Genomic DNA, 72,089 nt, shown 5'->3' with positions numbered 1-72,089 from the left:
AAAGGTAACTGAGTTGAGATCCTTCCTTGGCCTTGTTAACTACTATCGTCGGTTCATCTGTGGCTACTCAGCAAAGGCCGCACCATTGACTGAGTTGCTAAAGAAGAACAAGCCATGGGTTTGGACGGAGCATTGTCAAAGGGCGTTTGAAGACCTCAAGGCAGCTGTAACAGAGGAGCCAGTCTTGGCATTACCTGAATTTGCCAAGACATTTGAAGTGCATACAGATGCCTCAGATTTTGCCATTGGGGGTGTCTTGATGCAGGATAAGCATCCCATAGCATTTGAGAGTCGCAAGTTAAATGAGACGGAGCGGCGTTACATAGTGCAAGAGAAGGAGATAATTGCTATTGTGCATTGTCTTCGTACATGGCGATATTATTTGTGGGTCAAGGTTCGTGGTCAAGACCGACAATATAACTACTAGCTACTTTCAGACGCAGAAGAAGCTCACCCCAAAACAGGCTCGATGGCAGGATTTCTTGGCCGAATTTGATTATGTGCTGGAGTATAAGCCGGGCAAAGGCAATGTTGTAGCCGATGCCTTGAGCCGGAAAGCCGAGCTTGCTGCAATCACTTCAACAAGATGGGACATTCGTGAGGCTATAAAAGAAGGCATGCAACACGATCCAGAAGCCAAACAACTTATCGAGTTAGCCAACCAGGGCAATACGAGACGTTTTTGGGTCGAAGACGGCCTACTACTTACCACAGGTCGGCGGGTCTACGTGCCTAAGTTTGGAGACATTAGACGGCAGATTATAAGGGAGAGTCATGACACAATGTGGGCTGGTCATCCAGGCCAACGTCGCACTAGGGCCTTGGTTGGGTCAGTCTACTATTGGCCACGCATGCGAGATGACATAGAGTGTTATGTGTAGACTTGTCTTGTCTGTCAACAGGACAAGGTTGAGCAACAAAAACCCGGAGGACTTTTGGAGCCACTACCAGTTACAGAGCGTCCATGGGAGAGCGTGACTATGGACTTTATCACTTGCCTACCGAAGTCTGACAGTTATGGTACTATTATGGTGGTCGTGGATAGATTTTTCAAATATGCCACCTTCATGCCCACCACACCAGGTTGCACTGCCAAGGAAGCCGCCAAGCTATTCTTTAAGAATGTGGTGAAGTATTGGGGCTTACCAAGGCATATTATCAGTGATCGAGACCCCCGTTTTACTGGAAATTTTTGGAGAGAATTATTTGACATACTTGGCACGGAACTGCACTTTTTCACTAGTTTCCACCCACAGATAGATGGACAAACGAAATGGGTCAATGCCTTACTAAAATGCTATTTGAGGCATTATGTAAGCGTGCATCAGAAAGATTGGTCAAGGCTCCTAGACATCGCCCAATTCTCTTATAACTTGCAGCGGAGTGAGTCCACGGGACGGACACCATTTGAGCTAGCCACAGGCCAACAGCCACAAACTCCACATTCATTACCAGCCGCGTTCGAGGGAAAGAGTTTGGGGGCTTATCATATGGCCAAAGGATGGGAGGAGCAGCTTGACACTGCTAAGTCCTACTTGGATAAGGCAGCTAAGAAGATGAAGAAGTTTGCAGATCGTAAGCGGCGTCCCATGGACTATAGAGTTGGGGACATGGTCATTGTGAAGTTTAATCCAAGACAGTTTAAGGCACTACGGGGCATGCATCAGAATCTGATTCGCAAGTATGAGGGGCCATTTAAGATAGTCGCCAAGGTAGGCAAGATCTCATACAAGCTTGACATGCCATCATATCTTAAGATCTACCCTATCTTCCATGCCAGCATGCTTAAGCCCTATCATGAAGACAATGATGATCCAAGTAGGGGCCAATCAAGTCGAGCGCCTATTACTATCACCGCCTCGCACGACCGGGAGATTGAGGCTATTATTGATTACCAGGCCAGGCGAAAATAAGGGCAAAAAGCCACCGCAATGTTCCTCGTCCATTGGAAGAGGCAATCACCGGAGGAGGCCACATGGGAACGTTATGAAGATTTATGGCAATTCAAAGATAAGATCCGAGAGTTTATGCAGCAACATTGCACCGCGGTCGTCGCAACATTAGGCGGGGGAGAGTGTGATGACTCGCCATGTCATCATGCCACATAAGCGCCATTTGGCATATATTAATGCCATGTGGAAGCTTACATAGGAGGAATGCTTGCATTTGTGAGAAGATTCTAGAGAAGTATGGACATTTCCTTTGGAAGATCCTAGATGTTTATGGATTTGCTAGGAAAGTCCTTGGAATCTTCTAGGCTTGTAGAGAATTCTAGAGAAAGCCCTTTATCTTGTAAATATTAAGGACTTGTGTAACAATTAATATTTGCACACTAGCCCTTAGGAGACTAGTATATAAAGGAGGCCATTCATTTATAATCCATCATGCAAACAATTCAAGTTTTCTCTAATACAAAGCTTCCTTTAACAATTCTCTTGTGTTCTTTATACTATTCTCTTAGCGATCTTGAGTGTAGTAAGGCTGACTTGGCATACCAAGAACGTGAGAAAATTATCAAGTGTCGCACGTGTACTTAGTTAATGACTAAGGACATGACACTTAGCTTAGAAAAATCTCTTGGAGATTAGAGGTTAAACGGCAGAAGCTCTTTTAGGAATTAGGTCCCTTTTTTTTTCTTTTATGTTTTTGTGTGCGTAGATATATAGGCATGTGTGCGCGCAGTTGTATTTGGAATTGGGATAAGAATTTGGGAAGTTTCTTGGAAGGCCACCTTTGCTAGCTGTCATTGAAGAATTAATTTACTATGTGAGTATGTGCATCTGTAGCTGAGATGGCTAAGGAACAAAAGAGTGATATTTGTATATTATTCCTAAGGGAGTGAGTGATAAAATATATAATAAAGTCAATCAAAGTGCAGGTGTGTGCACTGTGATCACGTGAAATCCAATGGTAAGGGCAAAATTTGTGAAATGGAAACAATATGGAATCTTCCCTTTTTTTAGTTAAGTGAAAGAGATTATTATTCCTACTAAATTGAAATAATAAGATAAAATATTAACTAACTACTTCTAGTATAAGAATATACATATTTTAAAAGAATTTTCTTTCTTTTGCAAAAACAAAAATAAAAAAATAAAAAAAACTACTCTAAGAATATAAAATATTTTTGTGGTTTCAATTTTATCAATTAAACCTAATAAAAAATAAAATAAAGGCTAAAATATTAAGATTAAACTTAGCAAGTATTTACATACTAAAAAGTAATGAAAAACTCAAATATAGTCAAAAATTAGGTGATCACAATAGCTATTCGAATAGTAGGTAGGTACTTTTGTCAGTGTTGCTAATTAAAATATTTTAAGGACTTTCATTTGAAAGAAAAAAGAGAGAAAGATGAATATATTTGAGAACCAAAATATCGTGATATCACTATTTAGAGAAGATCCACATTCCTTATGTTTTTAAAATAATCTGATATCTAAAATTCCTGAACTTGATTAATTCACATTCACATCGTATAAGGTCATCAAAGAGGGAATAGCTCCCCTATCAAAAGTTTTTTTTTTTGGTTGTTAAAATTAATATGTGAATTGAACTTGAGACCTGTTTAGGATGACGAACTCGTAAGTTCTTAAAATATATTATGACTTATTTGCAATTTAAGTATTTTACAAACAAATTAAGCTTCCTTTTTCTTGATCTTTAGGAAAAGAAAATCGGTGATAACATTACTTATATGTATAAATAGACGGAAAAATGAGCAAATAGCAATTTCTTGCTATCAAACATTAGTCACTATTTTGAAAGCTTTTTGACATGAAAATAGTTTTAAATAAAAATACCTTAACGGCTCACTTCAAACTCAATGAATTATTTTTGAAGTTTCAGTTGTGAACTCCAGAAACAATTCATGGAATTTAAATTTTTATTAGTTCGAACTCCAAAAATTGTTCTCGGAGTTTAATTTTGTGCCGAAGTTTAAACTCCAGAAATTGAAAAGGAGGGTTAATTTTCACAATTTGGAATGCAGAAGCATTGAAGTTAGGGTTCCGTCGAGCCATCGGGAAAGTTCTTTTCAGAGAGCGTTGAGCGCTACCGGAGTTTGCCGTCACGTCTTAACGTTGGCTTTCCAGTTCCGTCGCCGGCGAGAGAAAGAAAACAGGTGAAGCAACCAAATTTGATTTGAATGCTCTCAATTTTCTAAAATTACCTTGACTATAAATTTTGTGCTATTTACTGCTGAAACAACTGGAATATAGAAATAATAAAATCTAGAGTTCATGACACACTTTCAGTAGTTCATATTTCACTGCTTGGAATTTGCAAACTCCATCATAGTGTGTTAAGCAGGGGTATTTTTGTTCAAACATTATTTTCAAATTAAAAAGTGACGATTGAAAATGAAAAGCAAGAAATAAAAACACAACCAAATGCATATTGAAAACGAAAAGCAAGAAATAAAAACACAACCAAATGCATAAGGATCTTAATTTCTTAACACTGTGCTCAAGAAAAATAGAAAGCTCTAAAAGAAGTGTGATGAAATATCTTTGCAACTACCTTCATCAGTCAACTGGAGTTTCTCTTCAGTAAATGATGACATTGGCGGCAGTAAGCTATTAAAAAGAAAAGTATAAATATTAGCATCTTAACCATCAAATTACAGTTAAAAGTACAATCTTCACGCATATATTGGGATAACTATAAAAGCCAAGTCTTAATAAAAAGTTCTGGTAATAAACAAGTTCAAAGCCAATATATTTCCAGCTTTTTCTTTGTTAAATCATTCCCAATGATCTATATTTGCATAAAAGTTGATGTAGGTATGACAAATGTATCAAAGTTACTGTAAGAATTCAGTGCAATTCAAATAACACAAGTGTTTTGAAATGTCAAATTAAAAAAAGGTCGTACTAATATTTCCTCAACCATATTAAAAAACTTTTATTGTACTCGAATTGTCAAATTAAAGAAAAGAGAGGAGTGCAGGAGACTAAGCAATGTGCATCTAATTTTAGTGTTTGAAATGGCCACAAGAGAAATGAAAGGATTAGAAAGCTTTAGTGTAGTTTGTTTAGTCAAAATATGTTCAGAAGTTTTATTATTTTAAATTTTGCCCCCTCTCCTCTCCCTTTTCTCTTCTTCCTTCAATTCAGTCAATAGCTCTTTTAACACATTAGTCATGAAGTTGATCCAACGCAGAAGAAAGAAATATTTTAACACTCACAAGAAAGCATGGTGATATGTTCTATTTGTCAATCTTACCTTGTCCACAATTGTATGTGTGGACATATGTCACTTGGCTTCCAAAAGTGGCTTCTTGCTCTTGTTCAATCTGCTGTGCTGATATGGCCAGGTGAATACAACAGTCATGTAACTCGATCAATTGAAGTGTAAAAATATTTGCAAACTCTTGTGGGATCTCTTCTAGCTGCGGACAATGAGATATAAAGAGTCTCTCCAAGACAGGAAAATGATATTCGGTAGCCTTCCACTCTGTGAAACAAAGCATATGACATAGTGACAAGAACTTTAATCTAGGAAACCCTCCTTCGGAAGGTTTCCATGTGGTCTTAGGTTTAACTCCGCAGGCATCGTCTTCCAGTTCGAGTATCTCGAGGTTAGGCAACATGCCAACAATGTCCATAGCCTCCCAAGGAAGACATGTCCCGCCTAATGTCAACCTTCTAAGGGTTGGTGGAAAAGTGCTTTTATATTTCAAAAAAGCATCATGTGCTTTTGATCGGTACAGGGAAAAGGCCCTATAATCCATTTTTCCAACTATAATTCTAAGTACCTCAATTAGAGGCAAACAGGAATTACCTATCCACAATTCATGAGCAACTCCGTTCAACACGATTTCCAAGTTCTTCAAGTTAGGCATTAATGCAAAAATTTCCTTTTCACACCATGCAGGGCCAACACCAGTTATAGTATGCAGGTGTTCTAAAACCGCATGCTTCTCTTCACCACTAGGCATAATCGGAGGACATAACCATCCTGAATTCATAAAGCGTAGAGTCCTTAACTGTGGCATCCTCCAAATGTTTAAAGGTATCTTATCTGCCCAATTCTCTCCTATTTCAATGATCAAAATTTGCAACTTTTGAAGGTTGGAAAGAGGGAGAAATTCATGGTCTCTAATGTACAAGGATAGATACCGTAGATGCACCAAATCAAATACTAAAGTTGGAATTTTACCATAAAAGTATAACTTTCTCAAGTCAAATACTCTGACCATTTTGAAATTCTTGAATCCTAAACTTTCTCTCCCCGCATGTCTGCGTGCACCTTGATAGACAATAGTGCGTATTTTCTTTTGATCACAGCGATGAGAGTTTAACCAATAAAAATTGCTAATCGGGCGAACAATCATTAGACAGTCCCGTTTGGATGATCGGGAGACACGCTTGACGCTATTCCGTGGTTTACTATTATAAATAGGTAGGAAGTTCTCACTTCGAGCTTGTCTTAAGCATAACTCATGTAAGAGGTCGTGGATCTTACATGTTTCCACTTCTCCCCAAAAACTATGCTCGCTTACAAGAACTAGATTTCTGTCTATAAGTTCTTGCAAACATTTTTCAGCTATGTTCTCCAAACTTTTATTATCAGCTTGCTTTAAAAATCCCTCTGCAACCCATAGCTCCACTAATCTTCTCACATCAACCTCTTCATCTTCTGGAAAAATTCCAAAATATAGAAAACAAGCTTTTAGGTGTTGAGGTAGATAGTAGTAACTTAACACGAGGATCTTTTCACATTGTCTACCAAGATCTTCATATATTGCTGATTTTACATCATGTGCAACTTGCTCCCATCCATATACTCCATTGTTGCATTTAGATAGAAGCCCAGCAACTATAGTAATGGTCAAGGGCATTCCATGACAATTTTCTGCAACTTTCTTACCAATTTTCACTAATTCTGGAGAGAGCTCTACTTTCTCAAGAAGCTTCGATTGCAATAGTTCCCAACTTTTCTCTGAACTTAGAGAAGACATGTGATGAGGAGGCTTACCTGGAGCATCATAACTGGCCACATTCCCGCACCTTGTGGTAAGTAGGATATGACTTCCTTTGCAATCTGGAAACCATATACTTATATCATCCCAAGCTTTGCTGCTCCATATATCGTCGATGACAACTAGGTACCTGCGTTTCCACAGCCTCTGTTTCAATTTGCCTGCTAGCTCACCATCATCCCTTGCTTCACGGCGTACTTCTTCTGTTGATGGAATACAATGAAGAAGCTGCAGCAACATCTTTCTAACACAGTATTCCTTTGACACAGTAACCCATGCTAGAATGTCAAAATGTGATTTAATTTCTGGATCATCATAAATTTTTCTAGCAAAGGTTGTCTTGCCTATGCCCCCCATACCTGTGATTGCCATAGTTTCTCTTTCTTCGGATGAGATTTCATGAGTTTACACTTCATATCCTCCAGTTCATTTTCATGTCCAACCATGTTATTGCCAAGCTGTGGAGAATGTTCTGGTAAATCAAAACTTTGGACAAGTGAACTAGTTGCCTGCAAACCACTCTTCATACTTTCAGTTAATTTTCTGGAATTGGAATCTATGGACTCAGATGCTTTTTGCAACCTCTTGCAAAACTCCTCATAAGCTTCTCTCCTAACCTTTTCATTTTGAGCCTTATAAAAATTTTCCAATACTGATTCAATTCTATATTCTGCGTCATGTGCTGCATCTTTGATCTTGACTTCACAATGTTCAATTGTCTTAAGATCATTGATATTCGTCTCCAAACTTTCCAGAAACGCTTGCAGTGAACTGACTTTTTGGTGAAATGATTGAATCTTTTCTTTTACTTTTTTGTGAAGAGATTCAGTTTGCTCTTCGTGGGGAAGATTTAAACGGCAACTGGATTGCAGTAGCAGTCCAAGAGTTGACATAAGAGAGGTCACAGCAGCATAAGCCATAGCTCTCTATCTCTTTGTTTTTCCGCTGTTACTCTTAGCTTTGAGAGCAAAAGAGATCTGTTTAAAATGATAACCAATTTTAAAAGACTTGACTTCCAAATATAATACTCCACAGATGGGAATGCCCTCCGATGAAGAGTCTCATATTCCCACGTAAGTCTGAATAATGGAGCAGGGCCAGCTCTCTTTAATTTAACTTAAAGAAATAAAATGGTTGTCCTCTTTTACGGTGTCCAATTGCCTGATTTCCTAGATTCCAAAATCCCATCACGGGGTTAATGTGGAAAACCACGTAATCCTTTTAACAATGTCTGACCAACTATATCACCTTTACTTTTCGTTCTTCTAGTTGAACATGTTCTGCTTTTCTTTGAGTTTTTTTCCTTTTTCACAAAAAAATAATTTGATTGTTACAGCTAAAGTTTTAAGCAGGCCACTCAATGCAATTGGGGGCCTAGAGCTACTCGGTGTTCAATACGGGTTCGACTAATCTTGATTCGCGCCGGAAAGTTTCACCTTTTGGTCGTATATATTTATATCATTATGTGACGTGATCTAACAAAAAAGGTGAGAAGGAATAAAAAAGAATGTGTACTTTAAATTATTAATAGTCGTTTGGACGATTCGGTACGTAGTTACTAGTTATGCCTATGCCAGGGTAGTCTAGGTCCACATTATGCCTTGTTGATATCATTGTCCATTTATGTTTGTGTCACGACCCAAAATTTAACCATGGTCGTGATGGCGCCTATCGTGTTACAAGTCAAGCCTATTTCCCAAAATATTACTACTAAATCGATTATAAGAATTTAATAAAACAATACCAACATTTGAATTTCTCATAAACTAAATCAACTCTAAATATAATATAGAAAATACGGAAACAAACCCCAAACATCGGGATGTCACTAAGTCATGAGCATCTAAAACTATGAACTAAGATATATAAGCTGTCTAACTGTCCAAAAGAAGAAATGACAAGAGGAGTAACAAGGTCCTGCGGACGCTAACAGCTATCTTGCAGTCTCCAAAGATAGTCGGCCTGAACTCAACGATCACCGCCTTTTAACACGCCTGGATCTGCACATAAAGTGAAGGGTGTAGTATGAGTACAACCGACTCAGTAGTAACAAAAATAACTAAGGAACTGAGCAGTAGTGACGAGCTAAGCAGAATAATCCAATTGTTATTTCCACAATTAAGTACAAACAAGAGTAGACATGTAATTTCATAAATCAGTAAGACTACAAGGAAAATTAAAAGGTAAATGCAGCAACAACAAAAGTAAATACAACCTCACAGCAATGTCACTTCATCACTCAGCACTCGCACTCAGCGCTCAACGCTCAACACTCTGCGCTCACTGGGGGTGTGTACAGACTCTGGAGGGGCTCCCAAAGCCCAAGCGCTAAACACGGACAACTCACTGCCATCATATCAATACCTGAATTCGCACGGTCAACTCACGTGCTACGCGGACAACTCACACGCTATGATATCAATACCTGGACCCGCACAGTCAACTCACGTGCTACACAGACAACTCAAGCGCTATGGTATTAATATCCTCACAACCAGGCCCTCGGCCTTACTCAATCATGTACCTCACTAGCCTCACCATCATCAACAAATAAGGGAACACATCCCACATCAAGTATCACAACATATTAGCAAATAATATAGACTGAGGTAAACATGTACAATAATTTCTATGACCGAGTGTCACACCCCTTTTATGCCCCAAAACGATAATGTGTGTCATATGGGTTGGGTTAAAGAGTTTTTTCAATTAAAGTGACAAACTTGAGTAAGGATTATTTTACTTACAGAGTTGCCACTTGGGATTGAGTTTTGGGGTGTTCCAAGTCACCTTTTATTTGAATCCCTATTCAAAGGAAGGTTTGACTCTATTATTATTGGTCTGCGAAAATAAAGTCCGGGTAAGGAATTCTGTTGACTGGGGAGGAGGTGTAAGGCATTCCCCGAGTCCCGTGGTTCTAGCACGGTCGTTTTATTGACTACAATTTGGCTTGAATTAATTTTGGATAAATTATGATTTATTGGTTTTCATGTTTTATCTATCCACTTTTAATTATTCAAATATGGAATTATTTTTGAAACGAATCACGTGTGTGTATCCGTTTTTTTATTGTGCCAAAATCATACCACGCGTACGTGTACACAATTAATAGCATTTTATTATATTAAGATTATTTTGGCCAAAGTTGCGCAAACACGTACTTCGATTTTAATTTTGAAAATTACAATTATATCACGCGAACGTATACATAATCGCGATAAACTAATTAAAAGCGCGCCTAAAGCAACTATAACGATATTCATTATTCTTCCTAAACTTTGAGATTATTGTGAGGCCATGACTTATAAATCAAATATTATTGTGGGAGAGATGGTATGTGATTGTGATATTATTGGGTTGGACAAAGTCTATTTTGGACCATACTACTTTAAATCATAACTTAAATGTAAAGTCCAACAATTCCCAATTTTAGAATCACTTCTCCATGGCCTACAAATCTTTATCTATCGCCCAATTCTAGTTTCAATCCATTTAGAAACTGAATCATGCTAAATTCCATACTCACAATCATAACTTACTCATACTAGGAGACAAAATTAAAGCAACCAACTTCTCATACTAAACTCAAGCAAGAAACGAGAATATGACGTTTACTAACACAAAAATATTTACTGTATTGAAACAATTTAGCTAGATTCAAAACGCTACAAAAATCATGTCGCGCAAACAACCTTCCAACGCATTAGGCAGCCAAACGACACAGATAAAATAAAACAAGCGAGCAATTCAAGATCAGTATGCCCAAGCAGAAATCAGTAACTTGCAATTAAAGCAAGTATTATAAAAATTTGAAATCATTAAAAAGAGACTAGATAAGGCTAAAAATGAACCTCAAAGTCTTCCAATATATTTGATAAGGGAACTTGTGCAGCAAATCGCCTATTAAGTAAATGGAATGTGAAACCAACGCCGTCGACCTCGAATGGAACCTCACCGGTAACCTCAAAGCTCGACCGAAACTTTTAGAGAAGTGGCTGGTTTTGAGCTAGAGTTTGGTGTATGTTTTACTGGTTTTTGGGCCTGCTTTGAGACTATTTCAAGATGGTTTTAAGAGCTGGTGTATGGAGGGGTTTAGAGAGGGTTAAGCTGCTGCGTTTTGGAAGTTTCATGTGGCTTTTTGGGTTGGTTCGGGGTCAGTTTGCAGCTCGTTTTTGGAGCGTGTTTTGAGGTCGTTTTGGGATGAATTTTGAGCTCCGATTTGGCTAATCCTTGTTGAGTTTTGGGGTGTTTTAATGGCTGAAGTTTCAGCTGGTTTTCATGGTTATTGAGTGAGGAAGATGAAGTTGTTTTGAGGTTGTTTTTGAGCAAGAAGATGGACAGCAGCTGCTGCGTTTTTTTTCTTTTCCAAGCAGCTGCCTTTTTCTTTCCTAATGCTGCTGCGCCACTTCCTCTCTTTTTGGGCTCTAGGGTTCCTCCTAGGGGATGTTCTGTCCGTCTCTTCCCAGAAGAAAGGAATTGGGGGTTGCTTTTAATGGGTAGGGAGAGTGGTATGGAGTTTGTGAGTGGGGGACAAGCATGTGGGACAAGGAAAAGTGGAGAGGGGACAAAGTGTGGGGGTACAAGCATGAGGACAAGCATGGGGGACAAGAGAAAATGGAGTGGGGACAAAGTGTGGGGACACGCGTGGGAAGATGGGAGCGGGAAATATTCAAGCACGGTAAAAAATTAGGTGCTCACAGTATGCCCTTCTTTGCTTGGAAACATTAAAAGTTTTCAGGCAAAGATAAAGTGAGCTGTGTGACTAAGTTTTTGACCATATCGTTATTCAAAAGAGGAAGGAAATAAAAGAAAAAGGTGCAACCGAGTCCTGGTTTTGGACAGCCTACATATCCCGGGTTATAAGGGAATCAGGTCGCATGTAGTTCAAGAAGAATGATGGAGTGATGAGTTCGAAAGTCGAGCTAGGTTCCGTCGAGGCTCCGGTCCGTGGCCCTGTTATTACATCAAAATCTAAAGGAACTAAACAAGCCTATCAGCTATAAGTTACAAGATTCCTATTTATAAGTCTTCTGAACCTCGATCTTGAGTCTTGACTGGTTGTTCATGCAGACTCTGATCTGAACCTTGATGTTTGCTAGCTGTAGGTGCTAGTTCATTCTTCTACGGTTTCTTCTGAGCAAAACGGGAAATGTGAAGCTCGTAACTTCAGTCATGTTTTGAGCAGTCCATATCATTTCCATCTGCTTCTGCATTTGGATTCACTTTTTTTTTCTTTTCTTTATTTTGGATTTAAACTTCTTCTTTTGTTCATCTCGAACCTTGTGCCTCGAGGTAAAACCTGCTCAGACATCACAACAAACAAACGAACGCCCCAGTTTTCACTAGAAAATTTTCGTGAGTTATTGTAACAAAATTCTAAACTACTTCTTTATTGAAAGCAAATAAAATAAAATAAAATAAAAAATAATAATAAAAAAAAACAGTAATGGTGTACCCTGAAAATGTCATGATAATTTTGGTTTTTTATTGTCCCAAAAGAATGTCTCAACTAAGGATTTGTGTACCTTATGTTGGGAAAATGTGGTCAGAGAATGGGATACCCTATATTGGCAATGATACCAGGGAGTGGTGTATCCTGCATTTAAAATTAAATCAACTAGGGAGTGGTGTACCCTATGTTGGAGAACACAGCTAGGGATTGGTGTACCCTATACTGGTAAGGAGATCAGGGATTGGTGTACCCTATGCTGGTAAGGAAATATAATCAGGGGATTGGTGTATCCTGTATTACTGAGAAGAAAATGTAAACAGAGGTTGGAACCCTATATTACTGAAAAGGAAATGCAACCAGATGTTGGTGCCCTGTATTACTGAAAAGGAAATGTAACCAGGGGTTGGCGCCCTGTATTATTGAAAAGGTAATGTAACCAGGGGTTGGCGCCCTGTATTACTGAAAAAGAAATGTAACTAGGGGTTGGCGCCCTGTATTACTGAAAAGGAAAATGTAACTAGGGGTTGGCGCCCTGTATTACTGAAAAGGAAAATGTAACCAGAGGTTGGCGCCCTATATTACTGAAAAGGAAATGTAACCAGGGGTTGGCGCCCTGTATTACTGAGAAAGAAATGTAACCAGGGGTTGGTGCCCTGTATTACTGGAAAAGAAATGTAACCAGGGGATAGCGCCCTGTATTACTGAAAAGGAAACGTAACCAGGGGTTTGCGCCCTGTGTTACTGAAAAGGAAATGTAACCAGGGGTTGGCACCCTGTATTACTAAAAAAGAAATGTAACCAGGGGTTGGCGCCCTGTATTACTGAAAAGGAAATGTAACTAGGGGTTGGCGCCCTGTATTACTGAAAAGGAAAATGTAACTAGGGGTTAGCGCCCTATATTATTGAAAAGGAAATGTAACCAGGGGTTGGCACCCTGTATTACTGGAAAAGGAAATATAACCAGGGGTTGGCACCCTGTATTACTGAAAAAATGCTGAATCCCCGGGGCGAAAAGGGTCTACCTGGGTTAAACTACGAAAAGAAAACCTGGGCGAAGAGTACTTCTACTCGGAATATGATCTGTATCCCCCTAGGCGAAAAGTTTCTACCCGGGTTAAATTACGTAAAATAACATGAGCGAAGAGTACTTCTACCCGGAACTATGAGCTGGATCCCCGTAGACGAAAAAGGTTCTACTTTGGTTAAGCTACGTAAAACAACCTGAGCGAAGAGCACTTCTACCCGGAACTATGAGTTGGATCCCCCTAGGTAAAAATATTCTACCTGGGTTAAGCTACGTAAAACAGCTTGAGCAAAGAGTACTTCTACCCGGAACTGTAAGCTGGATCCCCCTAGGCGAAAAGGTTCTACCTGGGTTAAGCTACATAAAACATCCTGAGCGAAGAGTACTTATACCCAGAACTGTGAGCTGGATCCCTCTAGGCGAAAAGGTTCTTCCTAGGTTAAGCTACATAAAACATCCTAAGCGAAGAGTACTTCTACCCGGAACTGTGAGCTGGATCCCCCTAGGCGAAAAAGTTCTACCTGGGTTAAGTTACGTAAAACAACTTGAGCGAAGAGTACTTCTACCCGGAACTATGAGTTGGATCCCCCTAAGCGAAAATGTTCTACTTGAGTTAAGCTACGAAAGACAAGCCTGGGCGAAGAGTACTTCTACCCGGAACTATGAGCTGGATCCCCCTAGGCGAAAAAGCTCTACCTGGGTTAAGATATGAAAAACAACATGGGCGAAGAGTACTTCTACCCGGAAATATGAGGTGGATCCCCCTAAGCGAAAAGGTTCTACCTGCGTTAAGCTACATAAAACATCCTGAGCGAAAAGTACTTCTACCCGGAACTATGAGCTGCATCCCCCTAGGCGAAAAGGTTCTACCTGGGTTAAACTACGTAAAACAACCTGAGCGAAGAGTACTTCTACCCGGAACCATGAGCTGGATCCCCCTAGGCGAAAAAGTTCTACCTGGGTTAAGCCACGTAAAACACCCTGAGCGAAGAGTACTTCTACCCGGAACTATGAGCTGGATCCCCCTAGGCGAAAAGGTTCTACCTGGGTTAAGCTATAAAAATCAAACCTGAGCGAAGAGTACTTCTACTCGAACCTGATCGAAGAGTACTTCTACCCGGAAACTATGAGCTGGATCCCCCTAGGCGAAAAGGTTCTACCTGGGTTAAGCTACATAAAACAACCTGAGTGAAGAGTACTTCTACCCGGAATCATGAGCTGGATCCCCCTAGGCGAAAAAGTTCTACCTGGGTTAAGCTACGTAAAACACCCTGAGCGAAGAGTACTTCTACCCGGAACTATGAGTTGGATCCCCCTAGGCGAAAATGTTCTACCTGGGTTAAGCTACGAAAGACAAGCCTGGGCGAAGGGTACTTCTACCCGAAACTATGAACTGGATCCCCCTAGGCGAAAAAGCTCTACTTGGGTTAATCTACGAAAAACAACCTGGGCGAAGAGTATTTCTACTCGGAAATATGAGGTGGATCCCCCTAAGCGAAAAGGTTCTACCTGGGTTAAGCTACGTAAAATATCCTGAGCGAAAAGTACTTCTACCCGGAACTATGAGCTGCATCCCCCTAGGCGAAAAGGTTCTACCTACGTTAAGCTACATAAAACATCCTGAGCGAAAAGTACTTCTACCCGGAACTATGAGCTGGATCCCCCTAGGCGAAAGGGTTCTACCTGGGTTAAGCTACGTAAAACAACTTGAGCGAGGAGTACTTCTATCCGGAACTATGAGCTGGATCCCCTTAGGCGACAAGGTTCTACCTGGGTTAAGCTACGTAAAATAAGCCTAGGCGAAGAGTACTTCTACCTGAAAATATGAGCTGGATCCCCCTAGGCGAAAAGGTTCTACCTGGGTTAAGCTACGAAAATGAGAGGTATGGACAGTAGTGATGCATGCTGAAAATAAAATAAAATGGAGATTTTGAGGGACTTACCTTTGGTGACATTCGTTCTTTAGGAATCGCCATTCTGCACTGCTTTGTTCCTGCTGCAAACAAAGAAATATTGTGAGTTTTAAAAAGTGGTGGTCGGTTTGTGGCCTTGATGTCTTTGGAAACTTGGCTTTGTGCCCATCTTCTTTTGATGATGATTTCAACCTGCCACTAGATGTTTCGTGAATACCACTTGCATTTCTGGCCCCGGAGAGCCTTTGACTTTTCAAACTTTTACATGACGGTTGGTCGCGTGGGACTTAACCTTTTCAACTTTATTTTTTCTTTGTGGCATCTCACTTTCGACTTCTTTCCTCCACAACTTTCAATTTCAGAGCATTGGGGAACCTTTGGCTTTTCAAACTTTGCCAAAACGGTTAGCCACTTGGGACTTAACCTATTCAACTTTATTTTGCCTTGTAGGCACTTTCAATTTGAATTTCTCCTTTCGAGAGTTTTTGATTTCAAAGCATCAGCCACCATGGCCAGTTGGGGTTGACTTGATGCCCCTGCCAAGGCTAGGTGCCTCTTGAATATTAGCTTGTATCAAACGAAAGCCCTGTAAATCAGTCTTGCTATCCCTTCTTTGCCTTAGTTTTGGAACAGAGTTAGACCGAAAGGGATTCAAAGAAAAACAAACAATGGAATGGACAATGAATTTAGACAAGAGGTATCCCTTTCGGGGGAATGAAAGGACTTATCTGGAGTACATGCGGACTTCAATGAACATGACATGCCTTTTGGACTGGATGCCTGATCTGTGTAAACCGTCCGACACTTAGAAATTCATCACAACTTTTGCCTCGAAACCGAGAAACCTTGCCCAGGACTGTCAATACCAATGGCTGCGAAGATCCTCTTTTCGACCAGTAGTGCCCTTTGCGGGTTTTCACCAGCTAATCTCTCTCATTTATCTTCTCACCATCGCCTTATAGTGCCCTTTGCGGGTTTTCACTAACAAGACTCTCATTTTCATTTGCTCTGCTCGTCATCGCCCTATGGTGCCCATGAGGGTTTTCACCAATAAGACTCTCTCATTTTATTTCTCTCATTTTGGTGGCATCTGATCCAAGTGATTGTATCCTCCAATTCTTAAACATTCTCGTTGATTGATCGGAAGGAGTTGAAAAGGATTTGGGTAAAAAGGATTTGGATTGAATTACAACTTTAGAACCTTTCAGGCGAGACCATCGCCGAACCATTGTAATATTTTCCCCAGTTTCAACTTTTGGGGGAATGTGAATTTTTATTTTGGTATGACTGAACCCCAAAGAGAAGCTGCCTACGTATCCTTTCGGAATCAAGTCAAACGTAGTTCAATTAACATGAACTTGTTTGATTTTTTTAATTTTATTTTTTTCATTTTTTTTTCATTTTCTTTTCTCTTTTTTTCCCCATAAAACTTCGAGGATCCAAAGAGGGTAATCAAAGAAAAGTAACCGGCTCAAAAGGGTTTGCAAAGGGTTGATAGTGTTTGGGTAGCGAGAATGAAAGCTTTCGTCATCCCAATCAAAGAACATTAAAGATACGTAAAAGGGTCAAACATAATACCTTTTGACCGTGTCTGTATAGACAGTTGTCTCGGAGACATTTCCTTCGAACTTTCTAGGCCGCACTTTCTTGTTGTAGGCACGGGCCATTCTTTGTTGGTACAACTGCCCGTGGCAAACTGCGGCCATACGTTTTTCATCAATCATAGTCAATTGTTCCAAACCGGTTCTTGACCCAATCTTTATCCTCAATCTCGGCTTCGACAATGATCCAAAGAGAGGGAATTTCAATTTCTTCCGATTTCATTTGGATCTTGGCTTAGGCCTAATGTTCTACTTCTTTGCTTATATTCTCACAAGCCTTATCTTCAACACATTCTGCTTCTTGATTCATTATTTTGAGGTCTGACGGCGTTTTAGGATATGGGCATGAAGTCCGCAAGTATGTCATGTTATTAAAATCTGCATTAACAGAACTGAAAAGAGAATAAGAAAGGTGATAAGATAAAGAAAAGAGACATTCCTAGACAATGAAATATTAATTTCATTTTATTTAATTGATTTTTTTTTTGAATTTGATTTTTTTTTTGAATTTTAAAGATAGAAAGGTTTACATCGGAAAGTAAGACAATAAAGTAAAACATCCGAATTACACCCTGAAATAATCCGGACGCAGAAAAGATAGCAAGACTGGCTACCGAGACTCCCGTCTGATGGGGGACTTTTAGGCTTGGCGACCATTTTTTTTTCTTCTGTCTCGGCAATGGCTGCAATGGCCTTCAGTGCTAGATCAAATTCCTCATCTTCGCAGATCATTCTGACTACTGGCCCATTGGTGTGAGTAGGCAGAGAATTGTTCATCATATTAGGGCCTTTTTCATCCCTAAGCACTACTGTCTTGACCTCGATAAGGTCTTTCATTGCTCTCTTAAGAGTCCAACAGTCTTCCGTATCATGTCACACTGCTCTAGAGTGGTATTCACATCTAGTATTAGTCCGGTGCGATGGGGACTCGGGGTTTGGCCAGTTCAGGGCTATTGGCTACAGTATACCTAGCCCGATTAGCTTTTGAAACAAATTTGAATATGATTCACCAATAGGGGTGAACTGATTTCTTCTGAGGGGCTCTCTTGGGCGAGGATTGTATTGGGGAACATTTGGTTGGGGATTATCTGAAGTTTGGTAGGGATGGGCATTTATGGGATATGGAGCTCTGTTTTGTGTATAATGCTCTAGCCGCGTGTAAGGTTGCATGTTCATCACCGCATAGGGAGGCGATGCCACGACATAAGCATCATAATGGGGATAATAGTGTTGTGGGACCGTAGGAAGCATATATGATTGGTTGAATGACCTGCGGGCTCCCCTCGAGCTCGAAGCCATCATGGCTCCCTCTTCCCTCCTTCTGTGAACCATTTTGAACGGTCTGTGATGTGGCCTTAAAAGCAGCATGACTCAAGATTCGGCCCGTTTTTAAATCATTTTCGACCATCTCCCCAATTTTGGTAGCCTCGGTGAACGGATTACCCATAATGGACATCATGTTCTGGAAGTAGCCCGCCTTTTGGACCTGTAGGAAGACCATAACCATTTCTGCTTCGTCCATTGGAGGCTTTTCCATGGTGGCTTGCTCGCGCCATTTGACGGCATATTTACGGAAACTTTCTGCTGTTTTCTTTGTCAAACTAGACACAGTGTTCTATTTTTGGATTTTTCACTCTAGCTTTCTTTCTTTCTTTTTTTTTTTGTTTTCTTTGTTATTTTTGTCACTCTTTTCTTTCTTTTTCTTTCTTCTCTTTTTTTTCACTCAGTTTATTTGATGTAAATGATCGAATCTGATGGGAATTGCCTACGTATCATGACGCCGCATGAATCAGATCTTGCGTAGTTCGGGCAAATCGGGAATAAAGTAAGAAACTAACTTTTTTTTTACGCATATACAAATAATCCCATAAAAGCTGCTAACAAAGAAAAATATTTCGAATTTTTTTTCTTGAAATTTTGTTTTCTTTTGTTGAAAGAAAACTTCTAAAGACAGATTTTGTTTTTTGCTTTTTTTTTTTTGGAATCTTTGAAAGAAATATTTTTTTTAAATAAAAAAAAAAGAAAGAAAGAAAATATTTTGATTTTTTTTTTGTAAATTTAAAAAGACAAAAACTATTTGTTTGGATTTTGATTTTTGTTTTTTTTAATTTTGGGAGAAAGAACTTTTTTTTTTTTTATAAAAAGGAAGAAAATATTTTTGAAATTTTGGATTTGACGTCTCAAAGAAAGACTTCTAAAGAAAAAATTAAAGATTTTTTTTTTTGTATTTTTGAAAATCGGGGGCCAGAACCGATGGGGTTTGCCTACGTATCTCACATCCGGTGAGAATCAGACCCGCGTAGTTCGGTCAAAATCGACTATGTTCTTTTTTTTTATTTATAAAAATTAATCTTTAAAAATCATATGCACTAAACCACATCATTTTTTCTCTCTTCGTTCAACTGATATATGCTAAAGCCAGTCGACATGCAAGCCTCCCAAATAATGCAACAAGTAGCACATAACATGACATAATGGTCTCAACAAAGCCTGTCCTAAAACAGAACTCGACCTCTGTGTCAAGCGCTGCTAAGTCAAATGCACATGATACAAATGAAGCGTAGCCTACTAGGGATATTCATTGCTTGTGGCTTGTTCGTCTAAATTTGTAAATCCTAAAGGAGATGTTATCTAGATCTGGCTTACCCGGGCAGACAACCCGAGCCGAGGAGCGTCAAGCGTCACCAGTAGTAGAACAGCACTAGCTAACTAACGGCTCTCCCGCCTAAGCATGTGTGACTAAATCCTTCATCAGAAGCTGGTAGGCTAACTAGTTTTATCTCAAGACAGAAATTTTGTGATGCTGGTAGGCAAACACAACATAACTAACTATAAGAAGACTCAGAGGGGTGCGAGAGGATACAATTTATATGTATAGTTCAACAATATCAAAACGGAAAAAAGTGGACAAGTAACACATTAGGCCCAAATAAATCACAATATATACAAAAATTAATAAAGCCAAACAAAGTCAATGTACATTCCCCAGCAGAGTCGCCAGAGCTGTCACACCCCTTTTATGCCCCCCAAAACGATAATGTGTGTCATATGGGTTGGGTTAAATAGTTTTTCCAATTAAAGTGACAAACTTGAGTAGGGGTTATTTTACTTACAGAGTTGCCACTTGGGATTGAGTTTTGGGGTGTTCCAAGTCACCTTTTATTTGAATCCCTAGTCAAAGGAAGGTTTGACTCTATTATTATTGGTCTGCGAAAACAAAGTCCGGGTAAGAAATTCTGTTGACCGGGGAGGAGGTGTAAGGCATTCCCTGAGTCCCGTGGTTCTAGCACGGTCGTTTTATTGACTACAACTTGGCTTGAATTAATTTTGGATAAATTGTGATTTATTGATTTTCATGTTTTATCTATCCACTTTTAATTATTCAAATATGGAATTATTTTTTAAACGAATCACGTGTGTGAATCCGTTTTTTTATTGTGCCAAAATCATGCCACGCGTACGTGTACACAATTAATAGCATTTTATTATATTAAGATTATTTTGGCCAAAGTTGCGCGAACACGTACTTCGGTTTTAATTTTGAAAATCACAATTATGTCACGCGAACGTATACATAATCGCGATAAACTAAATAAAAGCGCGCCTAAAGCAACTATAACGATATTCATTATTCTTCCTAAACTTTGAGATTATTGTGAGGCCATGACTTATAAATCAAATATTATTGTGGGAGAGATGGTATGTGATTGTGATATTATTGGGTTGGACAAAGTCTATTTTGGACCATACTACTTTAAATCATAACTTAAGGGTAAAGTCCAACAATTCCCAATTTTAGAATCACTTCTCCATGGCCTACAAATCTTTATCTATAGCCCAATTCTAGTTTCGATCCATTTAGAAACTGAATCATGCTAAATTCCATACTCACAATCATAACTTACTCATACTAGGAGACAAAATTAAAGCAACCAACTTCTCATACTAAACTCAAGCAAGAAACGAGAATATGACGTTTACTAACACAAAAATATTTACTGTATTGAAACAAATTAGCTAGATTCAAAACACTACAAAACTCATGTCGCGCAAACAACCTTCCAACGCATTAGGCAGCCAAACGACACAGATAAAATAAAATAAGTGAGCAATTCAAGATCAGTATGCCCAAGCAGAAATCAGTAACTTGCAATTAAAGCAAGTATTATAAACATTTGAAATCATTAAAAAGAGACTAGATAAGGCTAAAAATAAATCTCAAAGTCTTCCAATATATTTGATAAGGGAACTTGTGTAGCAAATCGCCTATTAAGTAAATGGAATGTGAAACCAACGCCGTCGACCTCGAATGGAACCTCACCGGCAACCTCAAAGCTCGGCCGAAACTTTTAGAGAAGTGGCTGGTTTTGAGCTAGAGTTTGGTGTATTTTTTACTGGTTTTTGGGCTTGCTTTGAGACTATTTCAAGATGGTTTTAAGAGCTGGTGTATGGAGGGGTTTAGAGAGGGTTAAGCTGCTGCGTTTTGGAAGTTTCATGTAGCTTTTTGTGCTGGTTCGGGGTCAGTTTTCAGCTCGTTTTTGGAGCGTGTTTTGAGGTCGTTTTGGGGTGAATTTTGAGCTCCGATTTGGCTAATCCTTACTGAGTTTTGGGATGTTTTAATGGCTGAAGTTTCAGCTGGTTTTCATGGTTATTGAGTGAGGAAGATGAAGTTGTTTTGAGGTTGTTTTTTAGCAAGAAGATGGACAGTAGCTGCTGCGTTTTTTTTTTTTCCAAGCAGCTGCCTTTTTCTTTCCTAATGCTGCTGCGCCACTTCCTCTCTTTTTGGGCTCTAGGGTTCCTCCTAGTGGATGTTCTTGTAACACCCTGGAAAATATTTCTAACAATTTAATATTTTAAAGTACGCCAACGGTATTTGGGAATAACGTGTTAGAGTATTAAAGGAGACCCATGGGATAGAACCAAATTATTTCGAAATGAAACATATATGTTTAAGGTGTGTTGAAACATACTAAGGAGTTTTGTGAATGGAAAGAATTCGTGTGGAATAAGTAGGATACATTAAGTGGAAAGGATGTCTTAATTCGCACAAGATCCTACTTCAAACTTATGCTGTTACCAAAGTATAACAACTTATGAGGTGATCTACCTATAAAATTAAAACCCTTTGAGTCTAGTTTCTAACGCTTCAAACCGTTCGTCATTCGGACATTCCTACAAGAAGTTATGATCAAATTACCAAAGGCTGGCGGAGGAGCCTGCGGATGCGAAGCATCCGAAGCGGCGTCCGAAAGAGAGGCTGGCAGTGAAGTGCTGCCATAGCGTCCAGGTCCGCATCCGAGCTTCAAAGAGGAGTGAAGTGGGGATGCGAAGCATCCAGGGCCGCATCCGAAATCCAGAAATCTGGGCCTATAAATACAAGGTCGGGGAAGGGGGATATTTTAAGTATTTGGGGGTTAGGGTTCTTGAGGTGAAGGGACGATTTTAAGCTCAAATCAAGTCCAATCAACCAAGGTAAGCTGTTAATGATGTTTTGGGTTGATTATTACTCAATATACATGATTTATAACATCATTCTTACATCCAAATATAAGATTTCATCATCAACACAAAAATCACCAAAGTTGTGATTTTTCAAGATTGATCTACTAGAGATAATTCCAATGCTTCAAACTCGTTTAATATGAGTAGTTAGAAGTATTTGAAGCATTTATTGCAAGTTTTAAGGGTTGAAAGATTGGATTATAAAAATCTAGTTCATGGCATGAATAGTACTTTTGAGAAAATAAGGGAGAAGGTGAATGGTAATCTTGGCGATGAAATTTATGAATACATTGAACCTATAGGATTTGTTACTAATATTGGTCTCATTGGATGTTGTTATTGTAGATTGAAGTTGATTAGTGTAGTGCATCGTTGTAGTATCATTAAGGGAAGAATTTGAGGTATGTTGGCTAAACTTTCTCTCTTGGAATTGAATTCCATAATGTTTCCGTAAGATCAAGTATGATTGGCTCAAGATTCCTAACTCTTACATTCTGAGTTATTCCCTATAAATTTGATTATCCCGAATGAGCCTTATGTCGAAATATAGATGTTCCAAGTATGGGTTGTGTATTAATATGTTATGGCTTTGAGTCATGTTTCAATGAAAGATAGTATGCCAAAATGTGTGTGAAATATCAATATTCTTAAGACTCTTAATTGCTCATATGTGTACCTAAAGTCTTGATTGGGAATGTCTTATTATTGATAACCTATAAAGATGGTTGGAAGTGAAATCAGTGAATTGGGGGATATAAAGTGTGACCAACGTGCCAATAGTGAAAGGCATACTTGTGGCCAATGGTGCCGATGTAATGAAATAATGTGAGAAAGATTATGAATGAGCTTTGACTCAACTATTCCAAAATTTACTTCGACAATATAATCGGCTAAAAGTTTATGAACTCAAGTGATGCACATATGTGGCTGTTTTAGCTAATGCTATGCTTTGTAAGTAATTTTCAATGTGCTTTGCATTCTTACATATTAATGAGTGGAAATTGTGTATGATTTTAATTTGTGCTTTGATTGCCAATCACTTTACTCCATTTATTGGAAAGGAATTGATTATGTTTAAAGCCTTCATTACTAATGAACCTAAAGTTATGATTTCTGGAATATTCTACTTGTTGATAATTATGATAATAATCTATGAAAGGGAAGAAATGAAAGTGTGAAATATAAAATACGGCCATTGCACCATGAATAAAGAATCATATGTTTGGCCAAGAGAGCCAATGAAATAATGATGTTGTAAGTGGTTGAAAGTACGGATTAGGTGCTATGTGATGTGAAAGGTTATGAGATATATGTATTTGTACTTTTGTTTCCAATGTGTTATGAAACCCTATGGACGGTCTTTGAAACGCTTAGGTATATGGTGCTATGAAAACCTATGGACGGTCTTTGAAACGCATAGGTATATGGTGTTATGAAACCCTATGGACGGTCTATGAAACGCATAGGTATATCGTGTTATGAAACCCTATGGACGGTCTTTGAAACGCATAGGTATATGGTGTTATGAAACCTTATGGACGGTCTATGAAACACATAGGTATATCATGTTATGAAACCCTATGGACGGTCTATGAAACGCATAGGTATATCGTGTTATGAAACCCTATGGACGGTCTATGAAACGCATAGGTATATCGTGTTATGAAACCCTATGAACGGTCTATGAACGCATAGGTATATTGTGTTATGAAATCCTGTGGACGGTCTATGAAATGCATAGGTACATTGTGCTATGAAATCCATTGTGATATGAAATCCTGTGGACGGTCTATGAAACGCATAGGTGCATTGTGTATAAGAGGTATAGATGTACGGTATGAATAAACACTATGGACGGCCTATGAAACGCATAAGTGTATAATATGATATGTGAATACTATGGATGGTCTATGAGACGCATAAGTGTATAATATGTAATATGATATGTGAACACTATGGATGGTCTATGAGACACATAAGTGTATAATATGATATGTGAACACTAAGGACGGTTTAATGAGACACATTATTAATGCAGACAATAGGTGCCCCCTTTTGTTGTCCTTGTTTGTACAGGTTGTTTCAATTACATTATATTATGTGTTCCACGTATAGATTATATGGGCATTCTATTTTGAAAGAGGATTTCTAGCTATACATACTAGTGCTATTCGACAGTACTAACGTCCCTTTTGCCGGGGGCGCTGCATCTTTAATGGATGCAGGAGGTTTTACAGCAGGTAGCATTGATCAGTGATAGCAGTACACTCTTTTTAGCTGATTTGGTGAGCCCATATCATTTCGAGGTCATGTATCTTTTGTTTCTCATGTACTTTATGATTGAGGTATAGCCGGGGCCTTGTTGCCGACATTTCCATATTACTCTTCAGTTGTACTTAGAGGTTCCGTAGACAGATTGTGGGTAGTATTTGATGTTGGGAATTGGCTTAGAACTGTTGGTATTTGGCAACTTGTTTTTCATTAAATCTTTAAACTCGTACTATTTTGGAAATATTGAATGATGCTGTTAATGGGAATGAAATGGAAACGGTTAATGAAATCTCTTCGGTATTTAATTAACGGAGTACATCTCCTCTTTATTCACAGATGAATTTGGGTAGAATGAAATCTAACATGCTTGCTCAGTCGGGTTCACTCGATTGAGCGCCGGTCGCGCTCCTCGGTTTTGGGGCGTGACAAATTTGGTATCAGAGCCTTAGGTTTTAAAGTGTCCTAGGATGTCTCGGATCCGTGTCTAGTAGAGTCCTTATTATCGGTGTGTTGTCGACCACATCTATAATTAGGATGCTACATGGGCATTTAGGAATAATACTCTTCTTTGATATTCTGAATCGTGCGATGAAACTGGTTGTGAAATTGTTCTTCCTCTAACTCATACGTTGAGGTTCGAGGTAAGTTTAAATGCTCTTTTGGTTTATTCCAAGTAATGTTGTCATGTGACATGACGAATGGGTAAAGGTCTGAATATTAAACAGATGGCACATGTATCATGTCGAATGAATGGTATGGCCATATGAGACAAGTATATATTACCATGAGCATACTTTATATGGGAAGAGTGCTAGAAGTGATTACCCACCTCCAAAGAGGCATTGACGTGATAAATGAGACCTAAGCTTAACTAGTACATGTGAATAGTGTGGGAACCATGTGTATGATTCTAAGATGTAAATTTGTTACATAGGCACGTGATATATGAAAGGCATGGCCTGCTTCTCTCACGGGAGACAAGAAGTTATGAAAGGAGAGTTAAGTGAACCCACAATGAGAAGACCCTAGCACTATGAATATTATAAAAATCCCAAGAATGTGCAAAGTGGTGTTACGCTCCTAAAAGGATATTGACACGAGGGATTTGGATCCCAGGCCCGTGTGGCTGAATAAGAGTAAAGAACTTATGAGGTTAATACCATGGGGACTTAAATCTCCCTAATAGTCAATCATATACAAGAGGACTAGAAATGTGAAACATTCGCCCCAAATGGGGAGGAAAGGACAATGGTGAGGCTACTTAAGTGCAATAAAACGAGAGTAGGGCCATGTAGCTATGATATTTGGATATTTTGTTGAAGACATGTGTTGTCTAGAAAAGTGGTAAGGGATAACGCGATTCTCTGAAAGGATATGCAAATGATAAACCACTAGTACACCAAGAATGTGGAAGGTTAAGCAATGTAAATTCTTCGTATGTAACACTGTACATGACAGGGTCAATGATACTAAAAACTAAGAGTAAGGTTTGTAAAAGGATTTATACTTGTTAGAGAGTCAGGGATAATGGAACCCAAGGAAGTAATATAAATCAAATGAGAAAGGCTTGCGAGTTCATAGAATGAGTTAATCACGGATTTGCGATTTAGCTAAAGTTTCAAGGCTTTAAGGAAGACAGAATGAGTGGGAGAGATAAATGTGATGTTATAATAACCCAAGAGTGCATCTGGGTTTGATGTGGAATCTCTTAAAAATCTTACAAGCAAGGAAGTGTTAAGTGATACACGGATGAACACACTTTCCCACGAATATCCCGACAAGTGTTGAGAGGCAAGCGGGATGAATTCCCAATTAAGGGAAAAAAATCACGTACCATATGGAAGTGTGCATAGCTATTCACTAACCAAGAAGAATGAGGCGAGAAGAATTGGAAAAGAATGAGCAGGATGGTTATCGCAAAATAGTTCGTATCAGAATGGTGGACTCGCCTAGAGCACAAGTGTTAATAGAAGATATACAAGATCAACTGTAATGCAGCCGACTTGAGTGACACTGAATATCAACTAAAAGATATAGAGGGAGTTCATGTCTACATATTACATTGGAAAGTGATACTACTGGTGATGAAGTAGTTATGTGATAAACTCAACAAACCAGGCACAATGACACTACGAGTTCATGGGAGGCAAACACGTGTGTGGCACAATAAGGGTGTGAACTATGAATTAAGGGAAAAATGGGATGTGAGTGAATGCTCTAGTCACAAAGGAAATATAGTACCAACATATTGTCTAGACCAAAGGGGAAATGTTTGAAACAGATTAAGAGAGGATGAACACTTGTTACGAACCAAACATGTTTAACATGATAGCTCTTACGCTGCAATACCAGGAAACACTATTGGTGACTACAATACTGGGAATAAGGTGAATTACTCATCGAGGATGGAATCAGGTGGACTAAGTCCTACACTTATAAGGAAAACAAGAAGGCGTCGTTGAAGAATTTAGGAGGATCTCAAGTTTTAGAAAAGGCCATGTTCGGGCCAATGACTTTTGTTGAAGTAAATATATATTAAGGGTGTTACTTTTCTGGTAATATATTGTTTATGAGGCCACGATTGGTGTTTTTTTTATATTATATGTGTCATTGGATTATGTATATGTTGTTAGGATTGGTTTCTGAGATTCTCTGGCAGGTGGACAGGCCCAGTTACAGGGAAAACTCTGTCGAAATTATTACGAATTTGTGAAGATAGCCAAATTTTTAGGGCCATAGGTAAGTTAAAGTTTTGGAAAAGAAGTATGAGATCGATGTAGTCATGAATTCCTATGTATAATGGTTGGAGGTATAAGGATAACTCTATTCTTAGAAGTGACTTGTGAAACATTCGAGGACGAATGTTCTTAAGTGGGGGAGAATGTAACACCCCGAAAATTATTTCTAACAATTTAATATTTTAAAGTACGCCAACGGTATTTGGGAATGACGTGCTAGAGTATTAAAGGAGACCCATGGGATAGAACCAAATTATTTCGAAATGAAACGTATATGTTTAAGGTGTGTTGAAACATACTAAGGAGTTTTGTGAATGGAAAGAATTCGTGTGGAACAAGTAGGATACATTAAGTGGAAAGGATGTCTCAATTCGCACAAGATCCTACTTCAAACGTATGCTGCTACCAAAGTATAATAACTTATGAGGTGATCTACCTATAAAATTAAAGCCCTTTGAGTCTAGTTTCTAACGCTTTAAACCGTTCATTATTCGGACATTCCTACAAGAAGTTATGATCAAATTACCAAAGGCTGGCAGAGGAGCCTGCGGATGCGAAGCATCCGAAGCGGCGTCCGAAAGAGAGGCTGGCAGTGAAGTGCTGCCATAGCGTCCAGGTCCGCATCCAAGCTTCAAAAAGGAGTGAAGTGGGGATGCGAAGCATCCAGGGCCGCATCCGAAATCCAGAAATCTGGGCCTATAAATACAAGGTCGGGAAAGGGGGATATTTTGAGTATTTGGGGGTTAGGGTTCTTGAGGTAAAGGGACGATTTTGAGCTCAAATCAAGTCCAATCAACCAAGGTAAGCTGTTAATGATGTTTTGGGTTGATTATTACTCAATATACATGATTTATAACATCATTCTTACATCCAAATACAAGATTTCATCATCAAATCCTCAAGAACACAAAAATCACCAAAGTTGTGATTTTTCAAGATTGATCTACTAGGGGTAATTCCAATGCTTCAAACTCGTTTAATATGAGTAGTTAGAAGTATTTGAAGCATTTATTGCAAGTTTTAAGGGTTGAAAGATTGGATTATAAAAATCTAGTTCATGGCATGAATAGTACTTTTAATAAAATAAGGGAGAAGGTGAATGGTAATCTTGGCGATGAAATTTATGAATACATTGAACCTATGGGATTTGTTACTAATATTGGTCTCATTGGATGTTGTTATTGTAGATTGAAGTTGATTAGTGTACTGCATCATTGTAGTATCATTAAGGGAAGAATTTGAGGTATGTTGGCTAAACTTTCTCTCTTGGAATTGAATTCCATAATGTTTCCGTAAGATCAAGTATGATTGGCTCAAGATTCCTAACTCTTACATTCTGAGTTATTCCCTATAAATTTGATTATCCCGAATGAGCCTTATGTCGAAATATAGATGTTCCAAGTATGGGTTGTGTATTAATATATTATGGCTTTGAGTCATGTTTCAATGAAAGATAGTATGCCAAAATATGTGTGAAATCTCAATATTCTTAAGACTCTTAATTGCTCATATGTGTACCTAAAGTCTTGATTGGGAATGTCTTATTATTGATAACCTATAAAGATGGTTGGAAGTGAAATCAGTGAATTGGGGGATATAAAGTGTGACCAACATGCCAATAGTGAAAGGCATACTTGTGGCCAATGGTGCCGATGTAATGAAATAATGTGAGAAAGATTATGAATGAGCTTTGACTCAACTATTCCAAAATTTACTTCGATAATATAATCGGCTAAAAGTTTATGAACTCAAGTGATGCACATATGTGGCTGTTTTAGCTAATGCTATGCTTTGTAAGTAATTTTCAATGTGCTTTGTATTCTTACATATTAATGAGTGGAAATTGTGTATGATTTTAATTTGTGCTTTGATTAACAATCACTTTACTCTATTTATTGGAAAGGAATTGATTATGTTTAAAGCCTTCATTACTAATGAACTTAAAGTTATGATTTCCGGAATATTCCACATGTTGATAATTATGATAATGATCTATGAAAGGGAAGAAATGAAAGTGTGGAATATAAAATACGGCCATTGCGCCATGAATAAAGAATCATATGTTTGGCCAAGAGAGCCAATGAAATAATGATGTTGTAAGTGGTTGAAAGTATGGATTAGGTGCTATGTGATGAGAAAGGTTATGAGATGTACGTATTTGTACTTTTGTTTTCAATGTGTTGTGCTATGAAATCCATTGTGATATGAAATCCTGTGGACGGTCTATGAAACGCATAGGTGCATTGTGTATAAGAGGTATAGATGTACGGTATGAATAAACACTATCGACGGTCTATGAAACGCATAAGTGTATAATATGATATGTGAACATTATGGATGGTCTATGAGGCACATAAGTGTATAATATGATATGTGAACACTAAGGACGGTCTAATGAGACACATTATTAATGCAGACAATAGGTGCCCCTTTTGTTGTCCTTGTTTGTACAGGTTGTTTCAATTACATTATATTATGTGTTCCACGTATAGATTATATGGGCATTCTATTTTGAAAGAGGATTTCTAGCTATACATACTAGTGCTATTCGACAGTACTAACGTCCCTTTTGCCGGGGGCGCTGCATCTTTAATGGATGCAGGAGGTTCTACAGCAGGTGACATTGATCAGTGATAGCAGTACACTCTTTTCAGCTGATTTGGTGAGCCCCACTTCATTTCGGGGTCATGTATCTTTTGTTTCTCATGTACTTTGTGGTTGAGGTATAGCCGGGGCCTTGTTGCCGGCATTTCTATATTACTCTTTAGTTGTACTTAGAGGCTCCGTAGACAGATTGTGGGTGGTATTTGATGTTGGGAATTGGCTTAGAACTATTGGTATTTGGCAACATGTTTTTCATTAAATCTTTAAACTCGTACTATTTTGGAAATATTGAATGATGCTGTTAATGGGAATGAAATGGAAATGGTTAATGAAATCTCTTCGGTATTTGATTAACGGAGTACATCTCCTCTTTATTCACAGATGAATTTGGGTAGAATAAAATCTAACATGCTTGCTCAGTTGGGTTCACTCGTTTGAGCGCCGGTCGCACTCCTCGATTTTGGGGCGTGACAGTTCTGTCCGTCTCTTCCCAGAAGAAAGGAATTGGGGGTTGTTTTTAATGGGTAGGGAGAGTGGTATGGAGTTTGTGAGTGGGGGACAAGCATGAGGGACAAGAAAAAGTGGAGAGGGGACAAAGTGTGGGGGACAAGCATGGGGGACAAGGGAAAGTGGAGAGGGGACAAAGTGTGGGGGGACAAGCATGAGGGCAAACATGGGGTACAAGAGAAATTGGAGTTGGGACAAAGTGTGAGGGACAAAGAGTGGGGACACGCGTGGGAAGATGAGAGCGGGAAATATTCAAGTACGGTAAAAATTAGGTGCTCACAGTGAGTACAAATAATGTGAGCATGAATAAAGCCTATGCATGATCTCTAACATGAAGGCAGACAAGTTCAACAACAAGTAACTACGTAAACACAGATGATAGCCATGAGGCCTCACGGGATGGACCAAGTCTCAATCCCTCGAGGTATATACCCACACGCCCGTCACCTAGCGTGGGTATAACCTCCAAACAGTCACACGATTACAAATTCTTCGGGTTTATACCCTCAAAGTTAGAGTTAAAACTGTTACATACCTTAACAGCGTAAAATCGTACTCCGGAATGCCCTCATCTCTGGACTCGGTCTCCAAAAGCTCCGAATCTAACCAAAAATCAGAATACTACTATCAACATAGTCTAAAGAATCAAATTCCATAATAAAAACTACATAAATATATCAAAAATTCGAAATCGGCCAAAAATCGGCCCCCGAGCCCACGTCTCGAAATCAGTAAAAAAAAATGGCAGAATAATAAACCTCGTCCTTCCCCGAGTCTAACCATATAAAATTCATCAAAATCGGACTCTGTTTGGTCCTTCAAATCCTCACTTAAACTCTCAAAAATTCAAACCCTAACTCCCTCAATTTTACTTTGAAATCATCAATCAAATCCCAAAAACGAAGATGGATTCATGAAATATAACCAAAACTGAGTAGAGAACACTTACCCCAATCCTTATGGTTAAAATCGCCACCAAAATCGTCCAAATCCGAGCTCCCCAACTCAAAATATGACCGAATGAACAAACCCTCGTTTTATATATTTTATGCCAGCTATTCTGCCTCGTTTCTCATTCCAAACGATCCCGAAACTCGCTTTTTATGCCTCCAATGGATTCCTTGTGAAATTTTAGCCAAGTTAGGCTTTTGAATCACTTAATTTGACCTTATAATGAAGGAGATATGTAGGTTTTAATATTTGCAAATAGTGCAGATTTATTAAATACGAATTCAGTGGCAATTGCGTAATTAATCTGAAAAATCTGGCAACCCAATTGTTTAGTAAAATGACCATAAATTCCTAATACGATGCTCAAATTCGACGATTCTATTTGCTATTGCTCCGTAATTACGATACGGATCTAATGCTTCAATCAAAACAGAAATCGGAGCTCATTTGCTTAATGTGGTACCATTTATGCTGGAAGAAACGACGTCGAAACATAAGAAAAACGAGCACAACGCAACCCAAACCTATCCGAAACTCAGCCGAGCTCCTCGGGACTCCGTACGAACATACTAACAAGTCTCATATCATAACACAGACCAACTCAAGGCCTCAAATCATGCATAACAACATTTAAACGACGAAACGCGCATCAAATCAAACTAAATGAACTTTCGACTTCCAAAAACTCGCGCCGAAACATATCAAATCAACTCGGAATTAACTCAAATTTTGCACACACGTCACAAATGACACTACGAACCTACTCCAACTTTCGTAATTCGATTCTGACCCCGATACCTAATTTTTCACTGCCGACTAAAATCGCCAAATTTTTAACTTTCGCCAATTCAAGCCTAATCCTACCACGGACTTCCAAATTATATTCCGGACACACTCCTAAGTCTAAAATCACTCAACGAAGCTAACCGAATCATAAAAATCCCAATCCGAATTTATTTACTCATAGGTCAACTTCCGGTTGACTTTTTCTAACTTAGCTTTATAACTAAGAGTGTAAGTGTCTCATTTCACTCCAAAACTATTCCGAATTCAAACTACCAATTCAAAATAACTCAACACAGCTTAACAACACACAAATAAGCAGAATTAGGGGAAATGAGGCTATAACTCTCGAAACGACCGACCGGGTCGTTATAGTTTGTGGGTTGCCTGAGAAGAAACAAAAGTGAGGTTGAGTAATAATTTCCTTGAAAGAGTTGAAATTTGAAGAATTTAAGATTTAAAAGATTTCATTTGAACTTCGAAATTTCGAAAAGAATTGAAAAATATTATAATAACTTAAGAAATCTATGTGTAACCGTGTCGTACGTATGTTTCGCGAGCGGGGTAAAAATGAGTATTTAAAGTTTAAATTAAGAAAAGATTATTTGGAAGTTGAAATAATTTTCGGACATGAATTTCGCTTTGAAAAATATTACGAGCTCGTTTGGCCAAGCTGCCAAAAACTGCTTGCTTTGAAAAATGCTCTTTGTCATAAATACTTCTTGAAAAAGTGCTTTTGGAGAATAACAGTTTGTGTTTGACCAGCCTCCACTTTCAACCAAGAGGTTGTGAGTTCGAGTCACCCCAAGAGTAAGGTGGGAGTTCTTGGAGGGAAGGATGCCGAGGGTCTATTAGAAACAGCCTCTCTACCCCAGGGTAAGGGTAAGGTCTGCGTACACACTACCCTCCCCAGACCCCACTAGTGGGATTATACTGGGTTGTTGTTGTTGTTGTTGTTGTAGTTGTTGTATTTGGAAAGTGCTTTTTGCACTATTTGATAAGTAGATTGTGTACGACCAATCTTTCTATAAGTTACTTTTGAGTATCACCTTACGGAAAAGGATAGTATCAAGGTTCGATTTTTATAATTATTGAAAAGAGAAAAATAAATTTAAATATTTATTATAAGAGAATTTAATTATTTTTTCTATTTAATTAATATAAAACAAAAAGTAAAAAGATATACATTAAATGTTTTAATCAATATTACATATAGTTACACCAAAGCAATAATATTGAATATCTGGTATAATTACTTATTTTTTACATGATTTAAATGATCAAAATACATCATTCAGTATAAATTTAAAATCTACTACATAAATAACAATTAATCAAAAATCCACTATGAAATATAAATAAAGTTACTCATACATTATAACATTTCTCAACAATTTCATCTCTAGTTTTATTACTCAATGCCCCATAATAATAGATGACTTGACTGGGAGTTTTAAAGGAATTCATTGGAAATAAAAATAGAAGAAAAGGATGGTAGAAACAAAAAATGAAAAGGAGCTTAAATTAATGAGGGATAGTTTGAAAAATATAAATTTATGATAAGGATATATTTGTGTTGGAAAAAATTATTTTATGCTTGTGCTTCTTGGAAGAAGCTAGAAATTGTAGCTTCTTCCCAAAAGCAGAAAAAGCAAGAGCTTTTCCATCTTGGCCAAACACCTCAAAATTTTTTTAAAATTACTTTTTGCCTTCCAGAAGCTTGGCCAAGCGTGGTGAGTAAATTATTATCTTACTTGAAATACTACTCAAGTCATTTTCTAAACTTTAAATTTTCAGTTTCAAATTGAAGTTGAAATGATGCCAATTTAAGATTGATAAAAAAATAAGTTATACGATTAATGAGAGATATCGTGAAATTTATTAAACATTAATATATTAAAGTAATGGTTTAAAATTGTTAATGATAAAAAATGTAGTCCAATAAATTATATATTATATGATTTTGCGGCCTTCCAAATTTTTGAGGCCCTTTACTTGTTTTAGGCTTAAGCGGGCACTGGGTCTAAGTTCAATTCTATAGTACCCTAAGAAATACATGCGCACAAATTTTAAGTGTTAACACTTCTAGTCGAACACTACCAGTCTATTAGCTTCCTGACTATACTTTTGTAATACTCATACTTGAGTATGCTTTAAACAATATCAAGAACGTACTGAACTGCAAGATGAGAATTGATACAATGTTATATGGGTCAAAAATTATCTCTAATATAATTAAGTCATATTAGCATTAAGAAGACATTCACAGGCTGCCATATGTCACCAATACGATTCCAATGAACGCTTGTCCAAGATCGAAGTGGTTCTAGAAACAATGAAGGTTGAGGTCGAAGAGTCGTCAAAGATCAAGCTAAGGTCGAGGTCGAATATCCTTGACAGAGTTATAACAGCTAATTTCAAGATAAGACACTAAAGAAAATATTCTACTGAATATTCTCTGCATCTGTACTATTAGGGTTTCTAAGAACATGTTCCATATAAATAGAAAGAGACACAATGATAGGGAGATGAGATATGCATTTGTAAAAAACACATTGGCTTTAAAAATTGAATATGGTCCTATTACAAGCATAGAAAAAAAACCTTTTTACTAAGATTCTTGTCTAGCATTTTCACCTGATCCAGAACAACCCCAACGTTCAAAAGTTCATCAATCATTCATCATTGTCAGAGAGAATATCCACAGATTTCACCCTTTTTCGGGTGACACGTTTTTATTTACTCAAATGCCATTTGTGCAATTTATTGCTATTTAATACCATATTCCATCTTTTTGGATCATTAAACACTGTTATTATTGCTTACATTTATTGCCATCCAGACAAATATACAAGTTATTTGTCTTAAAATCGATGACCTTATCTTTAAAATATTATTATTAACTAATAATGACTCAACTTTATTTAAATTTAATTGGTTGAAACAAAATATATATTTTTGGTCAAACAAATATGAGCATAACATGAAAAAAATATTTTTGGTAAGACCGAACACACAACGTGACTTTTTTCACGTCGCGTAATGATGTAAAGTACTTATCACCTAGCAGAGCGTGAGAGTCTTTGCTGAGAAGAAGGGAGTGAAATAATTGATACATATCTTTTTCCACTTATTATTATAAAGTGAAACGAAGAATATTTAAAAGCAAAAGGCGGTTGGTGTGTCTCGGTGGATTATTTAGTATTTATCTTAATAAAAAGGATTTTCTTGTAATTAAAATTAAAAAGTTCTTTGTACACATGTTTTGATTCCAAATTTGTGCTCCAACAACTCTATGGAAGGAGCTTTCTATCATATCTTTACAATTTAAAATATATAGAATTGTAGATCATATCAGTTCGTTTCATTATATAAAGGACTTTGGAATATGAAGATCAGCTCTCTTCTAATTTTTTTAGGTGAATTTGACCATAAATTTTTCTACTATAGAGTTGACCTAATTATCCCCAAATCATTTTCAACTATTAGGAGACTAGATAAAATTGCTACTCATATTTGTTTTTTCTAAAACTAATATAAACAAATTAAATATGGTGTCTAATTACATTAAGATTTTCTTGCAGTTCACGTGTTTTATCCTTTATTCTTTTAGTATTTTATCTTCTTTTTGATATCTTAGTTTAATTCTATTTATTGTGTATTAATTTTGTTGTGAAGTTCTATTTTTTCCTTTATTTTAGGATGAATCTTGTAATTTGAGACTCGCAACGAAATTTATCACGTATGTACAATATCAATTTATGAATGAAAAAGATGCTTTATATTATTGCAAAATTTTGTTGGCTAGTTGGTAAGCTAATCTAAAAAACTTTAAAAACTAATTTGGTTATCTAGTTTGATACTAATAGAAAATCTCATGAGTTTTATATATATATATATATATATATATATATATATATATATATATATATGAAGGTAAATCACATTAAAACATATTATATCCCAACACGGAGCTTATCTACTACATCAACATCAAAAAATAGTCTAGTTCAATATTTATCGTTCTTAAAATATTATATATGCAACGCTGTTGATTTTTTCTAAATCCGGCTTCAATTAAGCATACACATATCGTTGGACCGGAAAGTACAGTTTTTTCTAATCATTATATAATTTGAAAAAAACACATTTTTATACCTTTTGATGTTTGGCGAAGTGGGCATAGTTAGTCCCAGTTTGTCCATTAAAAATAATTCTTTTTTTCAAAAATGCATTTGTCTATGAAATTTTGTAAGTTTTCAAAAAAAAATCGAAAATAAATTTTTCAAAAATAAAAAAGTGATTTTGACCACCTTTTTCAAAATTTTCAGAATTTCTTTTTCCCCCCTCACAAAGTACAACATTTTTACAAATGAAATGCATGTCCAAACATAATTTTAAATTCCAAATACCCTTTTACAACTTAACTCCAAATACTACTTTTTTCCAAAAATTATAATTTTTATGTCCAAACACCTATTTAGTTTTCTTTTCCTATGCAGCGTGCTCGCCTTTTTCTTTTAATTCTTATTATTTTTTTGAATGTTTCATCTTGTTGATTTATTATTAGATTCTATTTGGTTGTGACAAAGTGAGTTACAAAGTTAGTTTTTTTGGCTCACATTTTTCTTTAGTTCTTATTTAATTGAATTCTTCATCTATTAAATCCTGTTGATTCATTCTTAGATTTTATTTGGTTGCTTAAATCATAATTTACTATCTTAATAATCTTGCATTGAAACTGAGAAGAGTTTTATAAATTCAAGGATTTCCAAATAAATAAATAAAATATAGATTCTTATTTTTTGGAACTATTGATAATTTGATGATGATAAATAAAAGAAGATATTAGCAAAAGGAAAGATATTAGTAATGTAATAATACTAAGTAGTAGATAATATAATAAAAAATAAGAAACAGAAAAGTTATTCAATGGCCATATGATTTGCTTCAATTAATATCGTAGAGATTTTATTATTAGGTATATTATATAAAAAAAACTGGATGACAATTGAAATTTTATTACACTAATATGATCTAAAATAATTAAACGAGACAAATCACAATATTTCAAGTATTACTGTGCTTTAAAACAGATCGCGCATCGCGCAGGTACTATACTAGTAGAATATAATTCGGTAACCAATTATAGTGATATCTCACTATTTAGAGATGCTCTCATTCCTAGATTGGACATATTACACCGAATACTACAACAACAACAACAACAACAACAACAACAACAATCCAGTAAAATTTTACTAATGGGGTCTGGGGAGGGTAGTGTGTACGCAGACCTTACCCCTACCCCGAAGGAGTAGAAAGGTTGTTTCCGAAAGACCCTCGACTCAAAAAACTAAAAAGACAAAATGACAAAAAGGAAACAATATTAGTATCACAACAACAATCATAGGATAAATAGGAACACCATGAAATCCAGAAGAAAGATGCAAAGCAAAGGAAGACAATATTAGTAAATATTAGTATCACCACAACAATCATAAGAAAAATAGGAACACCATGAAATCTAGAAGAAAGATGCAAAGCAAAAGCGATAGCTAGTAAATAGGACATGCACTGAAAATCGACATAGTAAGCCACAACATTGCCAATAGCTATCTTAGATAAAAACCCTACATGGCTAGTCCCACAATGGTACGAAGTAAGGCACGACTCAACTACCTCCTAACCTACAACCCTAATACTCGACCTCCATATCTTCATATCAAGTGTCATGTCCTCGAAAATCTGGAGCCTCGCCATATCCTGCCTGATCACCTCTCCCCAATACTTCTTAGGTCTCCCTCTACCTCTTCTCGTGCCATTCACAACCAGCTGCTCATACCTCCGTACCGGAGCATCTGGGCTTCTCCTCTGAACATGTCCGAACCATCTAAGCCTCGCTTCCCGTATCTTGTCATCAATGGGAGCCACAAGCACCTTCTCCCGGATATCATCATTTCTAATCTTATCTATTTTAGTGTGCCCACACATCCACCGCAACATCCTCATTTCTACTACTTTCATCTTATGGATATGTGAGTTCTTAACGGGCCAACACTCAGCTTCATACATCATGGCCGGTCTAACCACCGCTTTATAAAACTTACCTTTGAGTATCGGTGGCACTCTCTTGTCACACAGGACTCCAGATGCTAACCTCAACTTCATCCATCCTACCCCAATACGGTGTGTGACATCCTCATCGATCTCCCCTCCCCCCTGGATAACCGAACCAAGGTACTGGAAGCTGCATCTACTCGGGATGACCTGCGAATCAAGCCTCACATCCACGCTCTCTTCCCCTGGCTCAGCGCTGAACTTACACTCCAGGTATTCCGTCTTCGTCCTTCTCAGCTTGAAACCCTTAGACTCAAGAGCCTATCTCCAAACCTCCAGCCTCTCGTTAACACCGGCTCGCGATTCATCAATCAGAACTATGTCATCGACGAATAGCATGCACCATGGCACATCCCCTTGAATATGGTGTGTTAACGCATCCATCACCAGGGCGAATAAGAACGGACTGAGCGCAGAACCTTAATGTAACCCCATTACAACCGAAAAATGCTCAGAGTCGCCTCCTACTGTCCTAACCCGAGTCTTAACCCCATCATACATGTCCTTAATCGCCATAATGTAGGGAACCGACACACCTTTTGCCTCCAGGCATCTCCAGAGAATTTCTCTAGGAACCTTGTCATACGCTTTCTCTAGGTCAATAAACACCATGTGCAGATCCTTCTTCCTCTCTCTGTATAGTTCCACTAACCTTCTAACAAGGTGTATAGCTTTTGTAGTCGAGCAACCCGGCATGAACCCGAACTGGTTGTCGGATACAGATATTGTCATCCTCACCCTCGCTTCAACCACCCTCTCCCACACTTTCATGGTATGACTCAGTAATTTGATACCCCTATAATTGTTACAACTCTGGATATCACATTTGTTCTTATACAATGGAACCACCGTACTCCACCTTCACTCATCTGGCATCCTCTTCCCCTTAAAAATAATATTAAACAACCTAGTCAATCACTCTAAACCTGCTCTCCCCACACACTTCCAAAATTCCACCGGAATCTCGTCTGGCCCAGTCGCTCTGCCCCTACTCATCTTACGCATAGCTCCCACGACCTCCTCAACCTCGATACGCCTGCAGTACCCAAAGTCACGGTGACTCTCGGAATGCTCCAATTCGCCTAGCACAATATCCCGATCCCCTTCTTCATTCAGAAGTTTATGAAAGTAAGTCTGTCATCTCCTCTTAATCTAGGCATCTTCCATCAATACTCTACCATCTTCGTCCTTGATGCATCTCACTTGTCCAAATCCCGAGCCTTCCTCTCTCTCAACTTGGCCAGCCGGAATAACTTCTTCTCCCCACCTTTTTTTCCCAATTCCTCGTACATACGACCATAAGCCGTAGTCTTAGTCTCTGTGACCGCCAACTTAGCCTCCTTCTTAGCTGCCTTATACCTCTCCATGCACACTCGCCTCTCTTCCTCACCTATGCTCTCCACTAACTTCAGGTACATCGCCTTCTTTGCTTCCACTTTACCTTGGACCACTTCATTCCACCACCAGTCTCCTTTGTGCCCACCAGATACGCCCATCGAGACCCCTAACACCTCTCTCGCAGCCTCCCTAATATAGTCTGTTGTCGCTGACCACATTGTGCTCGCGTCACCACTACTCCTCCAAGCTCCCATAGCCGACAACCGTCCCTCCAACGCTTGGGCTTTATCCTTAGTTAAAGCTCCCCACCTGATTCTCGGTCTTTCTCGAGTAGACCTTTTCCTCCTCTTTAACATATTGCACCGAATAGAAGGCTACAAATGATCATTAACAAAATTAGCATAGGTATTATCCCTAAGTGATTTCTATCTGCGCAGCATTGACAAATATTGTATACCATGCCGTGTGATTTATTTTGTGTCTCTTAAAAGTATTTGGCCCCTCTTTTAAAGATTTTATTATTTGCGGTCCGTCATACCTAATGTGTTAGTACAAAAGTATCTCTTGAATTGAAGGAAGAAGACTGGGGAATGGCCAAGTTTTAATAAATAAAAATGTTGAACTTATTAACAAAAGAAGTTATACTAAATAAGATACACCTCTTTTTTTCTAAATTATACTAAATTAGAATACCTAATGTGTTATATCCAACTATCTCGTGAATTGAAGGAAGAAGACAGGGAAGGGCCAAGTTTAATAAATAATAATGTTGAACTTATTAACAAAAGAAATTATTCTAAATTAGAAAATTTGAACTTTCATTTCTCTTTTGACGGATTCAAAAGTGAATTAAATAAACATCTTTTTCTCTTCACTTCTTTCTTTTCTTTAACAAAGGATACAGTTCAAGTTTTTCAAAATTAACGAGGAAATATCATAGTTTTAGTGTATGCTAGAAGGATGAATATCTTACTCTTGAAGTGACGAACTGAATTTTAGTGGAAATTCTAGTTTATTACTCTCAATTACGTGTTAAAAGAGTCTAGAACCAAGGATGTTTTTGAGAATGTTACACCAACTTATGTACTTGTATTGTACTCTTCATATTTTCTAATGATGCATTCGCAATCACAATTTCTAGAGTAACTAGAATAAAAAGAACTTCTCACAGCATTAGTTACATCAATTAGTCATAACACTCATATCAACATTTTTTTCACCTATAATGGCTATATGGGAATGATTCAACAAAGAACTGGAGTATAATATCCTAGCTTCTTGAATATATGTCCTATATATCGGTACTTTATATAGGGCGTTGCGAGGAATATTTCACTCTCTTGAAGAAGATTTCTAATTGAGCATTTAAGGAAATTTGAAACCGGTAAAGTTGATGTCATGTGATTAGGAGGTTATGAGTTTCAGACGTTGAAACATTTACTTGCAAAAATATAAAGTAAGACTGCATACAATAGATCATTGTGGTCCGACCCTTTTCCCGGACTCCAGATAATGCGCAGCTGACAAAACTGTGGCAGATTCAGCAGTTAAGCTCATTTTGCTTCATTCCTTGCATTCTGAACTTAGCACTGTTTCGTGTCAATAAAATCCCAAGGTTGAAATGGAATTAGAACCCGCTTTAATTTCAACTTTATGTTTCGTTCCATTGTACTTGATGGACCAAGAGGAGAATCCAATTTTTAGGTTTTTAGCTTGAACCAATTATAATCTTAAAGTTATAGTTCAATTCTATTATTTATTGTAATTCTAATAAATTTTTACACATAAATTTATATTCTGTGTCGAAAGTTATGAGTTCAATTGTATTTATATGTTGATGGATAATTAAGATTGAAGCAAAACATGTGGTCCAATCCACAATTTTACCTTTCAACACCGGTTTTCCAACAAACTTGGTGCTACCTACATTCGTGGTGTATCAAATTTTTTATAACAATGGTATTGGCACCAATTTGTATACACTTAAACTATTTTACCAGATATTTGATATTGGTTTAATTTCGCTGATGGTCATTGAACTATCTTCCAATTTCACTAAAGTCATTTAACTATTTTTTGCCACTTAAAAGTAACTAAACTTTATCATTGTCACTTAAAAATTATTTTGCCTCAAACCCGTACCATAAATATGACATGGCATAAAATTTAATAAGAAAAATCCAATAAATGCCACATAAGCTTAAATGGGTCATATCCACTTTAAATCCATGTCCCCCCTAATATGATTTGATCCAAAACTAAAATGGGTTTAATAAAAAAAAATATTAAATTTCACATTAGTTTAAAATGATTATCCTATACTACAAAGTTTTTGCCATTTTTGTTACATAATGCACATTCATAATTATTCTATACTAAAATAATCTATGCTAGAAAATTCTTATTTTGAAATTAACTCGGATAGGGCATACAAACAAAATAAAAATTTTCTAGCATAAATTATTTTAGCGTGGAATAATTATGAATGTGCACTATGTAACAAAAAAGGCAAAAACTTTGTAGTATAGGATAATTATTTTAAACTAATATGGAATTTAATATTTTTTTTATTAAATCCATTTGAGTTTTGGATCTAAAGTGGATATGATCCACTTAAGCTTATGTGACATTTATTTTTGAATTTTTCTTATTAAATTTTATGCCATATCATATTTATGATAGATGTTTGATATAAAATAATTTTTAATTGACAATAATAAGGTTTAGTTACACAAAAAATAGTTAAATGACTTTAGTGAAATTGGAACATCAATGACTATCGGTGAAATTAACCCATTTGCTATTTCTGGCCAGCACATATAGTGACTCTCCCCACAAGCTTAATGAAAAGAAACTAATCACACTTCAAATCTTCAATTACTTAGCTGAAGAAAAGAAAGTCCAATTTTCAAAAGAGCAAACCAGTTATTTTCTTAAGTAGATTGCATATAGCTTTATATAATTTAACCACGTGGGACGAGAAACAAAATACAATGAACTGACCGGGGAACCGCCGGGTGGCCGGTTCAGGCGTCACCTAACGAAGACCTCCAAAGCCGACTTATTTTCCTGGTCAATAACATCAAGAAAAATCGGGTCGACAGTCACGTGACTATCCACGTGCACACGGAACTTATGGTCCCACCACATCACCTTAGCAAATCCTTCTATATCCACCGTAGCATCCAGCACCATCTCCCGCTTCGCCACGTCGGACACGAATTCCTTGCCGTGATGAGCCAGTTGAACGCCGCTCAGCCGCGCGGGTAGCCGGAGGACCTGGCAGGAACGCGGCGGCTGCGAGCCGGCTTTGACCCGAGCAGAACCGAGGTGGTCGCCGGAATAGAAAATCGACATTTCTGTAGACGAGTAAGTAATTGAAGTGACGTTAGGGTTTGTGACGTGGACGGTGAGGATGAGTTCAGCGTCTAGTACTGGGAAATTGAGCTTGAAGGAAGTGAGGTCAATGGAGATGAGGTGGAAATCTGGGTCCCGTGGCTTCGACGACAGTGCCGCCACTGCCACGCCGGCAGCAGCGGCGCCGACGAGGGCGGAAGTCCAACTCCATCCGCCTCTTCTTCTACTTCCTTCTTTGCTCATCGGTCTGAATGATTTTGAATTTGATTGGGACAGAAGAGAAAAGCAGTTGAAAAGGAAATGGACTGGGGATTATGAAATTACGTTTATGTCCCTGGTTGTGGTCCAATGGGGCAGAAAAGTTAGGAAGCCTGTCTGAATTTGGTAAATTCGATTCTTCCCATGCTTTCTGCCTGTTTTAAATGATTGTAATTTGTAATATTGTGTAGATAGTTTGTTTAATTTCATTAACACAGTATAGGTTGATAAACACTGAATTACCGTATGGAAATCGAAAAATTTGGTAATTAATTTAAAATTTAAAATAAAATTGATATTAGGTATGATATTTGATATTTTAAAATGAAATACTGAAATATCGATACCGTATCAAAATATATATTATATTATACAATACACATTTTATTAATTATAACTTAAATATAAGAAATCTAAAATTTTACTTTCCTTTATTCTCTAAGTTCATCAATTAACTCTAAGCAAGTAACAATATATTTCTCTAAATTTTCTCTCTCTAGGTTGGTATTTATTGGTTTTGGACAAAATTTTTGTCAACAAATATTTTTAGTTTTGTACTTTTGAGTACTTTAATTAAGAATATTACCGTCTATGACTCTATACACTAGTTAGTATTCAAAACCGAAACCGAAAAGAGAAAAACTGAACCATACCGAATTTCATTAGGTACGGTATTGATATAGCATTTTACGAAACCGAATACCGAACCGAAATATCTAAATACCGTACAGTACCGACCGATGAACATCTTTACCTCATAGGATATAAATAGCTACTTATACACCCTTATATTTTCCTGTAATTGTATTACTTTGCCAATAATTGTCCATTATGTGTCAACTTGAATGCCCGCTACCAGGGGTGGATACAGTTTGGGCAAATCCGAAATCTGAATTATATGAATTTTTGGTTTGGATTTTCGCATTATGGATTGAATTTCAAATTTAAATTTTAAATTTTAAATTTTTGGATATTGGATTAGGTACTTCAGATTTTTGGATATTCGAAAATTTATTTTTTTTATATTTTATATTTAGTCCATTATTCATATGTCAATAGTAACAAGTCCACTATCCTATCCATTAGACATAATCTCATATATTCAATACTAATTGCTAATTACTATCATAATACTTTTTATTTGGATATGATTTTACTATTGTTACTTCTTATCGACCTTACCAATACCTTTGTTGTATTTCTTGATTATGATTTCATTACTTGAATACTTTATTTAGATGATTGCGGTGAAAATAAGAAACTTTTAGGCAATTTAACATGAATACTTCATTTGGATGTTCATTATTGTAGAAAGAAGAAATATCTCAACTTATAAGCTTAAAATCGAAAATCCAAAATATCCAAACCGATTGATATGAATCTAAACTTAAAAAATCCGATCCAATCCGAGTTTATTTGGATTGTCATTTCTTAAATCCGAAAATCGAAAATCCAAACCAAAATTTTCATATCTAATTCGAATTGTCCGAACACCCACCCCTACCTACTATTGCTAAATTAAGCGATGTGCTATTGTTTTTTTGACTATTGGACGGTAACTTAAGTTTTAGAATTGTTACTTCAATAAAATTGATTTATTGTAGCCAATATGTCAAGTTCATTTTTCACATAATCCAGATAGAAAAGGTACTTAATTTTCAAATCCCTTCCGTAATTCCATTGCTTCTCAATATTTTGTCTTTTGCTTGTAAAAGAAGTAGTAGTCGTATCACACTAGAACTAGTAGTCGTACTCGTGCGATTAATTTTAAAATATATTAATTAAATTAAATTGTGATCAGACTTGTTTGAACATATTAGGTCGTATTGCTTTAATAAATTTTAATTGTCATCTTATTTGTCAATACGATATACCCAATAATAAAATCTCTATTAAATTAAAGGGACTTATATAGTCATCGAGTAACTTTCTTTTCTATATTTTTTTTTATTTTATTATCAAATGTCTAGTATTATTATATTATTAATAGAAATTTTTATTAGCATATTACTTTATTTAATATTTTTGTCTGCTCGCTTTTTTTTGGGTAATATAATAGAAGATATATATTTTATTACTCTCAATATTTTGTCTTTTGCTTGTAAAATAATACTCTATATACCTTTTATGCTACTAGTCTTAGGGTACGCGCTTTGCGTGTGTACCCTATTTCAGTGAATATATAATTTTAAAAAATAATGTGACTATTATTAAATAAAATATTTGAGTTATTGAACAAAAATTAAAAAATATTAGCTCTTAATAATGAATGTTGATCCAATTTAGCTAGTTCACTAAATAAAAAAATCTTGTCCAACAAAAGTCTGTTATGCCATATTCTGATTTATGAGAACTTTGGGAATATATTATGAAAATTATTATTATTTTGTTACCTAATACTGAAAATAAGTAACAAATTAATACTATAATATAACTAATTTTGCTCAACTTTTTAATTTCTGCCATCACTGGTGCTCTTCTTATGGAAATAAATTTGTGTAACTTAAGAGTTTGGTCAACTTGAAAAATAACTTTACTAACATGAGATTTTGAAAAAGAATTAAATTGGATTCTTTTGTTAATTAATTAATTCAAAGAGTTGATTATTTATTCTTAACATTAAAAGAATAATTTGTTTATTTATTGCATTGGGAATTTTTAATTTTATAATAATAGAAAAAATATAGATAATTTTTTTATCTTCTAATGTAATATTTAAAAAATACATTTAATAATTAAAATATTTTTGAAGTATAAACATCTCACTATCCCTTAAAATTCTAAGTTATTACCTATAAAAAGAATGAATGCCTAAACATATTTCGAAGGGAATTGCCGTAAGAAAATAGAAGGAAAAAAAAACATATTCCTAATTCTCCTAGACTATATTTATTTTGAAATTCTAAATATTAAACTTTCTACTAATTTTAAAAAGAAAGATTTCTTAACCAAAATTTTAGTTATGAATCTTATATATTTCAAATAAGGAAAGATTTAATAAATAATATTTTATTTTATTTGAAAGTTCTACGTATTAGAAAAATATTTAAATTACTATTTTGTCCAGCGTGAACTCCATTTTAAAAGGGTAAAAAAAAGCGAACGACATTTTGCTACGGGCATTCGTGCTTTTAATATAATATAGATTTGCACAATATGCCCCTTTACAATTTTAAAATTAAAAAATGACCTTTTTAGATTTTTTATGAGAAAATGAGAGATCTCTAACGTGTAAAAGTAAATCTTTCATGTGTATAGTCATAAAACTAAAAACAAGTTTGTGTAACTTAAGCCAACATTTTGAGAATTATTTTGAATCTTGTGGCCTTGAGCTACATATAACATATTAAAATATTCTTAAAATGTGGTCATGAATATGTCATGTTGTTTCTTATAAGGAAATATAAGTAATGGTATAATGAACATATTGAAATTTACAACTTATTAAATATTAAAAAATATTATTTTTAAACATACTGAAAACAAAAATACCTAAGACATAAATAAAACGTGGGAGCACTTAATATGGAAGAAATGAATTTATGAAATATAGTGGGGAAACAAGGTGGGACAGATTAGTTATGAGGCACATAAGGCATATTGGACGGCAGAACAAAGCGGGGCAAGGTTTATAGTGAAGGTAGCCTTTTCCTGGCCTATCCTTTCCGTGCCCACTTCTCTCCTTTAATCATTATTCCATCCTTTCCGCAGTCACGGACTATTTTACCCTTTCATTTTGGTCTAAAATAGTGTTCATTTACATAATCTAGAAGGAATTAATTTTATTTTTTTAAATTTTACTATTATTTATACTCTCTTTGTTTATTTTTACTTGTCCAGTATTCTAAATAGATTTTCACTTTTACTTGTCACTTTTAGCATATCAAGAGAAGATAATTTCTTTTTTCCTGTTATACCCACAACATTAATTAGTTATTTCAAATCATTTTCTAAAATCCATTAAAAATATGCATTATGGGTATGATGGTAAATTATGCACTTCATTTATTATTTTTTAAGGAGTGTGCAAAGTCCATAATGGACAAGTAAAAGTGAACGAAGGGAGTATATTTTAATGTGTCAAGGTGACAATTAATTAAAGTTAATTTAGTGAATACATCTTTTTTTCTCTAGAATTTCGTATTTCCTTAACGAATATGCCAAAACTAAAATAATCACGGACACGATGAAGTATCATCCTTCTGCATCAAGACTCTAAAATGGCACATGATATCAAACTCCTCTTTTTGAATAACTTTATATAAGTCACAAGGTATCAAACTCTTATTGCAACGGGAAAGTAAAAGTTTCTATATTTCCGTATTCAAGATGGATATTGTGACTAATTTAATTCCAAAAGTTAGCTCAGGTGAATACTGTTCAAAATTTTATATATAAATAGACATATTTCATTTCCTCGATTGGACTAATGTTGTTTGTATATTATGTCTTTATACCTTTTTTGAAATTAAGAAAATGATCTTTTTAAATCTTTTACGTATAAAAGTAAATCTCTCAATGTTTAAAAAAAAGGTAAGAACATAAAACTAAAAACGAGTTTGTAAAAAGTTACAAAATCAATTGACCCGGAACACTCTAACACCCTTCTCTTGCACATCTAATTAGGTTAGAAATTTAGACCATAAATAACATAACATTGGATAAGGATGAGTTTGGCTTCGATATCACATAAAAATTGAGGTTTTAAGCCTAACTCAACCATAGAAACGAGCTCGTGAGTTGATGAGCTGATGAATATTGCTCAATACCGAAAACATCTTATTCTCTCCAATATGGGACATAAATTAACAGTTATAAGACATTTTGAAGCAGAAGCGGATTAAGGATTTGAACTTTATGAGTTCAGATTCGCAATTCTATCACACCCCATCTAATTTAAAGGATTCAAAATTTATGATTTGTACAAATTTAATAATTTTTTGGGCAAAATTATAGGGTATGAGCAAAAGTTATGAGTTCAACAAAATTTATTTTCCTCTTCAAAGTACAGATAATCCAACCAAAACTAATGGTATCCCATTGCACAATAAAAAGTAGTAATATTAATACATGTCCTTTTCAGCTTCATCACTCATATTAACATGTTTTAATTACAATTTACAAACAGTTTAAAGATACAACGTGTATAATTACAGCATCATAATAAGCATACTGCAGACGATATAAAGCAAGGAAGAAAAAGAAATGCAGTTGAGGGTAGTCCCAGCATTATGCTTGTGACCTCTGTTGATATTGTGATGGTTCATAGCTCCAGCTACGTACACTGGGATCACACCTGCTGTAGCAGTTGAAGGTGACTTTCTTGAACCACCGCCGCGCGATGCTCTTCCTCCCGAGCCGCCACTGTGACCACCACCGTGCCCACCGGCTGCACCACCTCCACGTTTATCGACCGTCACAACTTCGTCTACACGGACTGACAATTTTTCTTCTGTTGAAGGCACATAAGTTTAAGCCACGTGCGGCTCAAAGAATTTTGTGGCCTAAAGCCAAAATAACTTCATATTATAACGAGACACAAAAGAAACCTACGTAATTTTGGTCCAATGGTAAGAATACAAACACGTAACGAGGTTAGGCCCAAATTACGATTTCGGACTCTTCCATGGACAATAGCATGATATTTAAGTAAAAAGGGGCAGAGGGGCGGGCTCATTATCCATCGACTCGAATCTTGTGCCCTGCCCTTGAAAATTTCTTAGCTAAAAAAGACGAGACATAAAAAAACTTGCTTTCTGATGTATGGATCAATCAAATATGACAAAAAGAAATAGCTAATTCAGAGAATCCGAGTTGAAATTAAAGAGTAAAATCGTCAAAATATGAAGAAAAAAAATGTGTACATAAAGAAAAAAATTAGAATTGATGAGAAGGTAAATATACCATTTAATTTAATAAGAGAGAAAATTTGTGATTATTTACTCGCTCAGTCATACAACCTCAATCAAATTTAAAAAATATAAAAATTGAAATCTTTTTTTAATAATAATTGTATAAATTATATGTTATATATAATACTAATATACTAGTAGTATTTTATAGTTTTGGGTCCCTTAATATTTGGGGGGTTTATCTGCCTTACCTTAGAGTCGCCCCTGGTTTAAGCTCCCGTTTGGCCATAGATTTTGGCTTCATTTTTTCAAAAAAAAAAAATTGAAAATGATGTTTGTTTATGAAATATGATCATGTTTTGGGAAAAAAGATTTCAAAAATTTCCAAGTTCCTAAAAACTAGTTTAGGGCAGTTTCTAGGTAATAATTTTTCTGTCACACATAAAACTTCAACTTTTCTTCAAATAAAATGCATGTCCAAACACAACTTCAACTTTTAAAAAATATTTTTCAACACAACTTTAAAAACTCTTTTTTCAAGTTTCAATCAAATCTATGTCCAAACGCTAGCTAAATTACATCTATTAGATAAAATCAAAATTAAAAGCCATGAAGTCTAAAACATATTTCATCTCAGATTGAATATGTCTCGTCCATTCAAATTAGCAGAGTATCAAATTTAGTAGATTTATTTTGGTGGTTAATTGGGCAATTTCAGTTGGCATAATTAATTGATCTAGAAAAATAAATGGCTGTTAAGTAAAGCTAATAAAGTATGAAAATCAGTATATATTCTAGTGGTTGGTAATTTCATTAATTAGCATATATATCAATCTAATAGACAAGAGTTTGGAATTCCCTTTATTTTGTTCTATTGAGAGAGCTATCATTGAATTATATACTTTATGCACAAAGTAGCTATATATATATATATATATATATATATATATATATATATATATATATATATACTTTCTTTTGTATAACTTTTTAATTTTCTTTTCTTCCTTTTATCTCTTTTATATTGTGCTTTCTTCCACCTAGCTCGAAAACCATGTACGTATATAGCAGAATTTTGAAACTAATTACCCATAGAACGTTGTAATATGTTGATTTTTTTTTAATATATATAATATCCTGTTTTGTCAAAAAATAAAAAAAAGTTACCCATTGAACGTTATGTTTTTCCTCCATTTTTTTTCTCACATGAATTTCCTAATCCATTTAGCATCAAATTTTCTTAAACTTTTTAGATGATCAAACTGAAGCAGTAAAATTTATGAAAACAGTGTGAATCTTTTGGAACATGCAGCAGCAACGACAACAATAATAATATACCCATTATTTTCTCACAATATGAGGTTTGAGGAGGGTAATGTGTATGCAGACTCAGGAACGGAGCCACATTGTTGACTATGGATTCAGCCGAACTCAATAGTTTTGGTTCAAATCATGTATTTGTCTTAAAAATATTTCATTAAATATGTACAAATTATTAATTAAAACCTAGTAACTTAAAAAGATTAGTATCCCGAACTCATAAATTTAAAATTCTGGTTCGGCCTCGCAGAACTTATCACTATCTTGTAGAGGTAAAAATATTGTTTCCGCGGCTAAAGAAAAACAATTCTGGAGGTTTGAAAATGAACAACGATAGTGAAACCACCTTCAGATTAGGTACTTCTATAATTCGATCACCTAATTACTAAAATGGACAGATATGAATCTAAAACCATCGTAGTCTAAACTACTCAAGACATAAATTAGGAAAACAAATTAAAATACAGAAACAATTTAACTCGAATGAAAAAAAAGGTAGCTTAGAAACCAACAGTATAAATAAATTTAATTACCTGAAGGAAGGAGAAAGCGAGAGGATAATTTAGCTTGAAGAAGATGGCTGTGGAGGAGGAGTAGAATAGCTATCAGTAATGGCAGTCTCATCCTTGTTTCGCGGTATTACAGCAATAATTTTTGACAGAATTTTAATTTTCTAAGCTCTTAATACTGAAGTAAAGAATAAATATTAGTATAGTTTTCTCAACTTTCCTTTTCTTTTTCAGCTTTTATAGGGTATACTTCACAGTAAAGAAACTCAAATGCTTGCTTATTATCGTGAGTTTCCTTTTGTATGATTTTTGTTGGTCTCTTCATGGTTTGAAGGAGACAAATAGCGAACTTCTTAATTTGGTTCACATGACGTGCGTGTTCTGTTTCTACAAATGGCGATGGCAAAATACATATTTTATCCGTCGATTTTGTCTCCAAATTCTTCTTACACACATGTTAAATACGGTTATAATATAACACATCAAAACTTTTAAAAGTGTCTATTACACACCACTACGATTTTTTGATCACATCTGCTTAAAGATTGTTATTACACGCGCCAATCAACATACGACACATGTCATAAATCGAGAAAAAAAAACAAAAAAATACCAAATTTTGAATTTGTTAATGGTGTTTTTTGAATTTTATCAAAATTAATCACCAAATTTTCAACATGTTTTAAGCAAATTTTAACTCAACAGTAATCACGATTCAAACTAATTTTCTAGGTCATGGAACACCCAAGACCCGATTAAATTTTCAAGCATTTCCAAAAGGTCAATTATGACGATTTTACAATACCCAATAGCTCTTATGTTCTTTTTCTTATTCTTTTTCTTCTTAGTCATGAGGATTCAGGAGACAAAACACGAAGGGTAGACAAAATTAGGATGGGCGTTGGGGTTGGGGAAGAAGACGAAATAGGGGGGGGGGGGGAGGGGAAGAAACACGGGGGTTTGGGGTTGGGGAAGAAGACATGGGTTATGTTTTTTTCTTAATTTGAAAAGGAAAAAGTTAAAAAAGGGCGAAAATAAAGAAAAAATTTAATTTCATGTGAATGTTTTAGCTTTCACGCACCTCAATTATGTGTAATACACGTGTGTGACACATGGCAAAAGATGTGTGTAATAGATACACTATTAAAAGTTTTGGTGTGCGATATTATTCCCGTATTTAACAAGTGTGTAAGAGGGATTTTGGGACAAGGTAAATGAGGAAAGTATGTATTTTGCTATTAGCGAACTTCTTAGTTATTTTTTTAAAATCATGGTGTTTGGACTTGTGCGTTACTGTCTGTGGGGTCCATCCCCATAAATGAAATAAAAGAAAAAGAAAACAAAATAAAGAAGGAAATACCAAATCTAGATTTGGATCAAAAGCAAATCGACAAGTAGGCAACAACAATTTGCAATCAATCTATTTGATTAGTTGGAGTGGGCGGTCACTCTTCCTATAAAAGGAAGGCTTTCAGCTTCTCATTTAACACACCAATCTCAAAGAGAAATATATTTGAGAGCATAAAGAGCAGTGTGAGGTATTTACATGCGGTATAGTCTATGAGGGAAAATAGAGAGTGTGAGTGATATTGTAGTAAGGTGGGAATCTCAAAAGAGGGTTATTTCTTTTGAGTGTGTAGTGGTCCCTAGAGTACTTTACTCGGGACTACGAAGTGTAAAATTTTTCATCATAGTAGATTATTTTTCTCCTCTCAGGCTCATAATTTTTTTCCTTATTTAGAAGAGTTTTCCACGTTAAAATCTTTGTGTTCTTGTTGTTCTTTTTGTTGATTACCGTATCTCGATACTACGTTATTATTTCACTGTTATTACCGTGAATATTATTTCTGTATAAAGACCCGTCCAGTCATTTTGATAGTTGTAGTCCCGTTCCCCCATTTACTGCTCAATTTATACTTTACAGTTGTTATGTGACTTTCCAGAGTAATTGGTTCGGGTCCGGTGAGGTTTTGAAATGAATTGTGACACTTAGTCTCCAAAATAAAAATTTAAGTTGAAAAGGTTGACCGGATGTCGGCTTATGTATAAACGACCACGGGTTTTGATGATTCCAATAGATCCGTATGGTAATTTTGGACTTAGGAGCGTGTCCGAAAAATTATTTGGAAGTCTGCAGCTAAATTAGACTTGAAATGGCTAAAATAGAAATTTAAGTTTGAAAGTTTGATCGGGGAGTTGACTTTTTGATATCGGAGTCGGAATCCAATTCTGAAAATTTTCATAGCTCCATTATGTCATTTATGACTTGTGTGCAAAATTTGAGGTCAATCGGAATTGAATTGATAGGTTTCGGCATCAAATGTAGAAGTTGGAATTCATTAGTTTCGTTAAGCTTGAATTGGGGTGTGATTTTAGCGTTGCTTGATGTGAATTGGTGGATTAAGTTGGAAAAATAATGAAAATCCCAAGTTTAGATTGAAGATTTGAGGGTCGAGTTGATGTCGGAATTTAGTGATTTTGGTATGGTTGGACTCATGGTTGAATGAACATTCATATTTTATAACTTTTGTCGGGTTCTGAGACGTGGATCCCACAGGCAATTTTTGAGTTAAATTTTGAATTTTGTTGAAAAATTAGTATTTTTTCATATGGAATCAATTTCAATAATTTGTATTGATTGAATCAAATTTATTATGATTAGATACAAGGCTTTCGGATGCCAATTCACGAGGCAAAGGCATAACAGAGTAAAGAATTATACGGTTCGAGGTAAGTGACTTGTCTAACCTTGTGTGTGGGAAATTTCCCTTAGGATTAGTATTGATGTGATAATTGTGATGTGTTGAAAGTCGTATACGCGAAGTGACGAGTGTGTACACGGATTAAATATTGAAGGTTATATCTTTAAATTGTGTAGATCACTATTGCATACTAATTAAATTAATTTATCCTGTTATATTCATCATCATTGATCTATTTTTATATATTTTTGAAATTTTTCTGACCTTTTCTTGCTAATTACCTTACTTTTGTGATATATTGTGATATTGATACGCATGCGGTGGTATACGGACTGGGTATTGAAACACATGCGGTGAGATAAGGGTGGCTTGATATGCGTGGCTAGTAGAAAAACTACTAGAAGTCATGCGGTGTGATAAGGGTGGCTAAAACACATATGTTATTTCGAGAAAAATATTTTCTTTAAAATTAAATGTGAAGGCTCCTGCTGTGATATAAAGAAATGAGATATTGTGAATTTATTTATGATTTAGGACTACGAGGCGGTACCTCGGGAGTGCCCTTGTTGATATTTCTTTATGGTTGTATTTACCTTTGGTTATTTTGTATTTTTCTTAAAGTTGTAAATTTCTGTTTTCCTTCCGAGAGGTGTTAATTGCCCTTGTTATATGTAGTTAAATTATGACATACTATTTGATTCATTCCCATTGTCATTATTATTATTATTATTATATTATTAAACTTTTCACCCTGTCTTTTTATTATTTTCAGTAAGACTTGACCTGACCTCGTCACTACTCTACCGAGGTTTGGCTTGACACTTACTGGGTATCGCTATGGTGTACTCATACTACACTTTTGTACATTTTTTGTGCAGATCCAGGTACTTCCTATCAGACCAGGTATCAGTGAACTAGCTGCACGCGGAGACTTCAAGGTATATCTGTCAGCGTCCGTAGACCTTGGAGTCCCCTTCTATCCTTATTGTGTTGATTTCCTTATTCTCTTTAGACTCTGATGTATAGAGACAATTAGAATAAATTCTTAGAAGCTTGTGACTTATTTCTACCGGGTTTTGGGAGTTGTGATTATTTATGTTGTCGTTCTTATTTATTTCAGTTGTTAAGAATTGAGTTTCATATTTATATTCAGTTATTCCGCATAATTGATAGGCTTACCTAGTCTTAGAGATTAGCTGTCATCACGACATCCTACAGAGGGAATTTGGGATCGTGACAACGCCCTACATATGGGTGAAGGTACAATTTTTTTTTGTCACATTTAAATATATTTAATGGATTAATCACGCAGCTTGCCAACCTCATTATAAAGATCGAGGAAGAGGATAAAGTCATCTTGCTCTTGAACTCATTGCCATCTTCATACGATAATGTGGCAATAACCATCCTGCACGGCAAAGCCACTATTGATTTGAAGGACGTCACATCGACTCTTCTACTCAATGAGAAGATGAGAAAGATGCCTGAAAATCAAGGACATGCTTTCGTCACAGAAGGTAGAGGCAGGAATTACGAAAGGAGTTCAAGCAACTATGGTAGATCCGGAGGTCATGGGAAGTCCAAGAACCGATCCAAATCAAAAGTCGAAAATTGCTACAATTGCGATCAACCTGGTCACTTCAAAAGAGATTTTCCAAATCTAAGAAAGGGCAAAGGTGAAAATAGTGGTCAGAATAATGACGACAACACAACCGCCATGATGCAAAACAATGATAATGTTGTCCTCTTTATAAATGATAAAGAAGAATGCATGCACTTGGCAGGTCCAGAGTCGGAATGGGTGATTGATACATCAACATCTTACCATGCCACACCGGTAAGAGAAAGTTTTTGCAGACATATAGCAGGTGATTTTTGCACTGTGAGAATGGGTAACACGAGTTACTCAAAGATTGCGGGGATTAGTGATATTTGTATCAAGACAAATATCGAATGCACATTGGTTCTAAAGGACATGCAACATATACCTGATTTACGGATGAACTTGATCTCGGAAATCACTTTAGACCGAGATGGACACGAGAACTATTTTGCAAATCAAAAGTGGAAACTCACCAAGGGATCATTGGTGATTTTAAAGGGAGTTGCTCGTGGTACGTTGTACATGACAAATGCAGAAACATGCCGAGGTAAATTGAACGTGGCACAAGATGAGATTTTTGCATATTTGTGGCACAAAAGAATGGGTCATATGAGCGAGAAGGGATTGAAAATTCTTGCTAGAAAATCACTTATCTCTTATGCCAAAGGTACAACGGTAAAACCTTATGACTACTGTTTATTTGGTAAGTAGCATAAAGTCTCATTTCAAACATCGTCTCAAAAAAATTAAATATACTTGATTTGGTATATTCTGATATTTGTGGTCCAATGGAAATTGAATCAATGGGCGGTAACAAATATTTTGTTACTTTTATTGATGATGCTTCAAAAAAATTATGGGTTTATATTTTGAAAACCAAAGATCAGGTGTTTCAAGTTTTTCAGAAGTTTCATGCTCTAGTGGAAAGTGAGACATGCCAAAAGTTAAAACGCCTCTGAATTGACAATGGGGGTGAGTACACTTTAAGGGAATTTGAATACTACTGTTCAAGTCATGGGACCAGACATGAAAAGACAGTTCCTGGAACCCCAAAACACAATGGTGTAGCTGAAAGGATGAACCGCACCATTGTTAAGAAGGTGAGAAACATGCTTAGAATGACTAAATTGCGTAAGTCATTCTGGGGTGAAGCAGTCCAGACAACCTGTTACTTGATCAATAGTAGTCCATCAGTTCTATTGTAGTTTGATATCCTAGAGAGAGTTTAGACAAACAAGGAGGTGTCCTACTCACATCTGAAAGTGTTCGGTTGCAGAGATTTTGCACATGTACCAAAGGAGCAGAGGATAAAGCAGGATTATAAATCTATTCCCTGCATATTCATCAGATATGGAGATGAAGAGTTCGGGTACAAATTATGGGATCTTGTAAAGAAGAAGGTTGTCAGAAGCATAAATGTAGTCTTCCGAGAAAGTGGAGTTGGAACTGTAGATGACCAGTCATAGAAGGCAAAGAATGGTATAATCCTAACCTTGTTACCATTCCTTCTACTTCTAACTATCCCACAAGTACAGAAAGTACGACTGACGAAGTTGCCGAGCAGGGGGAGCAATCTGGTGAGGTTATTGAGCAGGGGGAGAAACTTGATGATGATGATGTCGAGCAAGTGGAGTACCCCACTCAGGAAGAAGAACAACCTCAACCTCTGAGGAGATCAGAGAGGCCAAGGGTAGAGTAATGTAGGTAACCTTCCACAGAGTATGTCCTCTTCAAAAATGAGGGGGAGCTAGAAAGTCTTAAGGAGGTGTTGTCCCATCCAAAAAAGAACCAGTGGATGAAAGCCATGCAAGAAGAGATAGAATCTCTGTAGAAAAATAACACGTACAAGTTGGTTGAACTTCCAAAAGGTAAAAGACCACTCAAATGCAAATGGATCTTTAAACTCAAGAAGGATGGAAATGGCAAGCTGGTCAGATACAAAGTTCGATTGGTCATAAAAGGCTTCGAACAGAAGAAAGGTATTGATTTTGACGAAATTTTCTCACCTATTGTCAAAATGACTTATATTCGAACAATCTTGAGCATAGCAGCTAGCCTAGATCTTGAAGTGGAGCAGTTGGATGTGAAAACTGCATTTCTTCATGGAGATTTGGAAGAGGATATCTATATAGAGCAGCCAAAAGGATTTGAAGTAGCTGAAAAGAAACACATGGTGTAAAAACTGAATACGAGTCTTTATGGGTTGAAGCAGGCACCAAGACAGTGGTACAAGAAGTTTGATTCATTCATGAAATGTCAAACTTACATAAGGACATATTTTGATCCAAGTGTAAATTTCAAAAGATTTTCTAATAACAACTTTATTATTTTGTTGTTGTATGTGGATGACATGTTAATTGTAGGAAAAGACAAGGAGTTGATTGCCAAGTTGAAGGAGACTTGTCTAAGTCCTTTGACATGAAGGACTTGGGCCCAGCACAACAAATTCCGGGGATGAAGATAGTTCGAGAGCGAACAAGCAGAAAGTTGTGGCTGTCTCAGGAGAAGTACATTAAATGTGTACTGGAACGCTTCAACATGAAGAGTACTAAGCCAGTCAACACACCTCTTGCTAGTCATCTAAAGTTGAGCAAGAAGATGTGTCCTACAACAATGAAGGAAAAGGAGAGCGTGACCAAAGTTCCTTATTCCTCTGCCGTCGGGAGTTTGATGTATGCAAGGTATGCACTAGAACTGATATTGCTCACGCAGTTGGTGTTGTCAGCAGGTTTCTTGAAAATCCTGGAAAAGAACACTAGGAAGTAGTCAAGTGGATACTCAGGTACATGAGAGGTACCGCAGGAGATTGTTTGTGCTTTGGAGGATCTGATCTAATATTGAAAGGCTATATAGATGCTGATATGGCAAGTGACATTGACAACAGAAAATTACTACTGGATATTTGTTTTCATTTTTTTGGGGGGGGGGGGAGAGGGGGAGGGGTGTTATATCATGACAGTCGAGGTTGTAGAAGTGTGTCGCACTCTTTACAACTAAAGCGGAGTACATTGCCGCTACTGAAGCTGAGATGATATGGCTAAAACGGTTCCTTCAAGAGCTCGACTTGCATCGGAAGAAGTATGTCGTCTATTGTGATAGTCAAAGTGCAATAGACCTAAGCAAGAACTCCATGTACCATGAAAGGACCAAACACATTAACGTGAGATATCACTGGATCCGAGAAACGGTAGAGAGTGAATCTCTACAAGTCTTGAAGATTTCCAAAAGTGAGAATCATGCAGATATGCTAACCAAGGTGGTACCAAGGGGCAAGTTCAAGTTGTGCAAAGAACTTGTCGGCATGCACTCAAGTTAGAAGTCCGGTGTTAGCTCCTTTAGGAGAATAGATCTGGAGGGGGAGATTTGTGGGGTTCATCCCCATAAATGAAATTAAAGAAAAAGAAAACAATAATAAAGAAGGAAACACCAAATCTGATAGCAAATCTAGATTTGGAACAAATGCAAATTGGCAAGTTGGCAACAACAATTTGCAAACCAATCAATTTGATTGGTTGGAGTGGACGATCACTCTTCCTATAAAAGGAATGCTTTAGCTTCTCATTTAACACACCAATCTGAGAGAGGAATATATCTGAGAGCATAGAGAGCAATGTGATGTATTAATATGTTGGTATAGTCTGTGAGGGAAAATATAGAGTGTGAGCAATATTGTAGTGAGGTAGAAATCTCAAAAGAGGGTTATTTCTTTTGAGTGTGTAGTGGTCCCTGGAGTACTTTACTCGGGACTACGGAGTGTAAAATTTCTCATTATAGTAGATTAATTTTCTCCTCTCGGGCCCGTGATTTTTTCACTTATTCAGAAGGATTTTTCACGTTAAAATATTTGTGTTATTGTTGTTCTTTTTGTTGATTACCATATCTCGGTACTACGTTATTATTTCACTATTATTACCGTGAATATTATTGTCACGACCCAAAAACCTAATCTGTCGTGATGACGCCTATCGTGGAACTAGGCAAGCCGACTCATTTCCAAACAAACCGATATTTACATTTCAAAGATATTTTCAATACTATTTAATATAAAACCTTCATTTAAGGAGTTCAAATCAAAGAAAACAGAAGTGCGAAAAAGAAAAGCCCGACATCGGGGTGTCACTAGTCATGAGCATCTAATACAATCTGTCTAACAATATCAAGGCTAACTCAGCCTGGAAAATAGCTAAATACAACTAGAGGAAGATAAGAGGGAGAAGAGCAGGGGCTGCGATCGCCAAACAACTACCTTGCTATTTCCAAGAAAATTTGCAACTAGAACACTCAATAACCGCTACCGTGTCTTGCTACACCTGAATCTGCACATAAGGTGCAGGGAGTAACGTGAGTACGCCAACTCAGTAAGTAACAATAATAAATAAAGACTGAGCAGTAGTGACGAGTAATAAAGCATATAACGTTCATATCATGAAATCTCAGTAAAGTACAACATACTTTAAAAATCAGTGTTTGAATCAAATCATCTTGTTTAAACCCGGTTTCAGTAAAAATCATTTAAAGATATTTTTCCAACAGTTTTTCAAACAAAGGCTCAATGCAAAGGTAAGCAAAATGATGAAATCATAAACAGACCCTCGGGCAAAACATCACTCATATATAGCCCCTCGGGCAAACCTCACAGTCACTCGTGCCACTCGGGCATACCTCACAATCACTCTTGCCACTCGGACATACCTCACAATCACTCATGCCTCCCGTCACTCAGCACTCGGCACTCGCACTCAGTAGGTACCTGCGCTCACTGGGGGTGTGTACAGACTCCGGAGGGGCTCCTTCAGCCCAAACGCTATAATCTGCACGGACAACTCACGTGCTGCACGGACAACTCATGTGCTATAATAAAGTATGATGCAGGTGGGCAGCCCCGATCCACACTCATCCTTACAAATCAGGCCCTCGGCCTCACTCAGTCATAAACCTCTCAAGCCACTCGGGCATTTCAGAAAAACAGGGCATTCGACCCAAAACATTTATATGCATCAAAATAGAGTTATAAAACTGAGTTATGCGATAAACAAGTATAACATGACTGAGTATAGATTTTCAATCGAAAACAATGAGAGGATGGTAAGAAACAGCCCCTCAGGGTCCAAACAGCATTGGCGCAAGGCCCAAACGTGTCATTCAGCCCAATTTACAGAAATTCTTTCTAAAACATATAAGTATCATATGATTTCAACAAAATATACAACTTTATAGTTGCTACGGGACAGACCCAGCCATAAATCCCCAATGGTGCACGCCCACACGCCCATTACCTAGCATGTGCGTCACCTCAAAATAGTAGAATGATACAAAATCCGGAGTTTCGTACTCTCAGGACTAGATTTACAATCGTTACTTACCTCAAACCGGTCAAATTTCTACCCCACAATGCTTTTGCCTCTAAATTCGACTTCCAAATGCTCCGAATCTATTCACAATCAGTACAATACTATTAATACGCACTAATGGAATGAATTCCACAAGAAAAGCTACAAAATTAGACCAAAAATCGAAATTGGCTCAAACCCGTCCCCCGGGTCCACGTCTCGAAATCTGAAACAATTTACAAAACTAGAAAGCTCATTCACTCACGAGTCTAACCATACCAAATTTATCAAAATCCGACATCTTTTGGTCCTTCAAATCCTTAAATTACTCTCCAAAAATTCTAAACCATAACCCCTCATTTTTACTAATTACAATGATTAAACAACGGGAAAAATCACCATATATATGAGTATTAGGCTCAAGTAACTTACCTCAATGAAATCCCCTTGATTCCTTCTTCAAAACCCTCATAAAGCTCCAAAAACCGATTTGAAATTATGAAGAATGACCAAAATTCGCGAAGGGTTCAATTTATGCCTTTCTGCCCAGCAAAATCGCATCTGCGGTCCAAATAGCGCACCTGCGGCCTCCGCTTCTGCGCCCAAAAGCCCGCATCTGCGGAAGTCACTTAAGGTCCTAAAACCCGCACCTGCGATCACCTCTTCGCACTTGCGGTCTCGCAGGTGCGACCCCTCATCCGCTTCTGCGATAAAACCCCAGGCTTCCAAACATCGCACCTGCGACTAAGTTCCACACCTGCGAAACTCGCACCTGCGGGTTGGCACCTGCGGTTCCCAACCCGCAGGTGTGGTCACACCAGAACAGCAGCACCAACTGCATTTTTCCAACTTTAAACTTCCCGTTAACCTTCCGAAATCATCCCGAGGCCCTCGGGACCTCAACCAAAAATACCAACAAGTCCTATATTAACATACAAGCTTAGTCGAATCTTCGAATCACTCAAAACAACATCCAAACACCAAATTACCCTCGGATTCAATCCTAAGAACTTTTAAATTTTCAAATTCGGCAACCGATGCCGAAGCCAACCAAACCACGTCCGAATGACCTTAAATTTTGCACACACATCACAAATGACACTACGAACCTACTCTAACTTCCGGAATTCCATTCCGACCCTGATATCAAATTTTTCACTGCCGACCGAAATCGCCAAATTTTTAATTTCGCCAATTCAAGCCTAATCCTACCATGGACCTCCAAATCACATTCCGGACACACTCTTAAGTCCAAAATCACCTAACAGAGCTAACAGAACCATCAGAATTTAAATTCGAGATCGTTTACATATAGGTCAACATCCGATTGACTTTTCCAACTTAAGTTTCTACTCAAGAGACTAAGTGTCTCAATTCACTCTGAAACCACTTCGGTTCCGAACCAACTAACCCGATATAACATAATATAGCTGAATAACACAAAAAGAAGTAGAAATGAGAAAAACATGGTTATAACTCTCGAAACGACTGGCCGGGTCGTTACAATTATTTCTGTGGGGAGATTATTCCCAACATTGTCCACCAAAGTTTGGATAGATGAGAATACATCGTGTACTCTTTATGTTTCAATTTAAGTGACACATTTCGTTTATCGAGAGTCAATTTGACTAATCTTTAAAGTTAAACTGGATTAGTTCAAATCAGTATTTTAAAATTAAAATTTAGATCTTAAAAAACTGTACAAATATAGTACAATAAGTTTTAATTTTTCTCATATTAATATAATAAAAAATATATTTTAAAATCATTTTACTCTTGATAAGCGTAATGTACATGTCATCTAAATTGAAATGAATCGAGAAGTACTTTTGCCTTAGCTGAAATTCGAACATGAAAACCTCGTCATTCTCACACTTTATTAGTAGTTAGGCCACACATTTAGGTGCCTATGTGGACATTGGTTCATAGAAAAGTTCAGGTTAGGGTGAGGAAAAACAATGAAACATAGAACAATGAATGATACTAATCTAGGAAAATATTTTATTCACACTTACTATATTAGAAATTTCAAAAAGAAAGATGCCGTATGTTTATCAATTTAATATAGAATACATTAAATCGATAAACATATGGCATCATTCTTTTTGAAATATTTGTTGCTCAACTATGATTAAGCTTAATAATACTTAAAGAACTTACGTAAATTTCATAAAGCTTCCTTGAAGTTTCGGCTTGTATATATATTCCTTTTTGTGGTTCAAATATTGCATGAAAATGGATCATTTTTTGACATGTAGTGTAACACCTTAAAAACTTAATTTGTAGCTTAAAAACTTTCTAGTTTGCCCTTTTCCTCAATTTTTCTGTTACAAAACAAGCTTATTTTATTTTATTTTTTCTTCATTGGATGCATACATTTACAGGAACAAAAAAATACATACATTTAATCGTGCATGTTAATTCTTCAAATTATTCCCCTATACAAACCTCCTTTCTTTCAAGTTCCGCATAAGAAATTTATACTATTTGGGCAATATTTGTACATTAAACTTTAGTTGTATTCTTTTCCATTAAATAGCACTTCCTTGAACTTCTGGCTCTAAGTTAAGGGACAAAAGGGAGAAAATAGCTCATAATGCCCTCTTGAGCTAAGGTTAAATTGAATTTACTATCTAGGATTGTATTAGTTTGAGTGAAACTTTCTTTTAGTATTTCTTTTTACTTAAATATTCAGAGTTATAGAGAAAACACAATTTTAATTGCTAAAATATGTCTTCATCATGATGCACATGTGGCTGAGATTTTTTTCATTAGCCAAATACGTAAAAAAAAAAAATCCATAAAGGGTGATGGTGAAACTTGAACTCGAGATCTGTACCAACCACTTTAAAGTATTAAGCATTCAATTTAAAATCTTAAATCAATGGGTAAAGTAACTGATACAATCTTGTTAGTTATCGAGCACTTGGATTCTAATTAGAAGCTACTTTTATAACATGGCGGCTACATGTGTCATTTGACCAACAATTGAAGACTATCCTATACATGGCCCCCTTTATGTAATCGAATGTGGTTAGTTACAATTAAAATGTTGTTTCACTTTTAGTTCACTTAAAGTATTTCATTTATCAGTTATAATGGTTTGCATACTAGGTTTCACATCAAATACACTAGGCGAACGGCGTGATCATGAGGCATCAATTGTAAAACTTAGTTCTCTAGTATAAATAGCCCTTAATGCTTTTATTTTAGACTTAGCGTATTTTGATATTGAAATTATGAATTCCTTGAGTGAGTGTTATAAATGAATTTCATTGTTGCTTGATAACCTTTAATGTGGCTTTTATGGGGATTGTTCCCCTTAAGGGTTATCCTATAGTTTTGGATTGAATAGGATTTAACTTGAAGCGTATTTGTATTTGATTTCAAGTATTCTTCAGTTTTCCTAATTAGTTGTTTACTAAATTCTATCTTTCTATCCGTTTATTTGTATTATTGTTATTTTTACTTCCGCGTTTGTACCAGTAACTCAATAAATAAGGGACTTTATACACGGGGATTAGTGGATCGGAGTACTAGTATTAGTCTCAGAGGTAAGGGTGGAAAATGAAAAAGTGAAGAAAAAATACTTATTTCACCGCAGTTTTCTCAAATTATGTTCAATCACAGCATTTCGATGACACAAACCTTGGCTTATTTTAAGTGTTTATTAGTTTTTAAGTACTTTTTAGTTTTGTGTTGTTTGACAATGATAAAAAATGTTTAAAAATACTTACTTTTAGGCATGAAAAATGCAAAAATAAGCCAAAAGTAGGGTATTACCAACGACTTTTGGCTTATAGCTTATAAGCTATTTTTTAAAAACCAATCCAAACACCCTCTAAAAAATTCATTTATTTTTAGACTTTGCATTCCGATGGCATGCCATAAACCTCCAGATCCTCAGAAGGTTAATTGTTTTTACATTGAAAAGTGAAAAACAACAATGTGAAATAAAAATATTGAAATTAAAAACTTCCCCCTAAGTATATTTTAATTTTCATGCTAGACCTGCCTTGAGTTTCTGAATAGTCATGATATCAGTCTTGAATGACTTGGCCAAAATGTTATCAGGAATACTGGTATTGAACACAGAGTTAGGAACAGAAACAGTGCCTGCATTTGCACTTCCAAATGCAGATATAGCCCAAGCACAATTATTAGCATCAGCATTGTACTGGAAATGAAGTAACCCCTTAGGGAACACGAAAACATCTCCAGTTTGCAACGTTTGATTGAAGAACTTGTTCGTGGTATCGATGAATCCAACTTGCAGTGTTCCCGACATGAGGAAAAGCAGTTCGGTTGCTCGTGGATGAGTGTGGACAGGATTGACAGAGCCTGCAGGATACTGCAGGATTGCATAGGAAACACTTTGTCCGTTCAGGGCTGGAAACTCGACCATACTTGCCTTTGTCGCCTTGAATTTTTCTGGCGGTGGAGCTCCGATGAGTCCCCTTAGGCCCGAGAAGGTGAAGTAAGACGGATCAACTGATGGTACCTCCAGTGGCAGGACAAAGTCAGTTAGGATATCCGGGTCACCAGCTGATGCCATTTGGAAAATGACTAGTGATATTGCTAGAGCTAACAGAACTTTGCGGCTTGAAGTTTTTGATTCCATGTTTTTTTTATGTTTTGGTTTAAGTGTTTGAAGGATTTATTCAAAGTTTGAATGTGTGAAGGACATGAATTATGGACTATAGATTTTATAGCTATACAGGGGACATATTAAATAAGAATTGAGATTTGAAGTCTCCGATGAATTGCAGAAACAAATAGTATATTGTCAATATATAGGAAACTCCTATGGGACTCTCTTGTTTGATTCAATTGCAGGCCATCCTAAAATTGTGTCGATTCAAAAACGAACAAATTGTTCACCCCTTTCCAGTTCTGGTTTTCAATATGGACAAGAGAAAACAGCTACATTGTTCCTTAAAATGGTGATGTTTTCCACTTTGACCACCTTGTTTATATTACAAAGTAAAAGAGTCCATAAAATAATATCTTGAAGCATATATGCATAACTGATGAAACCTAAGGAACATTAAACGCTTTTCGAATTATAAAATCTTTAAATGTAGTTTCCAGGTAGTTTCTGCCATCAAAAATAATAAACTAATGGTGGTCAAGCTTAGTTAACATCAATTACCAACTGGCTTACCCTTCAGCAAATTTGGTTCCAGATTTGGTCTTTTATAAATTTGTGATCAAACTGAACTAATCATCATTCTCTTACAACTTATCTATATCCTCTTACCTGTTTCTTTTAGCCACCTAGGACGAGCGAAAATGGCCTCATTCCACCTGAAAAGTGTCCTTTTTGTTGTAGCCATATTTGCAATTTTTTCGATAACTCAAGCTAGTGATCCAGATATCTTGCCCGACTTCATTGTTCCTCCAGGAAGCGCAATAGATGGGAACTTATTTACCTTCACAGGCACACGTGGAATTTTTGGCAGTGTCATTGAAAAGTTCAAAGTAACAAAAGCTAGCAAGGCAGAGTTTCCAATTTTGGATGGTCAGAGTGTATCATTGGCAGTACTTCAGTTTCCAAGAGGAGGTGTCAACCCGCCCCACATCCACCCTCGCGCAGCTGAGCTGCTATTCGTCGTTCAAGGTAGTCTCGAGGTTGGATTTGTGGACACCAGTAACAAGCTTTACACTCAGACTCTTCAAGTTGGTGACTTGTTTGTGTTTCCTAAAGGATTAGTGCATTATCAGTATAATTCTGATTGGAATAAATCAGCTACAGCTGTTTCTGGTTTTGGTAGTGCCAATGCTGGAACTGTTTCGCTTCCTACTACATTGTTTGCTACTGGAGTCGATGATCAAATTCTCGCCAAGTCATTCAAGTCTGATGTTTCCACTATTCAGAAGATCAAGGCTGGTCTTTCATCTTAGGCAATTTTTAGTGTTTTCAATATTAATGTTTTGCGTCCAAATTAGCAGCGCGTTCTGCATCACAAAATGCAGTATTACTATTTTTATTTTGTGCCTGACAGACTGTGTATTGTTTGTTAAGAATTTTGATATAATAAAACCAGTATGAATTCTTCAATAACTTGCCATTGATTTGTCTTATTGACAAGTTTCCCTTGCTTTGCATGTCAAATTAAACTTAGTTCAAGAGTGCATTTTCAGCAATTGTCTCCCTTTTGTCCTTTAACTTAGAGCCAGAAATTCTAACAAAATGCTATTTTTTTGAAGATGAAAAGGTCAATGACAAGGATAGAACTTTTATCAGTACAAACAGTTTCCTCTGTTAAGAAACAATGGATGATAACATTTTTTACTCTTGATGATCAATAACAGCTATAATGCCAAGCGAAAGGTATTCTCGAAATAGTGAATTAAGTATTACCTTTAAACTAACAAAGATCTAGCTGAAATTAATTCGGAATCCCTTATGAATTAGGCAGTTTAGATATGTGGATCTTTATATATTGAAAAAGAACAAAAACTATGACTAAGAATGGGGATAACAGCTTCTTCAAATTAAACTTAGTTCTAGAGTGCATTTTCAGCAATTGTCTCCCTTTTGTCCTTGCCATTGCTATTTTTTTTTAAGATGACAAGGTCAATGACAAGGATAGAACTTTTATCAGTACAAACAGTTTCCTCTGTTAAGAAACAATGGATGATAACATTTTTTACTCTTGATGATCAATAACAGCCGATCTACCTTAGCCCAACCGGTGTCACGTGACACCACTTCGTCGAAAATCCTTAATAATTATTTGTATATAATTCAAATGAAGAAACAAGAAACCAATAAAACAAAATACAGTTAAACACTTGCAACGAAGATCTCTGTAGTTTAACTGGTTAGAGATTGAACAATTTATCTATTGTCACGAGTTCAAACCTCCCGTAGGCTCATTTTCTTAATACTTTTATGCCTCGTCTAAAAAGTAAAAACAATCCGTGCGCGCATTTAGTATCAAAGCACTGAATTAGTGGATCCTTCATAACTAAAGAGGCCAACACAATACATTTTTTAAATTGGACTGCTTCCTTTGTAAGTTGCATTTTTTTTTATTGGTTGTTTTCTCAAAATATGATATTATATTAATTTATTTATTTTTCACGTCTAATGTTGACACCGCATACAAAAATTCTTGCGTACGCCATTGAACAGCTATAATGCCAAGCGAAAGGTATTCTCGAAATAGTGAATTAAGTATTACCTTTAAACTGACAAAGATCTAGCTGAAATTAATACGGAATCACTTATGAATTAGGCAGTTTAGATATGTGGATCTTTATATATTGAAAAAGAACAAAAACTATCACTAAGAATGGAGATAACAGCTTCTTCAACAGGTTACCTTGTAGGTTGCATTTTATTAACATTACTTCAATATACGAAGTAGAATAATATTTTATTAACATTTTATATGTCTTAATACTTTTATGCCTCATCTAAAAAGTAAAAACAATATGTGCCCGCAGGGGTTTAAACTGTTTAGTATCAAAGCACTGAATTACTGGATCCTAAGTCATAACTAAAGAGACCAGCACAATACAATTTTTAAATTGGATTGCTTCCTTTGTAAGTTGTATTTTTTTTATTGGTTGTTTTCTCAAAATATGATATTATATTTATTTATTTATTTATCACGTCTAATGGTGATACCGCATACAAAAATTCCTGCGTACGCCATTGAACAACTATAATGCCAAGCGAAAGGTATTCTCGAAATAGTGAATTAAGTAATACCTTTAAACTGACAAAGATCTAGCTGAAATTAATATGGAATCCCTCATGAATTAGGCAGTTTAGATATGTGGATCTTTATATATTGAAAAATAACAAAAACTTTCACTAAGAATGGGGATAACAACTTCTTCAACAGGTTACCTTGTAGGTTGCATTTTATTAACATTACTTTAATATACGAAGTAGAATAACATTTTATTAACATTTTATATGTCGTAATACTTTTATGCCTCATCTAAAAAGTAAAAACAATATGTGCCCGCAGGGGTTTAAACCGTTTAGTATCAAAGCACTGAATTAGTGGATCCTAAGTCATAACTAAAGAGACCAGTACAATACAATTTTTAAATTGGATTGCTTCCTTTGTAAGTTGTATTTTTTTTTATTGATTGTTTTCTCAAAATATGATATTATATTTATTTATTTATCACGTCTAATGGTGACACCACATACAAAAGTTCTTGTGTACGCCATTGAACAGCTATAATGCCAAGCGAAAGGTATTCTTGAAATAGTGAATTAAGTATTACCTTTAAATTGACAAAGATCTAGCTGAAATTAATACGGAATCCCCTATGAATTAGGCAGTTTAGATATGTGGATCTTTATATATTGAAAAATAACAAAAACTATCACTAAGAATGGGGATAACAGCTTCTTTAACAGGTTACCTTGTAGGTTGCATTTTATTAACATTACTTCAATATACGAAGTAGAATAACAACAAAGCAATCCTCTCAATATTGAAACGCCATGTTCCATGTATTCACGGGCGTATGTAGGGGTCTTAGGATATTGGTTTATGAACTTATACTTCTCTCTAAATCACGTATAACAATGTTATATTTTTTTCAATTTTACTTAAATATATGTGCATGCACCCATGCTCAAGGACTCGTATGGTACAATAATTATTGGGTGTACCTCTACAAGTAAAATTGACAGTTCAAATCTCACTTCAAATGATTTTGTTTTTGACAGAAAGTGTGTTTGTGAAAATCAGTAAAATTTTAAAAAGAATATAATTTTGAAACCTATAATTTCAAAAGTGTAGTGGGTTCAAGGGAAAAAACTAAAGTTAAACCCGCCAAATATAAATTCTAGATCCACCTCATCACATTAATGCACCCATCCTTTTGAAATCTTAGATTCGTCTCTGCATGTAAATCCACGTTGAAAAACGAGCGCATTTGCTCTCGCAACGGTATCTCTCTGCACACCTCGTTTGAAGTATTAAATGAAACCATAGAATAATCTAGTGACATACCAAGTGATATTCGGCTTAAAGTATGTATATTTGTATGCATATTGCCTCGCATTTTACTCATGTTTCGTAAATTTTGAATGTGTAATATAATGATTTGTGCTACATTGTGGTATTTTTATCTGTAGGAATCATCCGGAGGCAAGTTGGGATGAAGGTGCGCGAATTGAAGCAAAAAGGGGATGAAATGAGGAAAATTCATATAGTAGCGCCACAGGCAGCGTGGGGCGCTACCTGTGGCGCACAAAATAGAATCACCAAGAAGGCCAGTGCCAGGGATAGCGCCCCATGCTACCCTGGGCGCTGGTGGCATGAATTTGTCTTAGTTCGCCCGGGACTCGGTTATTTCGACTCCAAGACGCCCCCAACTCGTATAAAAGCAAACCTAAACCTATTTTGACAAGGGAGATGCCACTTTGAGAGAAAAACATAAGCATTGAACACTCGGGAGCATGGAATTCATCAATTCTTCCATTCTACTTCCAGTATTCATAACTTTTATGTTTAAAAATAATATTTTGATGATTGTTATGAACATGAGTGGCTAAGAATCTTATTATTTTAGGGTTATGGGTCGTTTTTGACTATTGTAAATTGACGGTTGATTGTTTTACTTGATTTTATCATCTTAATTTATTTATTCAATCTTGCACTTAGTTATTTTATTGTGTAGCTAATAATAGAATACTATCTACGAATTTATAGTTAAACTTGAAAGTGAGAACTATAAATTGCATATAGGATTGAATAGAGTAAGTTCTTGAATTCGGTCATCGGAGAATAGATTCATGATTAGGATAGACATATTCTAGTTACCTTACTTGGTTATTTTTGCAGGAAATATACATGCATTCTTGTCAAGTTTGATTCTATAGACATATAGTCTTAGGTTGGCTTGAATAGGCGAGCGAAGCGTAGAAAGAACTTCGCGAGCATAATAAACCCTGCTAATTAATAAATTAGATAATTCAAGTGATTTCATCAACCTGAAAAATGCAATGGGAGAGACGTTAATCCTATAACCCTGGAATATCTTCATCTCATTGAATTCTTTCTAAGTGTTTGTTTGCTCTATTTGCGATTCTATTTTCTTGCTTGCTTATTAGTTTAGTTCGTAGTAATTTAGTTATAAACATCACAACCATCTTCTTCACACTCACTTGAGCATTAAATATATAAAATAGCTTAGATTGGAAAATAGTTGATCATAGATCCTCGTGGGAATGATACTTTCTTATCACTTTATTACTTGTCGGTCGTGTATACTTGTGTGTACGTTTGGATCCAACAAGTTTTTGGCATCGTTGCCGGGGATTTATAAATTATCTACTTGTCTGAAATAAGCTTCTATTAGTTTTTGTTCGAGATTTAAATCGTTTTGTTGTTTCCTACTCTACATGTGTTCATATTGAATGCTGAGAAGAAATAACAGTCCGAACGATCTTCCGCCTTTTGATCCTGAACCCGAAACACTCCTCCACAGGTTAAGGAGGGAGGCAGAACTGCATAGTTGAGCGTTCTAGTCCAACCACAACAATCGAAATGGCAGAGAATGATGAGAGACTAGTGATTGAGGCTACAAGGCCTAGTCTTGCGAACATGACTCAGGCTATCGTGAAGCCTGACATAACTAGGCACTTTGAGCTAAAATAGTACATGGTTCAACTGATCCAATCCACAGGGCAATTTGTGCGTTTACCGAGTGAAGATCCACAGAGGCACATACATAAATTTTTGGAGATTACGGATACATACAACTATCCGAACGTCCCCAAGGACTATGTCAAACTAACCTTTTTTTCCCTTTTCTCTATTGGGGAAAGCAAAGGAGTGGTTGAACAAAGAGCCAGCAAACTCAATCTGAACATGAGATGATCTAGCACAGAAATTCCTTATCAAATTCTTTCCCACAAAGAAAACAAAGTCACTGAGAAGCCAAATTCTATGGTTTCAACAAAAAGATAGCGAGACTCTATGTCAAGCCTGGGAGAGATACAAAAAGCTACTCAGAGATTGCCCGCATCATTGTCAGACTGATGAAATCCTGGGTCATACTTTTGTTGATGGGTTAGACGAACATCCAAGATGAATCTTGATTCGGGATGTGGAGGTAGTTGCATGGATAAGCCGTACATTGAAATTCAAATCCTAGTGAACAATTTCACGGCTAACGATAACAATTTCACGGCTAACAATAACAATTTGCAAGGAGATAGGGAACCACAGAGAGCACTTAAATAGAAGGCAGCAAGTGTTATTGAGCTTGATGATTTCTCAGCCATAAGAGCAGATATAGCAAAGTTAGCCAATCAGGTAAATAAGATAACGATGCAACAAGCGCAACAGATGCAACAGGTGCAACAAATGTCTACATGTTGTGAG

The 72,089-nt window shown here is 36.3% G+C and overlaps 2 protein-coding genes, 1 long non-coding RNA gene and 1 other non-coding gene across 4 annotated transcripts; all 4 read right to left on the bottom strand.

Moving 5' to 3' along the window:
- Positions 1-4,376: 4,376 nt before the first annotated feature.
- LOC104095055 (putative late blight resistance protein homolog R1A-10) lies at positions 4,377-8,038 on the bottom strand. Its single transcript, XM_009601106.4, has 2 exons — positions 5,227-8,038; positions 4,377-4,577 (listed from the first exon to the last, which is right to left on the bottom strand). Exons 1-2 carry the CDS (start codon positions 7,355-7,357, stop codon positions 4,531-4,533), a joined length of 2,178 nt encoding a protein of 725 aa, XP_009599401.3. The 5' UTR covers positions 7,358-8,038; the 3' UTR covers positions 4,377-4,530.
- Positions 8,039-42,694: 34,656 nt separating this feature from the next.
- On the bottom strand, positions 42,695-43,535 carry LOC104094483 (uncharacterized). The gene has a single exon (XM_009600427.4). It carries the CDS (start codon positions 43,387-43,389, stop codon positions 42,823-42,825), a length of 567 nt encoding a protein of 188 aa, XP_009598722.1. The 5' UTR covers positions 43,390-43,535; the 3' UTR covers positions 42,695-42,822.
- A 4,884-nt stretch (positions 43,536-48,419) lies between these two features.
- Positions 48,420-51,448, bottom strand: LOC104094484 (uncharacterized). The gene is made up of 2 exons (XR_011412160.1): positions 51,110-51,448; positions 48,420-48,856 (listed from the first exon to the last, which is right to left on the bottom strand). It is a non-coding gene; the product is annotated as an uncharacterized lncRNA (long non-coding RNA).
- Positions 51,449-71,631: 20,183 nt separating this feature from the next.
- On the bottom strand, positions 71,632-71,738 carry LOC117276344 (small nucleolar RNA R71). The gene has a single exon (XR_004506603.1). It is a non-coding gene; the product is annotated as a small nucleolar RNA R71 (small nucleolar RNA).
- Between the last annotated feature and the right edge of the window lie 351 nt (positions 71,739-72,089).

Source organism: Nicotiana tomentosiformis, chromosome 11 (assembly GCF_000390325.3).
Source record: "Nicotiana tomentosiformis chromosome 11, ASM39032v3, whole genome shotgun sequence".
Taxonomy (NCBI): domain Eukaryota; kingdom Viridiplantae; phylum Streptophyta; class Magnoliopsida; order Solanales; family Solanaceae; genus Nicotiana; species Nicotiana tomentosiformis.
Note: the sequence above shows the minus strand (reverse complement) of the source record. Positions and strands in the feature narration are given on the sequence as shown.

Coding starts and splice junctions, on each gene's coding strand:
- LOC104095055 (XM_009601106.4), bottom strand. CDS start 7,357: ATGGCAATCACAGGTATGGGGGGCATAGGCAAGACAACCTTTGCTAGA. Junction 4,578..5,226: donor CACATACAATTGTGGACAAG/GTAAGATTGACA, acceptor TCTTTTTAATAG/CTTACTGCCGCCAATGTCAT.
- LOC104094483 (XM_009600427.4), bottom strand. CDS start 43,389: ATGAGCAAAGAAGGAAGTAGAAGAAGAGGCGGATGGAGTTGGACTTCC.